The following is a 72,089-nucleotide window of genomic DNA, read 5'->3' on the forward strand; positions in this document are numbered from 1 at the left end:
AGATTAGACACTTATAACTTGTTTTTTCTCCTATTTTTGGAGTCTTAACTTTATTATTTACCTAAGGCAATAAAAATAAAAAATAAAATATTTCTTCACTTACAATTTGTATAATTGAGGAATATACATTTAAAGATTAGGATTCAAAACTATCATTGATGATTTCTTTTAAAAAAATGTTAGTGACAAATTTTTTAAAATGTCAATCATTGACATTTTTTAATGGTAAGAATAATTTTAATAATTTTTTCTAGTTAAAAAGTTGTCTGTGAACTTTAAGTGAGAGCAATAGTATGTGTTTTATATATTAAAAATATTTTTTAAAAAATTACCATTATTAATTTTTTTTAAATGTTAAAAAAATATTTTAATATTTTAAAAATCATTTTTAGTGATTTTATCTGCTAATTAATTTTTTTACCCTAAAAATGTCATCCGACATTCTCTCATAGCACCATATTCAGGTAATTTTGCCTTAAAGCTCATATATATATATATATATATATATATATATATATATATATATATATATATATATAACAGCCTAGAAACTGAGCAGAGAAATTTGCATATACATTCTTACAGAATAAGCAGAAGGATAAGAGAAATTACAGGACTAAGAGGAAACACCACATGGTGCCTCAAAAATTGATGATGTTTAGAATCACCTGATGTTATGCTTATAGGTTCTTACAAAAATAAACTCTATATATTTAATCTCATTTTTCTCTAAATGCATTTTTTAGTTAAATATATTCTATACTTTTTTTTCCAACAATTATATATAAAAAAATGTTGGGCAATAGATTTATTGAAAAAAATTAATTTCAATATACTGATAGTATAAAGATTTTTTACACTATCATTTAATCATAAATTATATCAGAAATAATAATAAATTTTTATTATTAACATAAAAGTTGCATTCACTGTGTATTATAATTGATTGATAGTATAAAAAATTTTACATTAAGACTGAACTAAAAATTAAATGTGAAAAAGCCTTATTTTTGTCTAAATTTATAATGAAAGCAAATAGAATAATAACGTTTATTAGTTTTTGATTATGAGTTATGAAACTGCGATCCGACATATTCCATGTGAAATTTAGAACGTTGCACGGTGATGTACAAACTTGTCCGACTAAACAAATTGCTTTTACGAAATTCTACTTTTTAAACGTTACTTACAGATATAACATTAATTAATTAAAATAAAAATATATTTAAGGTATTGGTTCAAAAAATTAAAACAATATTTAATATATATATATATATATATATTGTAATATAATTTTAAATAAAACTTTTAAATCGCTGAGTTCTGACCATTCATAATTATATGAAATGAAAGTTTAGTTGTCTAAGATAAAACTTTTAATAATTTTTTTAATATAGGTTATAATTTTTTACATCAATTTGTATTATATGTTCTTAAAATCACAAAAAAAGAGTTAATTAATAAATATAATTTTTTGGTAAAAGTTTGATTTTCCAGTGCTTGGCAGAATGCCAGCTGCATCTAATTCTAACGTTCAAATTTGAGTAAAGGCACTTTGGGAGCCAACCAAACGGGACGCTGTCGCTGCCACCAAAATTCCACTCAGTAATCACTGTTCACTAATCATAACTCACCTGCACAAATCAGCCTTTCTTTTTATAGTAACTGCAACATTGACTCGAAGCCATTGGGGACACGTGGATCTCATCCACGAGTAAACCGCATGTGGCACGCTGAACCTGCGATGTAGAGTATCTCCCTTCTTTCTCTTGCACTGGCAACCAGTACCAAACACAAAACGGTCGAGTTTCCTTGGGCATCGTGACGCTGACCACTGTGTGGGACCAATCAAACCCAAATCCCCAATGTGTTGATCGTTTTCCCTCTCCATTATTACACAATTGAAGACATGTGGGTCCCTTTCACAACACTTCATCATGCATATAAAAGAGCTCTCTCCCTCCATCACTCCCTTGCATTTGTTCTAACCTTCCATACCCACCATGCATCGTCTCATAGTCTCTGCCATCCTCTTTTCCTTCTTCACTATTCTCATTCTTTCAGGTAATGAGAACGCATTGTTATTATTATTGTTATTGTTGTTACTATTGTTTACAACGTTAAGGTTGTTTTGTGTTACCATATTTGCTTACAGATGCTAGTTCTATTGGAGTGAACTACGGGCGCGTGGCCGACAACCTTCCGTCGGCGGTTAAGGTTGTTAAGCTACTAAAATTACAGGGCGTAGATCGGGTCAAGTTATACGACACCGACCCGGCTGTGCTCCGGGCATTATCTGGCTCCGGGATCAAAGTAACAGTGGATCTACCCAACGAGCAACTCTACCTGGCAGCCAAGAAACGCTCGTTCGCCGAATCATGGGTGGAAAAAAACGTCGTCGTTTACCACCCTCGCACCGAAATCGAAGCAATTGCAGTGGGCAACGAAGTGTTCGTAGACTCTCACAACACGACGAAGTACCTAGTACCTGCAATGCGGAACATTCACGAAGCCCTTGTGAAACACAACCTTGAAAGATTCATCAAGGTCTCTTCCCCCATCGCACTCACGGCTCTCGGATCCTCCTACCCGTCGTCGTCTGGGTCTTTCCGACCTGAACTCGTGGAACCCGTTTTCAAACCGATGTTGAACTTCATCAGAGAAACGGCGTCGTACCTTATGGTCAATGTGTACCCGTTCTTCGCTTACGAGTCAAACGCTGACGTCATCTCATTGGACTACGCTCTGTTTCGTGAGAACCCGGGGAGCGTGGACCCGGGTAACGGGTTGAGATACTTCAATTTATTCGACGCCCAAATCGACGCTGTTTTTGCGGCGCTATCTGCTCTCAAATACGACGACGTAAGGGTCGTTGTGAGCGAAACGGGTTGGCCTTCTAAGGGAGACAGTGATGAGGTGGGTGCGTCCCCACAGAACGCCGCTGCGTTCAACGGAAACCTCGTAAGAAAGATCCTCACCAACGGTGGGACCCCCTTAAGGCCCAACGCCAATCTCACCGTTTATCTGTTCGCGCTTTTCAACGAAAACCACAAGGTGGGACCCACCTCGGAGCGAAATTTTGGACTGTTTTACCCCGACATGAAGAAGGTCTACGACGTCCCGTTTACGTTGGCGGGGATGAAGGCTGCCTCGCCGGCGGGAAGGGGTCCGGTCGCCGGCGGCGTTTCCAAGAGGAGCGGTGGCGGGAAGAGCGCGTGGTGCGTGGCGAACCCTCACGCGCAAGAGGAGAAGCTGCAGAAGGGTTTGGATTATGCATGTGGAGAAGGGGGCGCTGATTGCCGTCCGATTCAGATGGGTGCCACGTGTTACGATCCTAACACGCTTGTAGCTCATGCTTCGTTCGCGTTCAATAGTTATTATCAGAAAAAGGGGCGTGCGAGTGGGAGTTGCTACTTCGACGGTGCGGCTTACGTGGTCTCCCAGCAACCTAGTGAGTATTCCATGAAATTCCTTTCATTTTTTTTATTAACTTTTAAAAAATACTATTTAAGATTTATTCAAAATAAAATGTTTATTATATGAAAATACAAAAATGTTTTGATATTTCAAATTTTCTTAAAAGTATTTACCAGGATAATGCTTTTAATAAAAAAATGTTTTTTGAAAGTATTCTAAATTTTTTATCTAACTTGTGTGTTGATTGTGTTATAATGTTTCACTAATAAGGTGGAGTTTGTTTTGTGTGCAGGTTATGGTACCTGTGAGTTTCCCACAGAATACTGAAGAGGAATGACAAATTAAGATAAGATAATACACACTCTAAGGATTTGGATTTGTGAAGAAGAGTTTATTATTTATTTATCTACTGTTTTGGGTGGGTTCTGGATTCCTTAGCTTAACATAAGTAGGGAAATTAAATTGTTTGTAAAGTTTCATTATGCAGATGTATTACTATGTGACTCATTGTAAAATAGTCGCCATTATTTTATTAGATTCGACTGTTTCCATTCTTCCTCCGTCCAGAGTGTTTTCTGAGCATTTATTTGGGACATTTATGCGACAATTATTTGAAAAATTGACATAGAACCATAAGTGTGTCTGGAATTATTTTTTGTGTTACTTTAGTAGTAAATTTTGGGCAGTGTTATATAATAAGCATTCGATTTTTTAGTCGATAAAAACAATGATCTTGTAATGCAATTATATTTTTGAAAATGAACGAGCGCATAGGTAAAAAAGTAGAAGATGGACGAAGAGAATCATGAAGAAAAATTCTCATGGATGGAAGAAATACATAATGCAAGCAACTTCACTGCACTATGTTAGAAAGCTCTCTCATTTCTTGATTTCAACTCATTCTTTCACCATTGTTTCATAGATCCTACTGCTGCAATTCCTTCTTACCAAGTCAGCAATGCTTAAAGTAGTGTTTACTTTTATTCTTGTGTCTATCTCATTCATAAACTTATCTCCTTTTTCATTCCTTTTATGTTCTGTATAACAAATTTCAGCCTAAATTCTTAACGTTTCAATACCTGAAATGCAGGAACAAATATGTTATATTTGTAGTTTTTATGAGCTGAAACATATTTAATATTGATTTTATTTTAAAAAAAAAAAACACATTTAAAACCGGTTTGAATCAAACCTTTGGTTTCAAATTTTAAAATAAGTTCTGAACTAATTTGGAGAAAAATAAAGTGTGATTTAAAATTTAATTTATATAATTAGTTTTTTTTAAAATTATATGAGATTGTGTAAAGTACACATATAAAACTTAATTTTTTATAATTAATTATCTGTTGACAAACAAAAGATTATTTAATAAACATAAAAATTATAAGTTACTTATCAAAATAAGAGATAACTTTCTCTATTTTTAATAAATTAGCCAAAGTCATACAAAATGAAACATTATGAAAATTAGGTCTGTTTAATTATTTAAGAAGTGGTTCAAAACCTGTTCGAAACCAGATTGATAACTTAAAACTGGTTTTCCAGCTTAAAACTAGATTATTCAAAATCAGTTTTGTTAAAATTCAATTCTAGTATTTTTTTGCAAATTGAGAGCATGGGAAACAATAAAAACACACTCTTTCAAAGCAAATAGATGGATAGAATACTTACTGGTCAAAGTATTTTTCAAATCTTAGCAAATAAATTAAGTAGGTTATCATCCAAGAAAATATAACTTGTATAACAACATGATTAACAGTAAACTTGACATTATCAGTGAATAAAACTACTTTATAAGATAAAACATATTATTTAAGTACTTACCATTGAGCACCTGCACTGCAATAGTCAATTTTCAATAAATGCACGGGATAAAACTTCAATAACACTTTCTCTAAAGCTTAAAATATAAGAAATTCAATGGAACCAACCGTGTAGGCTTTATTGGTGAACATGTAACAATTTGTAGTCTTGGGATAATTGTTGTCAATCAAGTCTAAGTGACATGTTTTCATGCAATTATAGTATGCCTTCTTGATCTGTTGAGGTGTGGTATTGGGAAGCTAATAAAATGGACCAACTAATTGTCATGTATATACTATTAACGTCAATCTTATACTTACTCATAAGATTGAGCAGTTTGGTAATTAATTTGGTACAATTGTTGATCATTTTCCACAGGAAATAAAACTACTTTATAAGACAACTCAAGTCAACAAATTTCAGCAATAAATAACTTATATAGCTAAACTCAGATATCATTTTATGAGGGTAGTCCACAAGCTTAATCATACAACTGATGATAATTATGTACATTCTTTCATTGCTTTCATCATTGCATCAAGAAAGACCCTGAAGTACAAAACAGAAAATATGATCATTACTACTTGAATTGTCTATTTAGCTGCAAGTATGTAATAAAATGTTCAAGATTTTAATTACATTAATAAAATATTTAAGGAATAGATGATGGTCACAGTTGTATAAACCTTAAATAGATTGGTCAATACTTACAACTCCTCCCAAATCACTAATGTTGATATGCAAGCAACTGATTTATGGGATTAAGAATGGTTTTCGCAACTGACCTTTTATTATACAACAATAAATGATTAAAGCTAAAGTTGACAACAATCTTCCATATACTATTTTCATTTCTAGAATTATAGATTATCTTAATGTGGATTTAAATGAGGAAGGTGTGATGGATTTGCAATCGAGTAGTCTTATTGACAAAGACACATTAAAAGAATGCACATTGAATGTATGGATGGTAACTAGCAATATAAGTCTTCTGTTGATCCTCAAGATGAGACTGATTAAAGCCCTTTGCAATTGATACTTGATAAATTGAATGGCTTTCATACTTCGTTTAATGATTTTTGTGAGGAAAATAGGCAGTAAATGGCAAACTTGGATGCTCAAATGACCCATCTTTAATATCTATAACTACTACACTTTCTCTTTTCTTTAGATAAGTCAACATTATGTTCTTATGCTTTTATCTAGGTGCTGACTTTATTTTGTCTTTGACTTGTGTTTATGACTCTATTATATATGCATGTGTTATTGTCATGCTTTGTTCTTCTTCTCCCCGTAACCTTAATATTCCTTAGCGTTCCTTTACATTTTTCTATTTTAATCTTTTTGATATGCCAAAAAAGGGAGAATAGGAGTTGTTTTCCAGACTTTTATCAAAGGCTATTATCAGAGAAAGAACTCCTCTTCCCCAAACCTATTAATCTGAAAAAGATCATTCATTAAGGGGGAGTTATGTTGAGAGAGCAACAACTTCAATACATCTTTCTTTGAAGAAATGGATAGAATGATTTGTCATTATAAAAAATGGATTGTGAGAAAACATCTTCCTCGGCTACTAGCTGAACAAGTTTTGATGAAGACATCATTAAATTTAACCTTATGATTATTAGTATATTTGTGTATGCATTTGTAAACTTTTTAAATTTGTTTAAAGCTCTCTAAGTTTTTGAAAAGAAAGTGATCAATTTGAAAAGAAAGTCTTTAAAAGAAAGAAGGTAAGAAAAATTCATATTTTTATATAGTTTCTTGAAATGTTAAAGCTCATTAAGTTGTCTTAAATAATAAAGCATGATGTGTGAAGTAATAGAATAGATGGGTAATCTATTACTAGTATTTGGTAATCCATTATCAATAAAATTTGTTAAAGGTTTTGTTAACTAAAAATTGGGCAATAATTGATTACTAAATTTATATAATTTACCATTTATTTTGAAAACAATTGTAATCAATTATTAAACATATTAATTAGTTATGTGATTTTCATGTCTCACATAATAGATTGGTAATCCGTTATCAAGTGAATTTGTTTTATGTCTTAAAAGTCAGAGACATATAATAATCGATTACCAATTCTATTAATCAAGTTATCATATTTCACATAACACATTGGTAATTTGTTACCAATTTTTGGTAATATGTTATCAAGTGAATATGTTTTTTCGTGTCGTAAAAGACAGAGGCACATGATAATTGATTACCATTTAGTTACCAAATGTAAGATTCAAATTTAACTAACTGGAATCCTTGAAATAGATTGTAATATGTATATATGACTGATCTTCATTTGATCAACATAATTAAAAGCATATTTTTCTAATTTTGGAGGTCAAGAGAGAGCTTTATTCAGATATTGAGATTAATTTCAAATTCTAAGTTTTTCACTGTAATTGAGATTCAAGATTCTTGATTGTAAAAGTTCTTCTATTGTTTTCCTTCTCAATTCTCATCAAGAGATCTTTAGAAAATAAAGAAGAGATTGAAAAGTCAAGCTCCAAGATACTTACTATGGATTCAGTGGAACAGATATTCATATTCGGATTTGAGATGAGTTCGGAGCTTAGGGGCTTTCTCTAAGAAGAAGGGAAGAGAGAGTTCAGAGAAAAGAGTTAGAATTTCATAACTTGGATTATAATGCAAATTTTATGAGTTGAAATTCCTTAAATACCCATCAAGTTCATGTGCTTTTGCTTGAGCAAGGTCATCCTCGCTTGGAGAAAAAGCTAGATAGTGAAATTTTCATAGTTTTTTTTTATATTCTCGCCTGAACGAGGGTCATTCTTGCCTTAACAAGATTTATCACACTTGAGCGAGAGTGCTCTAAAATTACCTAGTTTAGAACGTTCAATCTTGCTTGAGTGAGATATATCTCGCTTAAGCTATATTCCCTCCAGCTATCACAATTTAAATTCTTTTAATTCCAAGCCACATGCACAATCAATCAACATACAAATGCAATAAAAACAAAACAAATTAAGGGTGTTACACACCTCCCTCCTCTTTAGTTTGTAGCCATTTGAATAACACTTTCCACTATTTTCGTAAATTGAAGTCAACACTTTAGTTCTTTAAATGATACATTGTATGAAATATACACACTTGTTAACCTCTCACATATAAATGTCACACCTTTTCTCATGTTTGTAAAAATCTCACAATTAAAATATATTAGTATTATCACACTAATTTTCTTCCTAAAGAATACTTTTAAAATTCATTTGGTATTTGTTATGAATGAAGAATGCAGTATTTATAAGCTCAACAATAAAAAATTACTAATGATGATTTTTTTTTAAATTACTAATAGCAATTTTATACTAGCTAGGACAATTTTTTATATTATTTATTTTAAAAGTTAAAGGGTTACTAACAGACTTCTAAGTGTTAGAAAAGCTTTTTATGTTTTTTTAAAAATCTCCAATGAAAATTTTAGTTGTCAATTTTTTTTTAAATTTTACCAATGGCAAATTTAGAAGTATAAAAATTTATTTTATTATTTCAAAATGACCAATGTCAACTTTTTACTATAACCAAAAAAAACCACCATTGGTATTTTAAATAAAATCATATAATGTAATTTTGTCAAAAAAATTCATATTTTAATAAATTCAAAATAAAAAACCATATAAAAAGTTGTCTGTTTATGATTATGATTTTTTTTTTGTTTTAATTGAACACAATTACTTATCTTAATTTTTTAATTATTTAAATTAAGTTTTTATTTATGAATTTCATACCATAACTAAAAAACCATATAAATAATTGTCTGATTAAGTTTTTCTCAAAAAAAAAAAAAAGAAAAAAAAGAAAAAAAGAAAAAAAGAAAAAAAAGAAAAAAAGAAAAAAAGAAAAAAAGAAAACTACCACTGTCATAGGATTTTCACACTTGTGCTATCCTTAATGTCGAACTTCACATTCCGATTTATTTGAGTTGGTAATAACGAACATAAATGTGTAACACAAAATAATTGAAATTCTAGTTGAACTTGGATTGGCATTTTGACTTCCTTCAACTTGAATTTTTATAAACTTCTTTTGACTTCTTCAATCAATCCTCCTAAACTATATCTTCATGAACTTCCTAGGCCTCTTCAATCTTTTCTCAAAACTAGTTGCTTTTCCACTTTGAACAGCATTTGTTTTCATTATACTTCCTTGATCACCTTTCAGAGGCACATGCTACCTGTTCAACAATTTGCTTGGATTCACTAATAACTTAGTTTGAACATATCCTCCCTTGGTTTTGGTTACTTTCATTTAATCCAACAAATCTATATTAGCTAAAATCAAATGTGAAATTTTACAACCATTTCTAAACTGAGTTTTTTTTAGTGGTTACATTTGGAATTAAATAAAATAAAGACAATTTCACTTTTGGTGCTCATACTTTAGTTTATTTGTAATTTTGGTTCCCTTAGTTTTAATTTTTTAATTTAATCCTCATAATTTTTCAATTGTTCAACTAAGTCTCTCACCTAAAAAATCTATTCAACATAACTAACAAAAATATAACAAATATATAATATATCATTGATTTATACAAATTTCTAAAGAAAATGGTTTATAAAATAATTAAATAAAATTAAAACAAGGATTTTATCATATTTTATATAGTATTTTATTTTATTTTATTTACTAATTATATAAAGTAATAATATGCCACCCTTCTATTTATTTTGTTAATAAATAGATTAAATTTTATAATAAAAGACTTAATTCAAATAATTTTAAAAATAGAAAGATTAAACGTGAACAGTTAAGATTAAAAAGACTAATTCACACATAAGTTAAAGTATAAAAATTATGAGTGCAATTAAATCTAAAATAAACATAAACTACTAAAAAAGAACTCACTGTAAAAGAGAAGAAAGTTCCTCATATTGGCAAGTAAGAACGAAGGGGACTATGAGAAAATCTGAACCTCCTTGGTGACTGATTTACTGGAAATGACAATCTCTGCCTTACATTGATGTTGCATTGCAATTGTTGTTTATTGACCTTAATTGTCGTTTTCTGAGAAACCCAACATGATTTCAATACCTTAGCAGTCGCCTTATGTGTTGCTATGTGAAGGTTGGTGGCCTCATTTGTCATTAAGGGTGTAGCCCAAACCCTGCCCATGTGAAAGGAAAAGGGTAGCCCCTATTTTTATTGACAACAAAACTAACACACTAAAACCAAGTGTGTGTATAATATTGTGACACATTTTCCCCTGCAACAAGACACAGTGATAGACAAATTAAATAAATATACATTCAATCCGTCCTTTGTATAAATTTCTCTTAAAAATCCTTTGTTAGTCGTTAATATAAAATATTTTAACAAGTTTTAAGAGCATTATTTTTTACATATTTTTCTTTTATAAAGATGGAACCTCTTAACAATTAATATGACAATAGAATATAACTTTATCTAGGGATAAACTTAGAATTTTGAAATTAATTTATGAAAAAAAATTAATTATTTTTCACAACTTTTCTTAATTTATGTAATTTAGTTAAAAAAATTTAACCTTGTTGAAGTGAAGATATAATTTAACTTTCAGATAACAGAAAGCATGACAAAAAATTTAATGCTTTTCTTTTTAAGAAAAAGAAATGTGTCGTATAAAATAAATCCGTATAAATAGCATTTGGGACTGAGAATGTAAGTTTTTTAAAAATTAGGGCTCAAATTTTAGGTATACTTGTTACTTTTCAATCACACTTGCAGGATGGTACTTTTCCATGCAAACTCCAGAAATTATACTACACAAGTAAAATTGTAGGAAGAACTAGAACATGATAGAGGCAATCGCCATGCAACCATGATTTGCAATGAAAGTAAGCCTTGCCTCAACAATGATAAATTAACTAACTAATTGGTTAGTGTTGACTCTTAGTTTTACTTCATCTGATAAAGCCTACTCATATGTATAAACCAATAGCTTATAAATACTGACCTTTCGTTTAATTTCTTAACAAAATTTAAAAATTGCATGCTTGTATTTGAAGCTAGGTGACTTACCAATGAGAAGTTAGCATTGGATCTCTCTATATTCTCCTCATTTGAAGTATTAGAATCCTCTTCCTTAATTTCATCCATGCTCGATTTGTTCACACCACTAGAATGCTCAAAATCTGAAGGTTTCTTTGTGTCAACAAGTTCAATATTGTTGATGTTTTGCAGGGCTTCAAGACTATCTTCTTTGTGCAACAAACACCACTCACACTTCCTTATCTTGCGCCCTTCCACTTTTACTTCAAAGCATAGCATATTTTTATCCTTAAACTCTGGCTTTCTATGCTTGCTAAAGAGATATCGATTGAACTTGTTATTCCATCTGTGATGTCGTTGAATGTATATATAATCACCACTCACAATCATTGTAAATAGGTAAAGGTTATTATTTGCTGTTGAAAAAGAGGACAACGATAAGGAGGGGCCATCTTTGACGTCAAAGCTCCAATACAAGCGCATCAATTTGAGCCCAAAAGGGCCAAAACCAGCATCTTCATGCATTTCCTTTAAATCTTGTGGAACTTGAGCTTCTAAGGCAACAAATATAGCCACTCCCCACCGATCACTTGAATGACAATCATCTGGGATGTCCACTTCTACTGATGCAATTAAGTCAAGCTTTGACACATACGATGTGCTCAAGGGAAAAAAAAATTGATTGGCAAATCGTGGTTGAATTTCCAAATACGTTGGATAGGGCCAATCAAGCTTCTGTAATAGTGAAAATTTTCTTGTAAATAATCAGAAAAAAGAATAGTAGTAGTAATATTTTCTAACATTATTATTAGATAAAAGTTATGCTAGAATACCTATAGATATGCATGGTGAGACTCTATGTTAGTTGTGTGTGTTGGATAGTATAGAGTACTCAGCCTTACATTTATTTTTCAGGTGATCAAGACGATCAGCACCGAACTCAGTGAAGGAAGGATGAACTGCTATAGGACTTAGATTGTATTTTGAAATTATGATGTAACTGAATTAGTCTTATAGCTATCTTTGATATAAATTGTAATCCTTTATTGTTTTGGAACCATTTTATGGAACTCTATAATGGGATCGTTTATTAAATGAAATTTTTATTACTCCCATTTTTACAAAATTATTAATCAGAAATTAAATTAAGGTGTTACAATTTTGGTATCAAAGCAGTTCATCCAAATCAGACTGGAGCAACGAGCTGAAGCGTTCAAGTTAAGTGTTGATTTGTTTTGCTTACCTGAATTATAAATGTTGTCATTGACCTGATAGTTTGAATTGTGGTTTGCTGAATTTTTATAGCTTAGAGTAAACATGGCTGGTAGAGGTAGAGGAGCTAGAGACACTAGTGATCTCATGGAGCGCATGGCTCAAATTCTGGAGACCTTGGTGCATAACCAAGGCGGAGAGCCAACTGAGTATAGAGAATTGTCTGCCTTCACCAGCCACGATCCTCCAAAGTTTGAGGGAGGATTCAACCCTGAGGGAGCCCAAAGATGGTTGGCGAATGTAGAGAAAGTCTTCAATGCGATGGGGTGCCGTGAGGAACATAAGGTGAACTACACCACTTACCTACTGTGTGGAGAGGCGGAAGACTGGTGGAGGTTTGCCGGTCAAACATTGCCACAAGAGGGTGGTTACATTCAATGGAAGACCTTTAAGGCGATCTTTCTAGGGAACTACTTTCCCCGGGATATGAGGAAGCAAAAAGCCCGTGAATTCCTTGAGCTGAAGTAAGGAAGCATGATAATGGGGAATATGCAGCAAAGTTTCAAGAGCTAATGAAGTACTGGCCTCACTACCAATATGGGGATGGTGAGGAGGACTTGTGTGCTCAGTTTGAGCACGGGCTGAGGCCAGACACCCGAGCTGCAATCAGTGTGTTCCAGCTGACAAACTTGCCCACTCTGGTGAGCAAGAGTAGAATCTTTGAAGCTAACTCGAGGGATAAAATAATGGATACTAGGAGAGCTGGTCTAGTGAGGCAAGACAGAAGACCCCTTAGATTCTCAAAAGGACCATACTCAGGCTCGAGTAATTCTCAGTCCCGTGTGAGGCAATTGAAATTACCTATCCTTGTTATGAAATGTGATATTGTTGTCTCTACTCCTGCTAGTAATCCCGTAACTGCATCCCATGTCTGCTTGCATTGTCCAATCCAAATAGAGGGCAAGAACTTTCTCGTTAATTTGATATGTTTACCTCTTTTTGACCTGGATGTTATCTTGGAGATGGATTGGCTTTCTACCAATCACGTCCTTTTGGACTACCAAAAGAAGACTTTAGTTTTTGATTTCCCTAGGCCGACTGAATCAAGTTGTCCAGAGTCTAGTGTTTGGAACCATAAAGAAGTCTTGGTAGAACGAGCGCAGGCCTATGTTATTTTGGCCACTGTCGAAGCCAAAGGAGAAGGAAAATTGGAAGATATTCCAGTGGTTTGTGAGTTTCCCAAGGTATTTCCAGAGGATATTCCTGGATTACCCCCAGTAAGAGAAATTGAGTTTTCTATAGACTTGATACCTGGCGCTGGTCCCATATCTATTGCGCCTTATAGAATGGCACCAGCGGAGTTGTCAGAATTGAAGGATCAACTAGAAGAATTGCTCGCCAAGCAGCTAGTTTGACCCAGTGTTTCACCTTGGGGGGCCCAGTCTTACTTGTGAAGAAAAAGGATGGGAGTATGAGGTTATGCATTGATTATCGTCAATTGAACAAGGTTACTATTAAGAACAGGTACCCTCTGCCACGAATTGATGATCTCATGGATCAATTGAAAGGAGTTGTAGTGTTCTCCAAGATAGATCTAAGATCGGGCTACCATCAAATTGGAGTTAAAGAAGAAGACATTCCGAAAACAGCTTTCAGGACTCGGTATGGACACTACGAGTATCAGGTAATGCCTTTTGGGGTAACGAATGCGCCCGCGGTATTTATGGACTACATGAATCGAGTCTTCCACCCTTTCTTGGACCAATTTGTAGTGGTTTTTATCGATGATATTTTGGTGTATTCTCGCACCCACGAAGAACACTCTGAGCATTTGAAGATTGTTCTTGGGATATTACACGACAAACAGCTCTATGCGAAACTTTCCAAGTATGAGTTCTGGTTAGAGGAAGTTCAATTCTTGGGGCATGTAATTTCAAAGGAGGGAATCGCAGTAGATCCATCAAAAGTGGAGGCTGTATTAAAGTGGGAGCCGCCTAAGTTGGTAACGGAGATCAAGAGTTTCTTAGGACTCGCTGGATACTATCGACGTTTCATCGAGGGGTTTTCCAAAATAGCTACACCGCTGACTCGGCTGACTCGCAAGGACCAACTTTTTGAATGGAATGATAAGTGCGAAGACAGTTTTCAGGAGCTAAAGACTCGTTTAACCTCTGCACCTGTTCTAGTACTTCCTGATCCACAAGAGAAGTTTGATGTATACTGTGATGCTTCGCATCAAGGACTTGGATGTGTGCTGATGCAAAATAGGAAAGTGGTAGCCTATGCATCTAGACAATTGAGGCCACATGAGAAGAACTACCCAACCCACGATCTTGAATTAGCAGTGGTAGTTTTTGCGCTCAAGATATGGCAACATTACCTGTATGGGGCAAAATTTGAAGTATTTAGTGATCACAAGAGTCTAAAATACCTATTTGATCAAATGGAACTAAACATGCGCCAAAGAAGATGGATGGAATTTCTTAAAGACTACGACTTTGAATTACAATATCACCCCGGCAAGGCAAATGTAGTAGCGGATGCTTTGAGTCGCAAATCTCTTCATGCGTCGTCATTGATGATTAAGGAACTGGAACTACTAGAAGCATTTAGAGACCTTAACCTGGCTACTCAAATTACTCTTGTTAGTGTGATACTTGGAAGCCTCAAGATCACCAATGAGTTCTTAACCCAGTTAAGGACGGCGCAACACGACGACAAACTGCTATCAGGAAGGCTAAAAGCACTCAAAAAGGGAAAGGACTCTCACTTTCAACAAGACGAGACTAGACTGATTAGATACAAGGAGAGAATTTGTGTTCCTGACAAGGACGAATTGAGGAAAATGATTTTGGATGAAGCCCATAAAAGCACTCTTAGTATTCACCCTGGATCAACTAAGATGTATCGAGACCTAAAGAAGAGTTTCTGGTGGCCAGGAATGAAGAAGTCTGTGGCAGAATACGTTGCATCATGCTTAACATGCCAAAAGGTAAAGATAGAACATCAGAAGCCAGCAGGACAACTCCAACCATTGAGCGTTCTAGAGTGGAAATTGAGTGACATTGCTATGGATTTCGTTTCTGGGTTCCCAAGAACCAGAAATGGGAATGACGCCATTTGGGTCGTCATCGACCGTCTTACCAAATCAGCTCACTTCCTGCCTATAAGCATGAAGCATTCCCTGGAACGGCTGACTCAAAATTACATCAAGGAGATAGTACGGCTCCATGGAATACCAGAAAGTATAATGTCGGATAGAGACCCCCGCTTCACTTCAAGATTTTGGCAAAGCCTTCATCAAGCTCTCGGAACGAAATTGAAGCTTAGCTCTGCATACCATCCTCAGACTGACGGACAATCAGAAAGAACTATCCAGACTTTGGAAGATCTTTTAAGAGCCTGTGTGCTAGAGCAAGGAGGTCAATGGGAACAACATCTTCCTTTGATTGAGTTCACGTATAACAACAGCTTTCACTCAAGCATCGGCATGGCACCTTTTGAAGCACTATATGGACGTCAGTGTCGAACGCCTCTATGCTGGTTTGAATAAGGTGAACAATTGTTGATTGGGCCCGACATAGTTCAAGAGACTTCAAAGAAAATCCAAGAAATCCATAGGAGAATGAAGGCAGCCCAAGACCGACAGAAGAGTTATCACGATAAGAGGAGGAGACCCTTAGAATTTGAGGAAGGTGACCACGTATTTTTGAAAGTGAGCCCAACAACGGGAATAGGTAGGGCTCTGAAATCTCGAAAGCTCCACCCTAAGTTCATTGGTCCCTACCAAATATTGAAGAGAATTGGGAAGTCAGCCTACCAAATTGCTTTACCTATAGAGTTATCCAATCTTCACGATGTTTTTCATGTCTCCCAGCTTCGTAAATACATTCTTGACCCCTAACATGTGGTAGTGCCTGACCAAATTTCTTTGAGAGAGAACCTTACATTCGAAGTTGGACCTTTTAGGATTAGTGACCGAAGAACTAAGCAGCTCAGAAATAAGGAGATTTCTCTAGTAAAAGTGCATTGGAGTGCTGACAATGTGGAAGATGCCACGTGGGAAAGAGAAGCCGATATGAAGAAAGCCTACCCGCATCTGTTCAACTCAGGTTAGAAATTTCGAGGACAAAATTTTTCTAAGAGGGGTAGTCTTGTAATGCCCCAAATTTCATGAATTAATTAGCAACTCTTGGATTAGAACTTCTCGCTGTCTCTGACTTTCTAGTATCAGAAGGAGTAGATGGAAATTAAAATTTTTAGAATAGTGATTTATTTTAGAGTTGGAATTTTAGGGAAAATTGCGTGCAATACTTGGTTTCAAGATCATCCAGGACTAATTTACTCTACAGTAGTGTCTAAAGTGTCCACTGATAATTCTGTCCAGAAAGTATATTTTCGTTCTATTTGAATTATTCAAAAAATAATAATAATAATTAATTGATAAATATATTTATCATAATTATCTTTCTTGAAAACGTAAGATTTGGTAATCATTACTTTGAATTTTCAACGATTACTTAGCCGTCATAATTTTGCACGAAATTTCACGAGATCTAGTAATCATTCCCTTGAAGATCCCAAAAATCTAGTTCGGCCACTAAGATTGCATGCAATGGATCTTGTTCCCCGATTCCTAGACCAAGTCACTTCGGAACTTTCTTGTCTTGTCTTACAAATTCCAACATGATTTCCTTGAAATTGCCACCATGTCAAATGTCCTTTCAAATGTCAACCAAGTTGCGTCAAATTCCTCATCGGCCAATTATTTTGCATGCATGTTGTCCAAAGCTTTAAGCCTTGATACTTTGTGCCGATTCTTGGAACTTGCCTCACCAAAACCGTGTGCATGCAGCCTAGACCATTCCATGCAGCTTGCTTATCAAAATACACTAAGTGTTACTTGCAAGCCTTTCTAAAAGTCACTATTCATGCACAAAAAACCGTGAGCCCCTTTTCATGCAACAATCCTTTTACTTCAATTGGCCAATTGCAAAATTGGAAGCCTTAGAACCTTATCCAAGGAGCCTAGGGCCGTGAATCCATTCCCTTGGCCATTTCATTTTCACCTTTCATGCAAAAGGGGACACTTGGTCCGAATTTGCATTTTTGCTACACCAAACCAAGAAACTATCTCACACTCTCTTTTGAAACCCTTCCACTTTCTCATTCTCTCCATCCTCTCTTCAAACCGAGACCTTCCCTCCCCAAAAATCTCACATTCTCTCAACTTTTCAAGGCCAAAACCGAGAGACTCCAAGCACTCACCTTGTTCCTTGCTTGCTTTCTTCAAACCGAGACCACAACACCAAGGAGGTAAGCCATTTTTCATCTTTACTTCGTTGATTTGGGGGAGCCTAACACCATAGCACCTTCCTCTACCTTTCTTTCTAATTTTCGTGTTGAAGGAACCCACTTTAGAGGGAGAACTTGAAGAATCTTGCCACTATTTTTTTCGGTCCAGCAAGCTTCACTTGAAGATCAACCATTTCCAGCCCTTCTCTCTTCAATCTCAAGTCCAAAAATCAAAGGCAAGGGGGAGTTCTCACCTTGCTTGATTTTGCATGTTGCGATTTGATGTTCTTGCTTGTTTTTCCTTGATAAACTCTTGTATTTTGGACTGCATGTGGAAGTGACTTGAATCTGATTTTTGCATGTTGAATCCCTTCAAAGAGTGTGTTATCTTCCCATTTACATGTCTCGGCCAGCCCCTAGAAAAAAAAAAGAGTGGACTTTTTCTTAATCAACTTGATTCACAAAAAGGTTGAGACTTTGAAGTGTGCATGTTGATTTCCTTGTCTTTCCTTGGCTGTTTTGCTTGTTCGTCCTTAGAAAAATCTATACATTGGACTGCATGTTGAATATACCCCAAATCTGAATTTGCATGTTAAGTTCTCAAAAAAAAAAAGTGAACCTTTCTCTTAACGAATTCACTCTTAAAAGTTTGAACCATTGATGTGTGCGTGTGGTTTCTTTCCACTTGCATGTCTCGGATTTGTATACCTTTTGACTTGATCTCTTGTTCAAATATTGATTGACCCTTGGAATCAAGAAACCACGGATTTACACGTTAATTTTGCATCATTGCATGTTAATTTCAGCCCTATGTATTTCGGTTTCACTCTTGAAAGTTTGGACATCCCTTAGGAAATTTGATGTACTGCACTTAGATGATGAAACCTTGTTTTTGCACAAAAATTTCCCTTGATTTAGTGGTGTGATGATTGAAAAAGAAGGAAGTAATAAGGAGGTTCATAAGGCTGGACAGTTTTGAACGTTTTGAGGAAAAAGGCAAGGATTTCATATTTTAGAACTTTAAAATTAATTGGGAGCATGAGAATGGACCATGGACATTAACCTTGTAAAAAGAAAGGACCAATAAACTTGAATGATTTTCAGTTTTGACAATAAGTGATGCAAATTATTTGGAGATGTCATGCTTGGATTGAACCTTGGCTAATGTGTGAACTAAAGTGTTTAACAACCGAATTTTTGAAAGGAGAACACATGTATATGCCTCGGTCTTGTGTCCCTAAAAGCTTGATTTCTTATAAAATAAAATCATGAAACTTGGACAATGAGTTAGAGTCTTTGTATGTTGATTTTCCTACTTTAGTATGTTAGAAAACTTAAGTAAAATAATAAACGTGAGTGGTGGACAGATTTAACTCTTAGGGAAAAGATTAGTGTTTTCGCGCCTTGATGTCTTGTTTTATCTAGGTATAACCAAAGAGATTGGAAGCATTTTACCTTGAATTAATTGATTGAACCCATGCTGAATTTAATTGGTTGAATGATTGTTGTTGCTTGTGAGTTTGAGTGATTGACCTCGTGAGAAAAGAAATGTATGTTTTAATTTAGCCAAGCTTTGAAGTTAGGAAAGTTCTGAATATGGTTATATGCAAGTGCTGGAAAAATGTGATTGATATGGCTTTAAATTGTAATCACCTTTAGTTTTTAACGATGAAGGATGGTAAAACTTGTGCTTGGATGGTGGGACTTCATGAAACTTGGATGGTAAAGATTATAAGATGATGGAATGTGCCTTGTCTGCTTATGGGAACTGTGAACATAAAAATGTTTCATGCATCATATCATTTTCTTGAACGACTTGATGGCACAACAGAGGCACAGCTGTAGGTATTGGAAGTTTGGTCCCGAGTAGACCTATTGGGGGTGGCAAAAGGGGGAACAGTCGACCTAGATGGCGCAGCAGAGCTCTCTGTGGCCGGGTCGTGACCCTACTTGCAAGCCTTAGCCAAGCCCGACAAGGACTCCACATCCTAGGGTCGTTGAGGTCCATTCCCGAATAAACCCAGTTTGAGGCCAGCACCAGTTTTGGGTGTTCTTGGAATAATGAAATAAATGTTTTTTGTGCAAATTGTGATGCAGGGAATGGAGTCCTCCGATCGCCACACGACTTGGATATGAAATTGTTAACTCTACACTAAAAGCTGGGCAAGTCGCTAGCAGTAGAGTAAGGGATCCCCATGCATACCATGTGCATAGAAAAGAGAAATTTTAGAGATGTATGATGAGGGTAGGAATTGCATCCATGCATCATGAGCATCATTAGTAGGCAGTGGATTGTTTTTGACTGTGAAATTGCTCTTGCATGCTAATGATTGTTATCATATTCTATGTATATCTCATGATGATGGTGGAATGTATTAATTGTTATGCCTTGTAGTAATTGATATGCTTGTGTCTGAAACGCCACCTTCCTTGGGGTATGGCAACTATATGTTAAATCGTGTTTGGAGAACTCACCCCTTGGCTGTATTGTCTCTGTTTTACTTTCCATGCATTATAGATGGCCAGGAACGGGACGAGAGTGTTGGTCCTTCCCTCTGAGGAAGACATGTGGGTGTTCGACGCCGTGGCCCAGCAGAGCATTTTTCGTGGTCATACCTACACCCTTCAGGGACGATATAGTGGAGGTTCATGGATTGCTGAGTACGTGACTGAAGCTCCTATTGAGATTGTTTTCTCTATTCCTCCTGGAGACACACAGCTACCTTATCCCGCTCTATCCGCCTCACCCTCACCCACTTGTGTTGACCCTCGTAGCCCTAGTGCTAGACCTTCGCCTGCACCTATACCTTTCCCCCCTCTGCATTTTGATTCCCCGCCTGCACCTGCTGAGAGGGATGTCCATGTGGTGGAATCCTCAGTCAGATATGAGGCTAAACCATCGTATATGTCCCCTACCTTCCGACCACTCCGTTCACCCTTCCTTACCTCTCTTTCGGCCCCTAGCACTGCTGGCTGGATAGAGGACAGTGATGAAGGGAATGCCGCTGCTACCGCTACGTCTTCTTCCCCCACCTCTTCTGAGGAGTCTGATCCTATGGAAGATTATTCTTCTCTTGACTGATTAGGATAGTTTGTCTGTTGTTGTTTCTTAGGGAACTGCTCTTAGAGAGTCAGTCTGTTTCATTCCATGTATCTCTGAACTATGTTAATTTTATGCACTTTAATTATGTCATTTTACCTTATCAGGTTGTACTACTCTGAGATTGTTACTAACTATTTCCCTATCTATTGCATGAAGTTATTCAGTTATGATGGAGTATTGTTGTTGTTCTACTTTGGTTTTGTTATTATATTTTAAGGCCATAAACCTCTAAGCAGAAATGTGATATGCTAGTTGTGAGTTCAAAGAATGTGTTTATCTGTTCGCTTCTCCTGTTAAAAAAAAAATCTCTCTATTTTTAGGCGTCACAATTAAATGGTGTGAAGCTAGTATCTTAGAGCTTAAAATAAGGTTAACGCCAGCGCCTGTGTTAGTTCTACCCGACCCGAAGAGGAAGTTTGATGTGTATTGTGATGAGTCCGGGCAAGGACTTAGGTGTGTTTTGATGTAAGACAGACGAGTGGCTGCCTATGTCTTGAGACAGTTACGCCTGCATAAAGTCAACTATCTAAGTCATGACTTGGAGTTAGCGGCGATGGATTTTACTCTTAAGGTATGGAGGCACTACCTATATGGAGCAAGGTTTGAAGTGTTCAATGACTACAAAAGTTTGAAATACCTATTTGATCATAGACCGCTGAACATGCGGCAGAGGAGATGGATGGAAATCTTCAAGGACTACGATTTCACTTTGTCTTACCATCCTGGCAAGGCAAATGTGGTGGCCGACGCTTTGAGCAGGAAGTCATTGCACGTGGTAGCAATGATGATAAAAGAGATGGAGCTGATTAAGGAATTTCAGGACATGAACTTGGTCATAGAGGTGAGGCTGGGAAGTTTGTATCTCGGAGCAACGACAATTTATAATGACCTCTTAGTGTATGTCTGAGATACGCAGCAGGGAGATGCCTTCCTACAAGATATGATGAGACAAAAGAATGAGGGCAAGAATTTGGAGTTCCACTGTGCTGAGAACGGGGTGATTAAGTTTCAAAACCGAGTGTACATTCCCTAAGTGGATGAGTTGAAACAAATGATACTAGAGAAAGCGCATAAGAGTAAGATGAATTTTCACCCCCGGTGGGACCAAAATGTATCAGAATCTCCGGAAGAGCTTTTGGTGGAATGGAATGAAGAGAGATGTGACTAGATGTCTGACCTGCTAGAAGGCAAAGATAGAGCACCAACGTCCACCTGGGTTGCTGCAACTGTTGGAGATTCCTGAGTGAAAATGGGACAGTATTTCTATGGACTTTGTGTCTGGATTGCCAAAGACCAGGAAAAGTCATGATGTCATTTGGGTGATAGTGGATTAGTTAACTAAGGTTACAAACTTTCTCCCGATTAACATAAAGTATAAGTTAGAGAGGTTGGCAAACTTGTATGTGTGAGAGATAATCAAGTTGCATGGAGTGCCGACGAGTGTAGTATTCGATAGAGACCCGAGGTTCACCTCAAAGTTTTTGGAGAGCCTGTAGAGGGTGTTGGGCACTAAGTTGAAACTTAGTTCAGCGTATCACTCACAGACGGATGGTTAGACCGAAAGAACTATCCAGTCCTTAGAGAACTTACTGAGGGCTTGTGTGCTTGAGCAGCAAGTGACTTGGAAAGAATGCCTACCATTGGTGGAGTTCACTTACAATAACAGCTATCATGCTAGTATTGGGATGGCACCATTCGAGGCTCTGTATGGACAGAGATGTAGGACTCCTTTGTGCTGGTATGAGAATGGAGAGACTACTCTGTGTGCCCCAAACATGATCTAGAAGCAGAATGAGCAGATCAAGATGATCAGAGAGAAAATGAAGGTTGCACAGGACAAACAGAGAGCTACTATGATAAGAGGAGGAAACCGTTGGAGTTCCAGGTGGGTGACCATGTGTTTTTAAAGGTCTCACCTGTGACCAGAGTTGGGAGAGCTCTGAAATCTCGGAAACTATCTCCTAAGTTTAATGGACCATTTGAAGTGTTGAGTAGAGTTGGCCCTGCAGCATACCGGATAGCATTGCCTCCAAACCTCTCGAATATACATCCGGTGTTCCATGTATCACAACTCAGGCAATATGTGTCGGATCTTTCCCATGTGATTGATCTTGACCCGGTTCAAGTAAGAGATGACGTGTATCCGGTAAGGATAGCGGATCACCGTATTAAACAACTAAGAGGTAAAGAGATCTCATTGGTGAAGGTGATTTAGAGCTCAAGTGATGAGGGAGATGTCACATAGGAAACGGAGAGTAGAATGAGAGAGTTATACCCGGAATTGTTTGTGTAACTTGTATGTATGCTTGTTTGAATTTTGGGGACGAAATTCTTTAAATGAGGGGAGAGTTGTAACGCTCTAAATTTTGTAATATAGTTTAATTATTAATATAAGTGTTTACGTAGACTTTCGTGGGTTATTATTAATTATTATGTATATATATAGGGTGATGAGAATACATGTGTATGCTGGAATTAGACTGAAATTTGGCTAAGTGTCCTGGTGCAGGGTTTTCTCGCTGCAGCAAGAAGTGTCTCGCTGTAGTGAGAAGACCCTAGGAAGAAGGCGTGAAACTGTCGCCTTGTCGCTGTAGCGAGAGTGTCTCGCTGTAGCGACAAAGTAGTAGTTTCGGGTGCATTTTTGGGTGCAGTCTCACTGTGTCAAAAAGGTCTCGCTATAGCGAGATTCTGTAGAAACCAGGGTGCAGTTTTCTCAGATATTTTTCGCTGTAGCGAGAGATGGTGTCGCTGCAGCGAGGTCCCCTCATTACAGCGAGAGTATCTCACTGTATAAGAGTATCACGATCAGAAGAGGATTTAAAGGGGTTAGGGTTTGAGAAATGGTTATTTCTCACTTTCCCTTCAAGATTTCTTCAATTCTCTCACTTTCAAACCCTATTTCACCGATTAAATTGCCTCCAAGCTGCTTGGGAGCAAGATTGAAGGTTGGATTTGTGTAGGGAACGCTTAAAGGTGAGTTTTAATGGTTAGTGTTTAGGTTTCTCATTCCTATCCTCTGATTTCTTGGTTTTCTTTGATTTTCATGGGGTTCTTCCATGTGTTTAGGTCGAAGTTCATGTGAGGGAGCACCTACCTCGTTGATTTGGTGTGTGGATCTTCATTTGAGGTAAAGAGAGACTCTACCCTATCTCATTTGCTTGAAAATCTATTTAATTGCTATGTTTTTTGTAATATGATTGAGATAGGATGTGTAGAATTGTGTATTTTGATGGATAATATGTGGTGGGTGCGATTTTGATAATGTGAAAGCTAATTATGAGTGAATTTTTTTGGAGGAATTGATATTGAATGTGATGAGTAGAATGGTTGAGCCCGATATGGGTGAATAGGTGTGTTTGTATATCCTTGATTGATGATTGAAATGTTGTATACATGAATATGGGCCTATATGTCGTGTATTGTAAATAAATGGGGGCACTTGTGCCGTGTGTGCAAATGAATGTGGGTCTATGTGTCGTGTGTTGTGAATGAGTAATGTGTGTAGTTAAAATGTGTGTGTGAATGGGGCATATTGAATGTCAATATAATGATGCTGTGAATAGTTCAATGATATACTGGAGGTGTGGAAGATGAGGATGGTAGAAATACCTTGGGAAAGAGAGAGTAGTAGTGACACCAACAGTGAGCGTGGGTGCACCACAGGCCACACACTCTCCTTCTGACTAAACCTCTGACCACTACCTTTGTTGAGCGACCCATGACTGCCTACACGGTATCCGTGAGGCGAGGGTAACCAGCGACCATTCATGATGTGAATCTGTGATCACAGTGCCACAGTGAGTGTGACTAGGTGTGATAATAGCACATGTGTAAATTGTTATGGTGCCGTAAGTGCATCGGTGATGAACTGGAATGAAATGCTTGAAATGTTGCTTGTAATTACCTAGACGTGAGTAAATATGCTAGAATACCTATAGATATGCATGGTGAAACTCTATGTTAGTTGTGTGTGTTGGATAGTGTAAAGTACTTACCCTTACATTTATTTTTCAGGTGACCAAGACGATTAGCACTGAACTCAGTGAAGGAAGGATGAACTACTATAGAACGTAGATTGTATTTTGAAATTATGATGTAACTGAATTAGTCATGTAACAGTCTTTGATATAAATTGTAATCCTTTATTGTTTTGGAAACATTTTATGAAACTCTATAATGGGATCATTTATTAAATGAAACTTTTATTACTTTCATTTTGCGAAATTATTAATCAGAAATTAAATTAAGGTGTTACATCAATTATATATTTAAGTCTAAATAATATAATATAAACAAAAAAAATTACATTGAAATTATGCATATTTTCTAAGATACGATCTATTATTAAATTTCTATCTATTTTTTTTTATTAATTTCTTGTTTCAAATTTTAAATTTATTTTGGCCCCTTTTTCTAACTAATTTTTTTATAAATTTCAAAACATTTTTTCCTCCCTCTCTCTCTCTCAAACCTAATGTTTTAAAACTCTACACTTTCCCTCTCAAGCCTCTATCACTCTTTCTTTCTTCTCCATCCTCTTTTCTCTCTCACACATGCTCATGCATATCATAGTGATTATATAACATGAAAAATATGGCAATGGCATTTTTTAGAGCCCTTATCTTATCTTGCAGGTAGGGATAGAAATAGGTTAGATTGTCCAACAAGAATCTATGGTTTAGTCTTTTTAAGGCCTAGTTCAACTTGACCTATTTAAGTAATAAGCTTAATTTAAACTTTTTAAATGGCTTAATTAATTAAGTAGTAATGGTTTAAGTTTAAGAAAAAGCTTATTAAGTCTATTAGAATGGCTAATTTAAAATTCATAAAATTTACAATATTAAATAATTTTATATCAAAATTATGATATAATAGCATATTAAATAAATTAAATTTAAATAAATAAAATATTAAATTATAAATCCTAATCCTTTTTGTTGGAGTTGAAAAGTATCCCTATTACATACCTTCTAAGAGAGAGAGAGTCCTACTTGCTGAGTATTATGCGTTACTATTGTTTGATTTATGTATAATGCTTATTTGCATTTATGTTATATCGATTGTGTATTTTGGTGAAATAAAAATATGTAATTTTACTATATATGTTTAAAATGTTGAACCATTTTTTTTATAACTTATTTAAATATAAGTCTTATAACCTTTATAAAGACATACCTATTTAGATTGTTTAATAGCTTATTTATAAAGAAGCTTAATTACTTATTAAAAGTTTTAATATGAAGAAAATCATTAGAAAAGCTAATTGATCAAAATAGACTTTTAAAAAAGTCAAGTCACGCTTAATAAAAAATTTATAATAAATAATAGGTCGAACATAAACTTTAAAATTATTAATTAAGTCAAACTTATTTATACAAAGCCTAACCTAACTTAATATATTTCTATTCTTACTTGTCTGTTATTAAATAGAAATTTAATCGAAGATTTGTCCATAAATTTCTTTAAAGAATATTCTTTTAAAAGTTTTTTAAAGATTTTATAATATACAAAAAACGATGTCACAGTGAAATGATTAATCTTCCTTGCTTTCAATTTTAAAAAAATCACCAAAATTATTTTTTTTATAAAATTTCATTAGCAATTTTTAAAATTCTATATTTCCATATTTACGCTGAAATTACCGTATCTACGTAATTATGCAACTAAAAGTACATATTTAAATAAAAAGATCTTTGGGTGCAGTAGTTAATCAGTTAATAACCTAACCAAAGCAATAATTTTTAAATTATAAAATTCCCATATTTATTTGGGCCCTAACGCTCTTTAATGTGAAAACATGTAATCGTGATATGCCACTTTATATAGTCATATTGTATATAAACTAAAACAGTAATGCTGTATAGTACGAAAGTTACGAATCAAAATAGATTTATTTGATTGGTTAAATAATAATTTCAAAAATAAAAATAATAGAAATTATGCCACGTCATTGTCGGAATGATTTCGTGTATTTCGTTTTCGTACAATCTGGTATTTGACTTTTTTATTTAAATAATACATTTTTAAAAACAAATTCTTAAAATAAGGTTTATGCTAAACTATTTTCGTGTCTAGGGCTTTTATTTGCCAGATAGACAATAGTATCGCACATGCATAGACGATAGTAAATTTTTATTATTATTTTAATAGAGTATCGTTCCAACATTACCGATACTATACCAGACACAGACACTTGTCAACATCGCTGAGTATCGGAGAAAGTGAAACGATAACATATTTTTATAATTATTTTAATATATTATCGTCGTCCAGCATTCGAAACTCATATTTTTTTAATCAATTTTAATACTATCATTGCAGATTAACCGATACTCAATATTTTAAAAAGAACGAAAAATGACTTATAACTCAATTTTAGAGAGCGGTTCAGAATGAACCGCTCTCATAACTCAATTTTAGAAAGCGGTTCATTTTGAACCGCTCTCATAAATCTATTTTAGAGAGCGGTTCAAATTGAACTGCTCTCATAAGTCATCTTCTCATAAGTCATCTTTAGTGAGCGGTTCAATTTGAACCGCTCTCATAACTCATCTTTAGAGAGCGGTTCAAATTGAACCGCTCTCATAACTCTGTTTTAGAGAGCAGTTCAATTTGAATCGCTCTCATAAGTCATTTTTTTTATTTAAATAATACTTTTATAAGGAACCGCTCTCGTGGCAGTGGTATCGGACTTTACTGGATGATAGTTTTGTCGCTGGTTAAATTGTATTAAATATAAAATTAATATTTCTTAATTTAATTAAAAATTACAACAATAACTACATTTACAATATAGTAAATTTTTCATTACAAAATTTACACAATATAAAATTGTATTAAATATAAATTAATACAATTTAACCAGCGACAAAACTATCGTCCAGTAAAGTCCGATACCACTGCCACGAGAGCAGTTCCTTATAAAAGTATTATTTAAATAAAAAAAATGACTTATGAGAGCGGTTCAAATTGAACCGCTCTCTAAAGATGAGTTACGAGAGCAGTTCAAAATGAACCGCTCTCTAAAATTGAGTTACGAGAGCGGTTCATTCTGAACCGCTCTCTAAAATTGAGTTATAAGTCATTTTTCGTTCTTTTTGAAATATTGAGTATCGGTTAATCTGCAACGATAATATTAAAATTGATTAAAAAAATATAAGTTTCGAATGCTGGACGACGATAATATATTAAAATAATTATAAAAATATGTTATCGTTTCACTTTGTCCGATACTCGTGCGATGTTGACAAGTGTCTATGTCTGGTATAGTATCGGTAATGTTGGAACGATACTTTATTAAAATAATAATAAAAATTTACTATCGTCTATGCATGTGCGATACTACTGCCTATCTGGCAAAAAAAAGCCACAGACACGGAAATAATTTAGCATAAACCTTATTTTAAGAATTTGTTTTTAAAAATGTATTATTTAAATAAAAAAGCCCTGGTATTTCTCAAAATAAGAATACATAAAGTAATCACATTTTTATTTAAAAAACATAAAAATTAATAAATTAAACATTCACATATGAATCTGAGTATGTATATGCAGAAATTTATAAAGACTATAATATTTTCAATGAAATAATTATTAAAAAAATCAAAAAAAATTATGAGAAAGTAAAAAATTGTAGTCCAATATTGAATTAAATCTCTAATTTATACCATTTGATTTAAATATTAGAATAATATCACTTAAATTTATATCTCAATATAAACTTCCTACATTCATATACATACATGAAAATACTTTCATATAAAACTATAAATTATATTTTAATTCAATATAACTATAACTATACTCAGTAAACATAAATGTCAATATCATAAAAGCATATTAGTATTTGTAAAAAGATCAACCGCAGATATATTAAAAGAGACTAATTAGCAAGTATAAATAGTAGAAAAGCAAACCCATATTGAGAATATTTTGAAATTTAAAATGATAGGTTTGAAAAAATATTATGAGCAGAAAGATTCTAAATTTTGAAGAGATCATTACATGGGAAATGACATTTGTAAAATTAACACAACAAAATATTGAGATTAAAATATAAATTCATTGTTGATTGAAAATGCTTTTAAGAGTGATTTTTTTTTCTTAATATGTCAGATGAATTTCTCTTGCAGTTAGTATCTGGTTTCATTTTATATTTATTTTTCTTTATAAATATTAATACTACGTATTGTAATTAATATTAAATAATGATACCTTGTATTAACTTAAAGATATCTTCTATTTTAGATAAACTAAATTTTAAAACTATTATAATTTTAATCAATATAATTAAATTTTGAACTTTTACACAATTGAAAAAATTAATTATAGAAGAAGAAAAAGAAAAGCGCGAATAAAGAGGTTTGAACGAAAAAAAAAAAACATATTTTTTATTACACAGTAAAAAAGCATCATTGTCACAACCTCGTACCAACAAGACTAAGTGCTTGTCATTGGAATGAGAGATTTAAGAATAGCATAAGACAATACTTCAAAAAAAAAAAAAAAAAAAAAAAAAAACGTAAGAAAGATGTTTCATATAGGATAACATTTTTCTTTCCCAGAAAAGTGGCATGTATTTTTATAGTCTCGTTTTTCAAGTGGTTTCCAAATTAGTAGTATACATTACACGTAAAATATATAGTATTATTATCAAAAGGGCTTTATCATTCCACAAACATCTTGAAGAATATTGACTTTTTAGTTTTGAAACTAAGACATTCTTTAGTTTAGTTTCCAAAGTTATGGATATGGACTTATAATATTTTAAATTAATAAAAAATAATTTTTAATACTTCAAATTATTATTAATTAATCATTTTACTCTTTGTACTGGATGGAACAGATACTACTCGGTCACTATGACAAAACAAGGAATCCAAATGTTCCTTGGGCGTAAAGACAAACACTATGTCAGACTAAAATAAATTAGGGATATTTGAACAAGATCAAGATAAATAATCATTAAATTAATTACTTAAACAGAAAGGCTTAATACAGAGCTGAGTCATGAGGCCCATTAACTCAAAATATTGCCTATAAAAGGAAAGTAAGAAGTACAAGTAAGAGATTTACTTTTAAATATTCAATAGCATTTATTATCTAAATCAACACCTGACTTTATCATTGGAATGCCTTTTGCAGGTACACTCCTCACGTCATACAGAGGAGAGCCATAGATACTTGAAAGGACATCATCTTACTTCACAGAAGATGCGTCTCTAGAAGACCAGTGTATCCCAAACAGGAACACTCTTCAAAACTATAGATATTCAGCCAATTATTTATAAAATTATTAAAAAATAATTTTCAAATTATTAAATACTAGTATTTTAGTCTCACTCATTAATCTTTGTTATATCTGTTTAATAACATTTTTATTTAATAAATTAAGTATTAAAGTAGTGAATACATAGAATCATGCAACAAACTATGATGAAGATCAAAAGTTATTTGATGTGCAAAATTTGGGTAAACATTTGATTTTGTAGTCTCAATCTAAACCTTGATAGCATTTCAATCACTACTTAACAATTGATTTAGATGCAATTCATTCTAATGTGAGTGAGTCTACTTCAGGTTTGAGCATAAGGAGAGAGAATGATTTGACACTCGGCCAAGTATTTTGCAACAAAATATTTGGCATTGTTTGGTGTTAAATATTACTACATTCAAAGAAGTGTTCATTATAAAGTTTGAGTATGACCATATAAAATTTCATTACAAGTATGTGAAGTTTGGAATTGACTATAATTGAAGTATATGTGTCACTTCGCAAAAAAATTGCAGTTATGGAAAGTACAAAAGTTGAGAGGACCGCACACGTGTCTTTCCTAAATGGTTGGGTGGCCTACAGTCTAATATGTCACGTACTATTGCTCAAATGCAAATTAGACCATACTATGTTGGTGATGTCGCATATTATGGTTACTTTATGTTCCACCATCTTTCCTAGACCTATCCACCATGCATAGAGGCATTCAAATATTGCAAAAGACTTATTTCAATCAATGGAACACATTTGAGTGACAAGTATGTTGGAACATCTTTTTTGGCAATTGTCCAAGATGGAAACTCAAATATCATACCAATTGCATTTGCTGTGGTAGAGGAAAAGACAAAAAAAAATAGCTTTTTTTTTCTTGAGAAATGTTAGTCGACATGTGACACCACCAAGAGGACATTTTTGTCATATCTGATAGCATCATCCTATCAAAGCAACTTTAGAAGCGATAGGGAGTGGGTTTTATCCTCCTTTAGTTTATCATGCATACTGTGTATGACACATAGCATCAAATTCGTTGTAAAGTTCAAGAATAAAGGTGCAAAATGATTGCTAATGAAGGCAACATATGCAAAGATTAAGCATAATTGTTTTGTACTAATTTAAAGCATTAGGCCATATGGATCACACACGATGTGTGCATGGGTTAACAATATACCACGTGATAAATGGGCTTGGTATGTCGATGAGGGTCATTGCTTTGGGCACATGAAAACTAATTTATCCAAATGTATGAATGTTGTCATGAAAGGCACCACAATCTTTTCATTACATTTATGGTAAAGTCAACATATTATCGCCTTATTAAGTTATTCATCCAAAAGAGCAACAGGCAAAGATGTAACTTGCAAGTTGCCAAAAATTTTTAAAGGCCCTTTTGAATGCAATTGAGGAGCACAGGCTACACTTGGCAGCATGAGTACCACTTGAGTGACCTATGATACTTTACAGCACTTGATGTTTGAATGAGATAGCATAGGAACTCATCGTCAAAGGAAATTCAGAGTGCATTTAACAAAGCGATGGTGTAACTGTGAGAAATTTCAAAAATTGCACTATCCATGTCGTCATGCACCTCTTTTGTTTGTGAAGCACTATGGAGTCTTTGTTCAGTATGTATAAAGTATAATTCTCTTTTATTTCTAACGAAGACATGTGGTTGTTATACACTAGGCTTCCTATATGGCCAAATCACTTAGTGAACTCTTTAGAGTCATTCAGTTTCCACAAGGATTCACAACAAATAGACGAGACAAATCTGAGTCAGGAAAAACATTGTGCATTGTGTAAAGGTAAGAATCACACTAGACAAATATGCTCGCATGCTCCATCCTCTAGCCAACATAATTGGTTCATTATGTTTTGTTCTAAGAGTAATATTATTAAGTTAAATATATACTAGTCTATTTCTTACCATGAATATGTTAAGATCTATTCATGAATATTTGTTTATGTCACCACTTTCGTAAGGAAAATTTGTTGTTTATTTATTGTGTACTATCTTTCGACACATGTAACTATGCTAAGCTCAAGTACATAAAATTAAAAGTCAAAAGTACATAAACAAATAAAAATAAAAATAAATATTCACATAAATATGTACTTCAAAGCTAGTGAAAAAAGTGAGCGGATGATAATGTCTAAGGGCCAATTAAGGTATTTTGTATCATGTCCAAGGTTGTAAAAGAGGCAAACAACTTAATTTTAGTGACATTGTATTTCACCAAGCGACAAAGCGCACATTAAAGAGATCCTAAAACGATAAACCTCCAACTATAGTTTACAGTCCCAGTAAAATCAATAAGAGGGAATGACTTCATATGAATCCTAAATCCTGATTTATTTGAGAATAATACTCCACCAAATAGAACTAATATGTACGTTCTAGTATAATGGACAATAATGTAGTCATTAACATTGAGAAATAGCTCCAAATATATTTGTGAACCAATGTAGATTTACAAAGAATCTTTTTATGTCTCTCTCATTCAAAATTACTCCAAATAAATCTGCATACAATGCACATATATCCCGATCATAAAATTTTTCCCATGCTCTAATGCAGCCCACTCATACGGAGTCCATTGACACAACATCCTATCATATATTCTTCGTACAGAAAATGGAATGAGTGACTTAGGCCTCTAATACTTCATAAGTGCACCAGTAAGTATCCTATCATAATCAAATAATAGGACCATTTGCACACGTCAAAAATCAATCTACTTGATAAATGATTCCATTCTCAAATTTGGAGGAACAAACATATTATACGCATAATTTATAAAATTTGAGTATCATATATGATAAAAAAAAATATTATATATCACACAATGTTCACTTCTGCAAACTAAATATAAAATAAATAAAAATTACACCAAGATATTATTTAATATTTTTTCATATACAATATGAAATTGAAATAAATACATTACAATAAAATTAAACTTAAATTAACTACCTCACAAAATAAATTTAACAAAAACTAGAATCTAATTCATTAAATTTTGTTAATTGAAATAAAGTATTGGAAAATTTATAAAATTAAAATTATATCAAAAGTAAATCATACATCAAAAACATACTAAAATAAGATTATCTTAATATATAAAGTCTCTACACAATAAAAAAAATTAAATTACTAAATTAAAACTCTTCAACTATATTTAATACTTACTAAATTTAAATTTATTAAAATTCACCCAGTTACAATTTAAATATTTGCTTATCTAAAACTATAATTATTTAATTTATTGCAATAAATAGTAAATTACATAAAAAAAATATTACTATTTAATACATTAACAATTCTATAATAAACAATTAATTAAATATATAACAGACATAATATGTTGTATATATAATAAATAAATATACATCATATATTACATTATAATATATATATATATATATATATATATATATATATAGATATAACAAATAAATGATCAAATATACAATAATTAAATTAACATTTATAAATATTTATAAATAAACAATTAAAGAATTAATGACACATTAAATTAAATAAATAATTAAAATATAATAAAATAATTAAAAAAAATTACCTACACTTTCAGTTTACTTGCAATATGATCAACAAAATTAAGTTAGTATAAATAATTATCTATTTTCATGGCAACTACACTAGACCGTCTTCTTTGTCTCAAAATATTTGCTTCCACCTCTTTTCTTTTTTCTCTTACCTTTCATGGTATAAGTTGATTAAAGTCAACTTTAAACTCCTTCAAAAGTTAATTATAATCAATTTTTCTTATCTTTACTCAAGTCAAATTATAATTGACTTCTCTCGTCTTCATTAAAGTTTATTACAATTAAATATTACATAGCTTACAAGATAATTAAAGTTGAATATAATCAACTTTTACAATGGACTGAAATATGCACAGGAGTTTAGTGATTAAAAATAAAAATTGATTAAAATTATTTTTACTATTACACAAAAGTCAACTAAAATTTTATTTATGAAAAAAAAAAACTCAAGATAAACTAGTTAAACCATAAACAAATGTTTTCATCCACTTATCGATCCATTTATAAAACATTAATTCTTTAAGACTATGGCTGTAAAAATGCTAATTAAAACCTAGCTCCAAACCTTGAATACAAATTATTTTTATCGGTGTAAAGTTAATTTCTGCTAAATCTAAGTTTGGCGTTTGCGTTTGTGACGTGAACGATGAATCTCCGGTTGCAATTAAGGATTTGGGTTTAAGGTTTGAATCTTGGCAGCAATTACCATCTATATGTATTTGAATAAGTAGCTTAATCAAATGTTTATTCAATAAATAAATTAAAAAAGAAGAAGCTCATGGCATACATTTAATTTAAAAACTTGTAATAATTAAAAAATCATTAAATATTTTAAAAAATTTATTTTTATTTTCATTCAATAAAAAAAATCATTAATTCTTCCGAACGAACACCTATAATAATTCCTAGAACCTCCGTTCTTTCAGTAAAATTTCATTTTAATTTAACCGAAAATAATAACATACTAATTTGACTAAAAGAAATTTTTTATAGGTTTTGCTTGGATTAGATAATTTTTTCTCTCTTTTTTTCTTCAATTTAACTTTTTTACTCTCCTTGTCATTATAATTGTAATTTGAATGTAAATTATTTTACCTTACATTTTTTGAACCCAGATTTCATTACCCTGTTCAATTATATTTTTTAAACACAGTCACTCCATTATCCAATTCAGGATTAACCCATACAAAACCATAAATCAACCGAATTTCATCCACTTCTTGATTTATATGAAAATAATTCTATAAAATATGGTTGAAAGAAAAATAAAACTTAAATAAGTTATTAGTCCCTAAACATATTATACCTTCTAATTTTAACTCAAATTTTTTATTCAATTTTATTCCTTATTTTTGACAAAAATTATATATTTAACAAAAAAAAGACATAACTTTAACCATCAAATACTAAAATTACCTTTTTGTATTAGAACTAAAACTAAATAAAATTTTTATAAGAACTAAAATAAAAATAATGATACTTTTAGAATCTAATAACTTATCTTGAACAAAAATTAAGACTTAAACTAATTATATTTTACTTAGATAAACTTTTAAAAATCATAAGGGAAAAATCAATATAGAAAAAAATATTTTTCTTAAATTTAAAATAATTTATACTTCATTTTTTCACAATTTCTATAAAAGCTCTCTAACTTCTTTAAAATCTTAAAAAATAAGTTATTTGAAACTTATAAAAAAATTATTCATTTTTATACTAATTTCCTAAAAGTTCACTCAAACTAAGCCTTACTACCTTGCTACAAAGCGTGTTTTAACCGTACGTGACTAAATCAAATTTCAGACTTGGCATTGTTTATGAACCACTACTACCACTTAAGTTTGCACAAACATTTCACTGACAGATTGAAATTTGATCTCGTTTAAAATAAAAATGCTTTCGTTACTATCCAAAAAATATATTAAGATCATATTAAAACTTCAGAAAGTTTGATTACTAATTTTTACAAAGAAATTAATAAATATCAACAAAAAAAAAAAAACGAATCGATGTGGAAATTAATAATGTTAAAAGCCCAACAAAGACAATGATGTCCTATAAAAATTTGAGCCCGTTTGAAAATTGAAAATAAAAACCGAATTGCTGTGCCGAATTGCTGTGCATTTTTCTTTCAATAAGTTTCCACTATTTGTATACCAAGATTAAGAACAATACAACAAAGTTTCTGAGTTTTCACATATATCCGCAGTTTGATTACAAAACATTTGAAAGGGAAAAATGAAACAAAATAGTCTCCCATCCCAAACAAAAAAGACCACAATCCGTGACTGCCAATACAGCTTCCAAAGGCACCACGCGGTAGCAGTAGCCTCAAACTCCACAACTCATTTTAAGAACCAACAAAAAGGGTTTATGCTATGAGGGCTTTAGAAGGAATTTAACGGATTCGTCAGTCATCATTAAAGCTGACCACATTCCAGGCTACCGCTCGGGCAAAAAGAATTGACAAGGCTATAAGAAAATGAAGAAGAATGCTGGACTAGTAGTTAGTGGCATCACCCTTAAATAAAAATAATAAAGACAAGCAACCTGTAATGTCCAAATTTAGACTATCACAAGATATAAAAAATGCCCATTTGACATTGGGAAGTATCTCGTTTTATCTACCCGTGGAGCCTCTATATATATATATATATAATATCTATCCTCCAATGCTAAACACTTAAATCTAAAGGTCTTAGAATAAAAGTTCAGATGGATAGTCCCGCCTTTTTCTATGTTTCAATTTATGATTGCTAACAAGGGATGTATCAAAACAACCCTTTAGGAAGAAAAAAGATTTCACAAGCCTGTTGACACTACTTGAGAACTATCACACATATGACATATGATCTAAATCAGTAACTGTAGTGACTAGTATAACCTGTAAAGGTTATGTCAACATCTTCAATAATAGGCTAACCAAGCATAACTAATGGAAAGATCAAGAACAAGAACTCTTTCAAACAAAATTCTACCAAGTATAACCTACAATAATACACATTCACACAACTCCACAGCAGTTCTAACTAAATTTCATGTCCAGAATTGACAATCTAACTTGCAAACATCTGAATATCACAAAAGCATAATATGTGCCTATCTAAAATCATGTAGGCTGATAACTGATGGGAAGCTCTAGATTGATGATGCTCAGAAAGCTCTAGACTGATGATGTTCTACCTTCAGTTGTCTAAGCAATAGATTAAAACAGACATGCTAGAGGTTCTTCTGGCTTCTAGAAAATGGCCACCTGCAGTAAGTGCCTTGTGTCTAGAAAATGCTTAAACCTGCATGCACATTCTACTGGAAAGCTTAGTAATAAAACTATCTTGCATAAGGATGGTAACGACTACTGCCACCATAGCTTCCCCTACTAGGATAGAGTCCACCTCCTGCTCCACCATAACCAGTGCCAGCGCCTGATTCATAACCCCCACTAGCAGCTGGACCACCATAGCTTCCATAACCCCCACTGCCTCGTCCATATGCACCTAAACCACTTCCACCACCATATCCACCACCAAGGCCCCCCATGTACGATCCATAGCGACTAGAGTAGCCAAATGATGATTCTCCTCGAAAACCAGCATAGCCACCAGCACCACCACCACCATAACCCCCAAAACTACCACCAAAGTCATCACCAGCTCCATACCCACCATAATCACCAAGCCTACCACCAAAACCTCCAAGTGACCTATAAGAAGCAGGACCATAACTGCTACCACCAAAACTTCCATAAGAATCGCCAAATCCACCGAAACCATCATTGTAAGAACGTGCCCTAGAGTCACTAGCAAATGGAGGAAGAGAAGCTGGGTTTGAGGATTTCTTTGGTTCAGCCTTCTTGATCTCAACCTACAACAAAGAAGTGAGTCAACCTAGGTTCATTCATAAGCAGAATATTATTTCGCCTGGCCTGTGTGGATAAACATTAAACCTGTAGTAAGCCCACTCTATAAGTCAAACAACATCAATAAACTAACAAGAAAAAGACACAACACTGTCATACAGCACTAGGAAGACCAATCATTAATTTGTTCATAACCACATCCTTTAACATTGTAACAGGTCCCTTCTTTTCATAAGCAGCATTGCCAGATTACACCCTAAGAAACCAAAAAGAACTCACCTGAGTACCAGCCATATCAATCATGTTCCCATCTGCCAGCATATTATCCACAACCTTTTCACTGTCAAAAACAATAAACCCAAAGCCCCGAGAACGCTTAGTAGTGTGATCACGAATAATCTCATGCTCCACAACCTTCCCATAATTTGAGAAAAAGCTCTTGAACTCATCTGAAATCCATACACCAAAGGCAACAAAAAATCACAATAAGCTCACAGAACCGGAAAAAGAAAAGGAGTATCCATCCGACTCAATTCCTTAAAATCACAAATCTTAATCATGTCGGACATTTTCAGGGAGTAAAGTGTCAAGTGCTTAAAACACTCATGTGACAAACATTAGTGATTTTTTGAGACCGAGTGCATGTTTGGAAACTATTATTTTTTAAGAAATAATGACTTAAGAGCATGTTTGATTTGTACTATATTTTATTTTTAAAAAGAAAATCGAACATGCTCTAAATTTCTCAAATGTTATCTCGTGAAGTTATTCAAAATAAGAAACTATTTTTTAAAAAACCAAACACACTCTTACTTGAGACCTTTGTACCTTGTAAAAGGAACTAACAGATCCGGAGCTGAATTTCTCGAATTAGAGTTTTCAATCTATTATTCTAAAACTACACACACAAAGAATAGACAGTATAGTGATTATAAAATTAAAGAAAGCAAACCTTCAGATACTGATGTTGGAATACCACCGACGAAAATTTTCTTCGTTTTGAAGTCATTAGCCTGTGAAGAACCCTTGGGAATGGTCCTTTTAATCTCAACCTGTCAAGGGAATGCAAAACGACGATTCACCCATCACATAAACAAACCAAAACGACAAAACGAAAAAAAAAAAAAAAGAGTAGAGAAAACGCTACCTGTTTGCCGTTGATGATGTGGTTCTCCTGAATGACTTGGTCAACGACAGAGGGATCCGCGTAAGTGATGAAACCGAATCCCCTGGGTCGACCCGTGTGACGGTCCTTCATGATAACGGAATCCGTTATCTCTCCGTACTTTTCAAAGTACTTAACGAAAGCCTCTGCAACGGAACCCAACCGAATCGTTCAGTATATAAAAAGAAATAAAAAATTAAAAAAAATAAAAGGGAAGGGTATGGTGTGTCTGACCTAGGGTGGTGTCTTTGGCTAACCCTCCGATGAAGATTTTCCTGTAACAAAATGGGAAATGAGAACGAAAGCGGGGGGAAATACAAAGGAAAATGAAGAAAGAAGAAAAAGGAACGAACCCCGGGCTGGCACCGTCGCCGGAGTGAGGGTTATCGGATTTTCTCGAAGCCATGGTTGCAGATCGGGATCTGCAGGTGGAGGAAAAGCAATGATGGAATAGCAGAACGAAGGCGAAGAATGAACCTAGGGTTAATGTTTAGGTTGTCCCAACGCGTATTTTTTGGTTTTTTGGGTCCAAATAAATAAGGTTGGAATTCAACTAGGCCAGCAAGGGGTCTAAGCCCGAAGGCTGATGTGCTGCGTAAAACGCTACTTTTTTCTATTTGGAAGGTTCTTTAATATCCCGTAGTTTGCTTAAGGAAATTAAGAATTCTCTACTTAAGGACTAATAAAATTTGAGATTTATATTTTAATAATGCTATGTTATAAAATTGAGGTTGCAGCACTACCTTAAGAAGTGTTTTCTTTCTTTCCTGATTAAGTAGTTTTTTTTTCATCCTTTTAATTTTGTAGTTATCCTTTTCTAATATATTGAGTGTTGACTTTTGATTTGCTAGGTCAAGATATTTACATATATTATCCTATAGTTGTATCTCAAAGATTCTTATAAATTTATTTTTAAAGTATAGATCAACAAATCTTTAAAAAATAAAACGTAATTTAGTTAAATTAATTCTTAATCAAAAACTACAAAATAAATTTTGAAAATAGTAAAGCAACGGTAAGCTTTTTGAAAGATAGTAATAAGAAAGAGGAGTAAAATGATGCCAATTAAACAACCCTTCTCATTAATTATTGCCTTTTGAAATAAGTTAAATAAGACATCATTAGTTCAAATAGAATCTTGTCATATGTCTATTTTAAGTGCCCACCTATTTTTGCCTACAACACTTATTTTCTTTAAAGTATGAAATATTTCATGAGTTATTTTAACATTATTTTAAACTTGCCTCCCTTTCATAAAAGCACTCTATCACTATTAGGGGAGATATTAAGTTATTCATGAAATCCTTCATTCTTAAAACTATAATATTTGAGATCAGCTTAACTACGAAGTTATAACAACTAATGAGCCTAAAATGATTTATAGATTTAAGCTAAAGAACTTTGAGCTAAAAAGATAATAGAGTTTTATTAATCTTCTTAATAACTCCTTTTAAAAAAAAAAATCTTAGTATTTTGCACAAACATCTACACTTATTTGTATCCTAATGTTGCTAAAAAAAATATACCATTGTAACCATCAAACCTAAGTGCTTTTAATGCTCTAAAGAGTTAAGAGCAACTTTGATGTCTTTGTCTATTACCTCTTGTCTCAACCTAGCATGTAGTTCAATTGAAACATTTTATTTTATAACTTAAGTGCATTTATTATATTTCATGGAGGTTTTTTGAATTATAAACTTTATAAAAATGATCAATAATTCCTTTTAAATTATAAGATTTTGAACGTATTCCTATAAATTGGAATTAGGCCTCAACTTAGCTTCACTTTACTCTTTCATAGTTTTTTTCTCTTTATTGTTTTTTTATAATATATGTAGGGTTGGGTAATAACTATATAATCAAACCAAAGTGATAAAATTGAAAGAAAAATAAAATAAAAGTGGATGAATATGATTAGATGAACGAGTGATAAAATGGTTATAGGTAGTTATTATGGGGCAAGCATAAGAGAGCTAATAAAAAAGTTGCACCAAGCTTTGGGAATGAAGTTGAGATCACTAATAGTAAGTTCTATAGATTTTCTAGAAGTATTTAAGACTCAATAAGCTCTAGGCCTACATAGAACCCTTAATATTTTATCAAATCTATTTGTTTATGAAACTAAATGAAAATATAGAAAATACTTATTCATATCTGTTGTGGTTAGGATAACTTCAATGATGGTGCTCAAGTCAAATGGTATTTTCTTCCTACAAACAAATGATTTAGTGATTAGGCCATTAAATGCCATTTGTTTTGTGTTGGCATAAAACTTGCAGGTCAAGATATGTTACTTTTTTTCACTTGTTTGACAGCACAAGTTCTAACTACACCTCTCAATATTTTCTCAAGTTTCACTACATTCTCCTTCTTCAATAATAAGGATTCTCCAAGATATGATTTGTTCCTTCTTTATGATACTTTGAAAGTGATTAGCATGAGTTTGAGATATGAATCATTATTCATCAACAAGGGATAATAGTGGAATCATGCTTTCTTTTTATAGTGTTATACACTTCTTTGTGGATGGCATTGGTAGTTGGTGTGGTATATTTTATTTTATAAAACACAAAATAATGCATAATCATCCATAATATGTAAATAAAAAACAAAAGGTTTTAATATATCATATGAGAAAATTAGGAAAAGTAGATATTAATACCAAATAATAAAGTAATTAAGCAAGAGTGTGATAAAAATTAATGATAGGTCCTAAGAAAAATATATTAAAAAATTGTATGTATATATAAATCGTCTTGTATTTGGTCAATTTCACATGATTATTACAATCGGGGTTGCGATGGGAAAAAGAAAAAACGACGAATCAAAAATGAGAAAGAGAGAAACAATGATTCAAGGAATTTTCACTAAAATTTTTAAAGAACTTTAAAAAATTTTGAAAATAGTTTGTTTAATCAAATTTAAGATCAAGAGTCTAATTACACATGGAAAATGTATTAGTACCTCGTAACATACATAAAATTAGTTACCCTAAATTATCCAATAATCAATTTCTATTTTATTCTAAATTTTTATGTTCTATTTATTAAAGAGAAAATAAGAAAAAAATAAGTTTTAAGATAATTGGTCTTAACAAATATTGATCTATGCTCCTATGTTTTATTTAGTGCAACGAGGAAATCAGAATTGCAATTTTGAAAATAAATTTTTTTTTCGGGTATAAAATTGAAATTAAAAACATTATTGAAATGTATGTTAAAATGATAGCAAACATTTTGAAGGTATTCAAATAATTTGGAGAAAAATATTTTTTTTGTTTTTAGTTTTTTTAATAAATAGAATGAAAATTTTAATTTTATGGTTATGTATGTAATATATGAATGATAGAGTGATTCATTCATAAACTTAACCATGATTTAAATTGTGTAGTAATATTTTTTTTAATCTCATTGTGTTTTTTAGGATGTTGCCTTAGGAAGTTGCCAAGGAATGAGAATGATTATATTTTATTTTTTTTTGTTAATAAAAACTAAAGTTCAAGACAATTTTGGAAGAAGGTCAATTTTTGTAACCAGCCTTCTTCTTGTATAACTTTTTTCAAATTTGGCTTTAACATATGTGTCTATATTATCTACTTTTTAGTTTGCTCAAGAGTATGTTTCTTCAATTGCTTTTGAAAGAATTAGTTGAGTCTTTTAAATATGATGTCTGTCAATTTACTAAACACCATTATGTTACTTTTCTAAATAGTTTTATAAAAAGTAATTCACCTTTCAATCTTATCCATTCTGATTTATGGAGACTTGCTCCTATTGCTAATATTTATGGTGCTAAATTCTTTGTATATTTTTATGATAATTTCACACATGTGACTTGTTCGGAGGGCAAGTATACCCATTGAGAAGTAATAAAGGGTTCTTAAATCAAGTTCTCAAAATATCGTCCCACAAGGATTAATTTTCAATTACTAAAAAATTTCTAAATCAATTGTTTAAGCTTCAAAGATACGAGATTAATCACAACAAGAATAAAATCAATTATAAAACTAAGAGCAAGGAATACAATGCACGTCTTGGTTAAACTTATCGGAGAAGAACTTAGGGTATATAAGTTTTCTCATTCAATCTTTTATGTTATTTTTCTATTTAACTCTAAATTTGATTTCCTTGTGATTATCAATCATTCATACAAATATTATTAATATCCAATGGTCATGCAATATTAATATTCTTTTCTCTAAACTAATATCTTCAATGGTCATGCAAAACATCAATTTAAAAAAGCTTAAGGAACCTATGAACTTGTTAATTTAATAATGATTAGAAGAGAAAGATTGGTTTGATCTACCTAATCCTTTGTCTCATTTTACCCTATAGATCTATTAATTAACCGAGGTATGGTTGTCTGACAATATAATTAATTTGGGATTAAGAAAGAAGCGCAATAGGATAAAATTTAATCACAAAACGAAAATCAAATTTAAATTCAAACATCAAAATCTCATAAATTCATGAACGATAGTTCCCATAACCCTAACTATGGACTTAGTTACTCATGCTAAAGAAAAGAACTAAAACAGTCATAAACAAAGTCATAGAGAAAAGCAAACTAGAATGAGATTAGTTCCCAGTCTTCAAGTATGGTCGCTTAAAGCTCCAAGTCCTGCCAAGAGTATGCCAAAGATCCCATGCAAGAGAGACGAGATGAAACGTATCCCAGAGCAAAAGTCAAAATAAAAACATTGTCAAAAAAGTGTCCTTTTAATAGGGTTTGAAAACCCTAAAGACTCTTCATAATTGGGCTTTTTGCAGATGAGCACAGTCATGCAAGGCCTTAAGCACGACTGTGCATGGGCTCGAAGCACTCATGTGCTTGTTGAAAGGGTCTGGGCGTGCTGAATGCTGTGAAACTCTAATCTTCTATCAATTTGGGCCCAAAACGCACCCAAAGTCTATTTGCGGCATCTTTATACCAATCTACATAATTAATATATAAATTAGTGTAAACTCCAATTAAAATAAAGGTCAAATATGAATATATGGGCTGTAAAATAGGGCCTAATTACAGACTTATCATTACTTGAAGTTTTTTTTATTAAAGATAAAACAAAAGTGATTAAATTATTTATGAATGTTTTTCACTTAGTTCAAACTCAATTTGGACTAGTAATTATATGTTTACAGATAGATACTAGACAAGAATATGTGAACCAAAATTTGTCTCAATTTCTAGAAGAAAAATGAGTTTTTCATGAGTTGTCACATGTAGATAATTATCTTCTCTTGGAAGTTACCATAACTTTGCTAGTTCATATGACAGTGCCAAAATCATATTGAGAATAAATAATTTCAATGACTGTTTGCTTAATCAACAAGTTGCCCAGTCGCATTTTGAATGACTCTAGTTGTATTGCCTTTGTTCATGTTCACAATCAACATCATGGCAAATTGGATCCTCGTGTTATCACTCTTTGAGTCATCAGCTCTATGTTTTTATGGATGTCACCTTTAATGAAATATAGTCATTTTACTCCCATCCTAAACTTTAAGAGGAGAGTTATGAGGAAGTTGATATGTTGGTCCTCGTGAGTCTTTGTCTTTTCTTCCTCTTGATGAGGTTTGTTGGTCCTCATCCTTATGAGTCTTTGTCTTTTCTTCCTCTTAATCCTTGTCATATGTAGGAATTAACTCCTCTTTCCTTTGACTTAAGCAAAGAAAGAAGTGACTCATTGCCAACAAAAGCAATTACAAATATTTATCAGAAGAGTAGAAAACTCGACCTGATCCAACAACAACTTTAGTCGTTTGAACTAAGGGTAAGTTATAGTACTATTTATCTTGACTCATTAGATATTTCTATAAAATCGTGAGTCTAACCTATATGATTTGCTCATTGCTTTGCATTTAGAAAAGCATTCATGTGTTAGGTATCATATTTCCCAGTCAAACATTTATTTATGTAGTATCAAAGTTTTATCTTTATTGTTGATTCTTTAAATATCCTTAAGAAAAGAGTGCTACTTGGGAGATTGTAGAACAACTCAAGGATAAGAAAACAGTAGGTCACAAGTAGATGTACATAATTAAATATCAATTAGATGGCACCTTTGATCGATACAAGGCTAGATTAGTTACAAAAGGATACACTCAGACTTTTGAGATTGATTATGAGAAGACATTTACACCAATAAAAAAATGAATATTATGAGAACTATCCCTTTATTGGTTTGATGTAAAAAAATGTATTCTTGCATAAAGACTTAGAGTAAGAAATATATATAGATATTACCTCAGGATTTAGCACCATTAATGGTGGAAACAAAGTGTGTAGGTTGAAGAAAGCTTTATATGGGTTTAAGCAACCTCCTTGTGCTTGGTTTGGGAGATCAACTTAGGCTATGATGTCCTTAGGATATAAGTAAAGTCAAGGTGATCATATTATTTTCATAAAACACTTATAAGATGGTAAACTAACTTTTTTTACTAGTTTGTGTGGATGATATGATCATTGTAGGTGATGATAAATTGAAAAACAAAGATTGAAGGAGAAACTAACTAGTTAGTTTGAGATGAAGGATTTAGGAAGATTGAAGTACTTTATGAGAATTGAGGTGATATACTCAAAACAAGAAATTTTTATCTCTCAGAGAAAATATATTATAGATTTTATTAAGGAGATTAGAAAACTAGGATGCAAAGCTAGTGAAGCACCTATAAAGTATAGCCATCGAATAAGAGGAGAGAGAGAGAGTCTTACTTTAAACAAAGCCTAATACCAACAAATATTGAGAAAACTAATTTACCTCCTAAACCTGACATTGCATATACTACTAACATTATTTGTTAAATCATGCACAATTCTTGTAAAATATATTTACAAGTAGTGAACAAGATTCTCTGGTATCTAAAAGGAAGTTTTGGACAAGACATTCTCTTTAAATTCATCTAATTTACATTTTAAGCTATTATCATGCAAAGACTTAATATTCATTTAAAAAAAATATTACATGTCATTCGATACTTACAAACGGGAAAATGGAAGTTTTTTTTATTGCTTCTTGTTATTATTACACAATTTTTTTTGAAGAATATATATAAATATAGGTCTATATTTCCCACTAATCTAGCATTTAGTTTAGGACTTTTGAGACATAGAATTAATATTTTTTTTTCTTTATTGTCAGGTTGAAACTATTTGGCTTATAATTTTTTTTAGAATGAACCCTCATTTTAGTCCCCAACAGAGTTTATGTCTTGCATTTTAGTTCTTGCAAAATTAAAAATGTCACATTAGTCCCTGACTTTCATCTTTGTCGAGTATTTAAGTCCCTCGACTCAGAAGTCGTTAATACATAGTAACAAAATGCTAACTGTCACATCCTCATTTTCTTCATTCAAAATAAATAATTTTTTATAGTGAATGGGAAAATATTTTTGTTCTTATTCATGAATTTAAAAAAAAAAAGGAATAAAGACAAAATTTTGCATCTTCTCCTTGTGAATGTTTCATAAAATTCCAAAAGATATAGAACTTCCAAGGGAAGAAAATTTGAAACTTTAAGGTAATGAATAAAACTTAACTTTACCTCTAGCTAGCAAATTATTTGGTCTATATTAAACACGTATAATATAGAGTATCCACCAAGAACATTTCCAAAATATTCATTACAACGAAATTCGCCCAAGTATTATAAATTATAAAATCTGACATTAAAAACTATTTACAAATCTTGGGCAACATAAGATACAATTAGAGTAAAATTTTATAATTTTCACAAATTATTCTAATCATTACAGAGCAACCTTCCTTCCAATACCCTTAGATTATGATCCTAGGACAGACCAAATATCTTTGTCTCTTCACTTTCATTACCTGAAAATATTAGTAAGGGTGAGTATCTCCCGCCCCACTAAATCTCTTGTTTAACTAAGCAAAATAATCATATATATATATATATATATATATATATATATATAAATGGTAATAATTTGTACAACTTTGCCAAAATGGTACAATAATGGAATATCGATTAATAAAATTAACAAATTTATAACATTTTTCAAATTCAAATTTGTCCATCAATAAAATAAAATATATCAAAAGATTTATACATCTATTACATTTAGTTTAATTACATCTGAGCAGTTCCTTTCCTACAATCCTTGACGAGTATGACCCTAGAACGGATCAACTATCTATATCTCCTTTCTTTCATTACCTGAAAATATCATTAAGGGTGAGTATTTCCCACCCCACTAAGTCTCTTTTATTATAAATTATCTTAAAAGAACTAAAGTTATTGCCTAACATCCTATTCAAATTCATTACTAATAGTGAACAACTCATATTAAAACTTATCATATCTAAGCACATGCAATAAGGCAACCATCAATCAGAGCATGTACAACAATTCACTCACTATACATACATTTATATATTGACCTGTATGTTATTATATGTGTATCATATCGTTTCAATTAATATGTCACAATACATGTGTCCCAGTCACACTTGTCGATGTATTATAACACACATATCATAACAACATAAATCGATCTGTTATGGTACGTATATTATAATCATACAATTTCTATATTATATCATATTCATCATACTTTCACATTCATTACACTTTCATATTCATTGCCCCTAGGATCCCTTAAAAACTTCGTAGCATAGATAGCTGCTGGTTAGTCGCAGCAACACAGATATACACATGTGCCAACTCGGCCCCTTTTAGCAAATGTGTAGTTAGGGGTTTAGGTCAGAAAATGAGTGTGAGGCCTGTGGTGTCTTTTCTCTTTATTTTCATTAATTCTTGCACAATCATGGGAAGACATCCACCACCCTTATTTCTCCTACATTTCTCAATCGCCCCCGTCTTCCACACCCCCAGTGTATCTCTGTGACTATTTATACTTATTCTATTTCTCTTTCTTAGCATTTCTCATTTCCATATACTTTATATCAATCAGTATGTTATAATACGTGAGTTACAATTGATATAATATCATGGATCACAATATATATTATAATACACCCTTCAGTAATCTATAATATATATATCATAATCACCCTTTTAAGTTACTTTGACCCACGCATCATAATCATGCATCTCATTCTTTCTCAAACATATTCCTTTTTCTTTTTCATATATTACATACTTTCAAAATCAATCAACACTTCAATTATTCATGTAAATTTACTTAATCTAAATACATTCCAGCTATCAATTCATATCTATACTTATTGCATCGTGTCAGTCCAACATACAAGGTTATCATACAATATTACATCATACAATCAATACAATACATCAATTTTAGCACAAAAATTATCACACAATATTACACCATATAATCAGCACAATATGTCGAAGGTCGGACACCTTCGGACTCAGCCTAACTCGTACAATCTCAATATAATCTTCTAACCTAAAGTTCATTATTTTGTGTCTTTTATTACTTAACTCATATACATCTTAAGTAACTCGTTCTAAAACCTGTTAATGCTACTCAAGCCCATATTTTTCTCTAAAAATCTGATTTTATTAGTTTAAAATAAACCCAAAACCTTTCTTTATATCAAAATACATTTTCACCGTATGATTTCATAGAAATTATGAATTATTACTAAAATAGGTTACTCAGATTCTCTTAAGATCACTATATATGTATATAAAACTAAAGCTCGAGAGTACTCCCCTTACCTAGTAACGGTTCCTCCAAACTAGTTCTTTGAGTGGTCTATGGAGAGATTCTACAGTATCCATGGAGGGATATTTTAAAAGATAAGGTTTCCTAAGAATTTTTAGGTAGAGATCTTAACCTGAGAAGAGAACTAAAGAAAAATGATAAAATAGAGATCTAAGCTTCGAGAAACTTACTTAGATCTGAGAAGAACAGATGTTTGAGCTCAAATCTGAAGGAGATGCAGAGTTATTGGTGGTTTTCACTGAGAAGAGAGAGGGAGAGAACAAAGACGATGGAGAGGGATATGTGCTTTGGTTGAAAATAAAGATTTTAGGGCGAGAGTTCTTTAAATATCTCTCAAACTCGCAACTTTCTCGCTACAGCAAAAAAACCAGAACTTTTCTTCTTTTGCTGTATGTCATTCTACCTACAGCGAGAGAGCTCCAGAATGTTATATTTTCACTGCCTTATTCTCGCTATAGCAAGATATCCTACAATTCACATCAATTAAACACTTCTAATTTCAAATAACATGCACCAATAACTAACATTAATCGCAATAATATTAATTACAAAATGAGGGTGTTACAGATTAAATTAACAATGACACTTAAATCATCCAATTTACCATCACAAAAGAGTACACATAAGACAAACAATCAATCATATTTACCACTTTCATAACATGCATCTTTCTACTAATCTGCATGTCATAATACATGTATTATACCACGTCAATCAATATGTCACAATATATGTATCCTAATCACACCTGTCGATGTATTACAACACATATATCATAACAACATCAACTGACATGTTACAATGCATATATTATAATTATACAACATCTATACTACTTCATATACAACACACTGTCACATTTATTTCACTTTCATATTCAATGACCTTGGGATCCCTTGAGGACTTCATAGCTCAGATAATTGCTAGTTAGCCGCAACAACACGGATACACGTGTGCTTCCATGACCCCTTTTAGCAAAGGTATAGTTAGAGTCTCATTAGGAAATGAGTGTGTGGCCTGTGAATGCTTCCACTTTCAGCAAATCATTGTGGAAGTTATGTAGTATAATTTTTGTGTATTTTGAGTATTAGGAACCAAATGTAATATTATGTTGTTCTATGATAAGTGTCAATTAGTAGTAATTTTGGGAATATAATTTAACACTTATTTGATTTCTTTCTAATATATTTATGCTTAAATTCCCTTTTTAATTCAATATATTTATATCACATGCCAATTGAAGTTTAGCCACTTAAATTCAGTAATCATTGTCTTAAGTTTTGCATTAAGGTATTTGATCCTTTATTATTGTGCTAAATATTTAGGGGCAAGGCTTGGTGAAATGAAAATGGAAAAAGGAAGAAGCAAAGTCCTCATGGCCAGCAAATCTTGCCTGAGTAAACTCTAGGTCACCCGAGCGAGGTGCGAGTCACCTAAGCGAAGGCGTCGAGCTACAGGACCTACATTCTACCACGTTCTCGCTTAAGCGAGATGACCATCGCTTGAGCGAGAGTCTCATTTGAGTGAGGAGATATCTCGCTTGGGCGACATCAACTGGGACTGAAAGGCGGCTCTGTGGAGTTCTCGCTTAAGCGAGAATAACCTCGCTAAAGCGAGAATTCATTAAATGTCGTAAATTAAAAGAGTCTAAGCACGAGAAAAAGAGAGAGATCCTTTGGGAGGAATTATGGAGAGCCAAAGAGCAAGGAAGGAAGCATGGAAGAGCGACTACACCATTGAAGAACTAATTTTAACTCTCTTTCCATGTGTTTTCTTATTGTTTGGTACATTATGAGTGGCTAGAACTTTATAGGGGATTGGATGTAATCTTAACTTTCTGAGTATTTTAGTTCATTAATATAATTGCTCATTTTTCATGCAGTGGGTGTATTTATTTTGATATTAATGCTTGCTTCTACCCTACAGGGAATGATTCATGATTTAGGAATCTGGGATAAGTTAGGAAACTACCTTGGAACCTAGTTAGGGTAAATACACGCAATAGGTTAGGACTCTAGAAATAGGTTTTAATCTGTTGTATGTCATATAACTCTTGCTAGTAATGTTGGATTATTTATTGTTTAGATAAGGCATTATCATCCAATAAATATATCTTAGAATCTCGAGTGAGAGGAATCTAATGAGTGAATATACTAGGGAGTGCATCGTAAGACCATGGTAATTGTGCAAAATATATTATGACTAAGATACAAAGTTAGTGAGATAAAATCCAATCCTTGCTTTTTATTATAGTAGTAAATTTATATTTTGTTATCTTGCTAAGCTTTCATGAAACCAATTAATCAAAAGCACATGAATGGTAGTTGTAAATTTGTGAATACTTGGGATTATTACTTTTAATTGGGATAACTAAAATTACTTATGTATCACTACTCCCTGTGAATACGATAATCTTTTATACTACATCAAAATTTGGTACACTTGCCAAAAGATTTATCCATCTTAAATAAGTAAGTAGTATAGAAATAATGTTCTCGGTCCCTTATAAAAAAGGGATTGTGACAATTTATTTATATTAGAATGACATGTTACAATGATTTTGGATCTTTGTTTGAAAGTTAATGCTTGTTTTAAAAGGCTGAATTCATGTTATGATAAAAGAAAATTATAAAAAGAGAATTGTTGTAAATGATTAATGAGCAATGTTTGACTAATTTTAAATGATGAAATGTATTTTACTATGTATATGTGAAATATTAGACATGTTTTATTTAATCGAATAATGAAGAAGAAATGAAGAAAAATGCATTATTAGTGAATGTTATGAGAAATGATGAAAAAGTGTCATTAGAAATGCTGAGAATATGTATAGATAGTCATAGAGATACACTGGGGGTGTGAAGAAGGAGGCGATTTTGGAAACTTGGGGAAACAAAAGTGGTGGATGCTTTCTTTGATTGCGCATAATTAATGAGATTAAAAGCACCACAGGCAACACACTCATTTTTTGGCCTAAACTCATGACAACGTTTTTGCTAAAAGAGGCCGAGTTAGCACACTTTGTATGCGTGTTGTAGTGGCTAACCAACAACTATCTATACTTATAGAAGATTTCAAGAGATTTCAGGGGCAATAATTATAAAATCATGAGAGATGGGTTATAATATAATGATTGTATAATTATAATATATGTGTTGTACCATATTGATTAATGTGATTATAATATATGTGTTATAATCACACCCATTGATATATTATACATGTATTGTGGATGTGATTGGACTTAGTGTTTGACTTGTTGAAGATTTGTTGAAATAATACATAAATTATTATTATTTATATATATTGTGTTAAATAATATTTTCTGTCTCATTTGATTATTTGATTCATTCATAAAATAAAAATTTTAATGGGATAGAAAATACTCACTCTTACTAAATTATTTCAGAATTGACGAGTAAGGAAGGATTGCTCTATTAGGGTTTAGAGTAATTTGAAGATTGTAATATTTTATTAAGCTTATATTTTAAGTTGACAAGGTTATGTAATTATACTTAGGTATTCTATTGTGAATAGTAATTTGAAGTATATCTGTAATATTGATAGTTAACCATTTTAATCATAGTGTACATTAATTTTAGATAGGGATTTACTCTGCTGGGAAGCAATATTGTTTATGTTTCAAACTTATATTATGCATTATGGATTAAGTAAATTATTGAAATGAAATTTTTTGTTTTACTCTAATTATAAATTTAAAATCTAGAAAGTGTTTCCTTTGAAATTTTTTAATACCTTCAAGTTTTTCATATTTAAGTTTGACTCTTTATTCAATTTCTTAAGCTATAAATATAAAGAAAAACTCACTTTATTCTTATTACAAATTATTATCTATACTGAATAAAGAAATATGACTGTTACATGTATCACAATGTGATGTGAGGTGAATGGTATAGAGGGTCGCTACGACGACCTAAGGGATAATTAGATTTTAAGTCTCTCTAATAGTCCTATGAGTGACCTTGGCGAAAGGCTTTGACTGTGAGTCTATGTGCAATGCTCTTTTATCCCTACTTACACTTGAGACATATCACGTTGGTAAAGCTAGTTGTAGCAGTTGGAGGTTTGAGTCCCTACCATTATATAAATATTTGACTGGCTAATGAAACTCCCAACAACTTTCGAGGATAGGAATGAATCTAAGAGTTGTATGAGCATGACAAATGATTTTAGGCCAACCTAAAAGTTAGTATATGCATAAGTCCCATGCATCATAGTCTTGCTTTTATGGGCATTAGAAAAGTCTCACCCTGTCCTTTATTTTTGTTTTGCAAATCTTCGATGTTGTGTCTAGAAGCATCGGTGTACTCAAGGATAATAACAAGATTCTATTAACATGATTGCTACACTCAAAAATATAGTTGTGTCAGTTGTATCATGGTCGCACAAAGGGATTCCTATGCACGTATAGAATTTCATAAGTTATATAAGGTGATTAGAGTCAACGGGTGAGTAATTATTTGATATTAGATTTCACTAAATTGGTATGATACTAGTTAAGGATTTCACATTTACCTTTTGAACTAATACTGTATGAGACATATTAGATCCTTAGAGTACAAGGTATAAAGTGGTATGAGACACCTTATACCTTGTCTGAATGTTAAGTCAGTCTCTAAGGCTACCAAAAAGGAAAGTTTGACAAGTTACTTGTTATTGAAAGTATTTTTGTTTGATTAGACTATACATGTGATAGACTGTGTGAGAATGATTTCCCAAGATAAGAGTAAGAATCAATTTAAATTGGGTGTTATAAAAAAAATTGGCATTTTTATCATTAGAAAAAGGTCATTACAAAAGGAACTATTTTTACTATGTTGAAACCTGAAAGTGACTTAGAAGTTTGGAGGAAACGTGTTATACGAACTAAAAACTACCAAGTTTTGGAAAAATAACCGTTTTACAAAATAAACAAAGTTTAGGGGATAAATTGCAATTTCTAAAATTACCAAGAATTATTTTGAAATAAATTACATAGACATTTTATTTAGATAAAGGAATATATTAGGAGCAATTTCCTACTTGTTTTACTAAATTTGGATTAAAAAAATTAATCATTATTTTTCTACTAAATTGTTGTGAGAAAAGAAAATTATGTGACTTGCATAGGCAATTTGTGTCGATGTGAAATTTTGAGCATATTTTCATCTACTTAGGCCATATTTAATGAGAGTTTTACAATTATTTTACTATTATTTGTTGCAGTTTAGGATGCGAAGATCACCAGTGAATTGAGGAAGCATTTTGGTCACAATTGGAGAAATTTTGATAAAAAGCAGGTCACATGCAATAGAAAACATGACATTTCTTAACAACCAACCTGAGGGTGCTTCGTGACCATGCATAGTCATGCTGAAGGTTATGCACAGTCGTTTTTCTTCCCTAGTATAACTGATTTGGAGGTTTTAAATGGCTTACGAGAATGGATCTAAAATTGAATTTCAAATTCAAAATTTTGAATTTGAATTTTGAATTTTAATCTAACAACATAAAATCATATATTTTTGTATTGATAAATCATATCGATGTTAGTCATAAAACATAGCTTTAAGAGGCCAAATCATGATCTTTTGCGGATTTTACACTTTATATAAAGAGGTCTCACACACTTTGATACTCAGACACTTTTCCTAGCCGACTTTAACAACTCCAAAAGTTGTTTGGGAGTGGAGATCATTAGTGAAGATGTATGATACCTTTCCAGAGTTTGAGAAAGTGATCAATAGTGCTTTTAGGAACAAGAACTTTTCTCATCTTTCTTTTTCCTTATGATCCATTTAGTTTGCATTTTTTTTATGAATAGACATGAATTTCTTTACAATAGTTAGGTTATGGTGGATCCTTTGCATACTTTATATGATCTTTTTGTTTAAATGACAATTGTGGTTTCCTTTCATGATTGGTTTTTGCCATAATGTTTGTATATTTGTACCTTGGGAATTAATGACTCTTAACATCTCATAATTAATTGCATTGTAGGCAACTATACTATATGTAATTAATTATAGGATAAAGCAAAACAAATAATTAAGAAGACTAAACTTAGTTGTTCTATTTCAATTGGTTATTAAATTAACAAACTCATAGATTATTTATGTTTTCACTCTCTTTTTGCCTTGCATGACCACTAAGAGTAATAATTAAAGAAATTAAATGTTAAAGTTGCATCACCATTGAGTATTAGTAGTTTTAGTATGAGTGATTGGTGATGATAGAAAAATTGGGATTGGGTCAAACTAAAAGTGAACATAAAGAGGTGCAAACGTGAAATCAAAAGCCCTAGGTTTCTCTTGAATAGTTTTCCTTTTAGAAGCTGAGCTATTTTCTTCATCTTTTAATTACCTTCTTGTTTAATTCTTTCATAGTTTTATTTTACTTTACTACGTATTACTTATGCTCAAACAATTAAATAATAAAATCTTGATAATTGAAAATAATCTTTGTAAGATGATATTCTTGAAACTTGATTTAAGAACACATTTATTACTTTACTATGCATTATGTATTGGTATTGTTTTTTTTTCATAAAAATAGACACATATTAAAATCTTCACACTCCTTCGATAATATTTGGATTCAAAATAAGTTAGATATGAATTTTCTAACAAACTATTATGTGAAAAGTGATTTTCTGTGACTTGTAGTGAAAGTTTGTTCTCTAAAGAGTAATCTGAGTCTCAAGTTTGAACATGTATTTTTCCTTAAAATAGATATACAAAGGAGAACAACCTCATTGATTTCATAACATTGAGATTTAAAATGAATAAGGTATGATTTTTCTAAGAAATTGATACTGAAACATGATATTGTGTGACCTATAGACATAAAGTATGACTCGAATTAAGATCGGTAAGTGTTTATTGTAACACCTTAATTCAATTTTCCAAATAAATTAATTTCGCAACAAAATGGGAATAATAAAAATTTCATTTTGACGGTTCCCAATACATAGTTCGATAAAGTGTTTCAAAATAAGGATAGATTACAAGTTTATATCAAATAATTGTTATATGGCTAGTTTAAATACATCAGAGTTTTCAAAATAACTTTCTAAGTCCTATAGCAGTTTCATCCATCCCTTCACTGAGCCCAGTGCTGATCGTCATCGTTACCTGAAAAATAAATGTAAGGTTGCGTACTCTACACTATCACACACACACACACACACACACAAGCATAGAGTCTCACCTTACCCATTTCATATGTTTTCTAATAGAAATAAAGTCATTCATCAACAAACACAAGTAATCATTTCATCATTCCATTCTCATTCACACACTAGTGCGCTCACTGTACCATCAAACAATTCACATGAAACACCCTGCACTCACTGTATGTTAGCCATGCTCACTGTGGTACTGTGATCACAAATTCCTGATGCCCTCAACCTCAAGGACTTACTCAGTTCACACCATAGATGGTCGTTGGATAGCTCCCACTCCACGAATACAACGTGTGCGGTACTGAGCCCCCCAAGCAAAGGTGTTAATCAGAGGCTGAGTCAGGAGGAGAGTGTGTGGTCTATGGTGCACCTACACTCACTATTGGTGTCACCATTAACTTCTCTTCCCCAAGGTATTTTTACCGCCCCTATCTTCTGTACCCCTAGTGTATTGCTGAACCATTCATAGTTTGCAACTAATCGAACACAATCACAATCAACATCAACATGCCATTTCCACATATTTCCAACCATTTCATATTATCTACATCAATCAATGGCATGTCAACACATACATTCACCCACATTCTCAATCAAATCATAATATTCACTTTCACATATGGCACCTAGGCCTCATTCAATTACATTACATTCAAACATCCAATTTTCATCAAGTTCCCATATTAATTATATTGTTTCATCACACACACTATTCAACATCAATCACATTCCAATACATAGCAATATAAATGAATTCTAAATACAAAGGGATAGGGTAGAGTCTCCCCTTACTTCGAAATGAAGACCCAACACAATCTAATGGTAGAAAACGTTTCCCACACAGTGCTTCATCCTAAATGCATGGAAAATCTCCATAAGAAACCAAGAAATGAAGAAAGGGGTGAAGAACCAAAACCCTAGCCCATAAAACTTACCTCTAAACATTCCAAACACGATTTTAACCTTCAATATTACATCCAAATGGCTTTAGGACAATTTAATTGGTGAAATAGGGTTGATGGTTGAGAGAATCAAAGAGATTTTGAAAAGAGGAATGAGAAATGAATTTCTCAAATCCTAAACACTTCAAATACCCTATGAGTCGTGACACTCTCGTTACAGCAAGACCCCTTCTCGCTTCAGCGAAAATCTCAACTGGTTCTGCACTCTAATTTTTGCAGAATCTGGCTACAGTGAGACTACAATCGAGAATAGGATAAACTTGGCCCAATTGTCCCCTCACCCAGGTGAGACGTGATCTCACTCAGACAAGAAGGAATCTCGCCCGGGCGAGATGAATCGCTCAAGTGAGGACTCATAGGAAAAATCACTAACGCTCTGGACCCTTTCTTACTTAAGCAAGAATGACTCTCGCTCAAGCGAGAATACCAGAAAAAGCTTTGAGAAACCACTGTCTGGTGTTCTCACCCAAGCGAGAATGGTTTTGCTCAAACGAGAACTCGCTCGCTCAAGTGAGAGCACCCAATAATTGAGGGATTTTTATGGGATTCCAACTCAGAAACTTGTATTGCAACCAAGAAACTTCCTTGACTCTTTTCCTGTGAAATAGGATGTAAGTTTGAGAAATTTAGAGGTTAGAAAGCTTGATATGTCATAGAACCAATCCTACTTAGTATTTGAAATGGCCTAATGAATTCAGGAGGCTATTTTCTGGATTTCAAGGCTCTACCAACTCTAGTAATAGGTGAAACTCTCAGAAACACATGGTCATCTATTTAGAATTCTAAAGGTTTCTTTCTCTTATCATAATCGCTTTTCTGTCTATCTTGTGCGGCCTTCATTTTCTCCCTAATCAATTTGATTTGGTCATTATGCCTTTGAATCAAGTCTGGCGCATATAGGATTGCTTCTCCCGCTTCATACCAACACAAAGGTGTCCTACATTTCCTTCAATATAAAGCTTCATATAGTGTCATTCCAGTGCTAGTGTGATAACTATTGTTGTATATGAATTCTACTAAAGGTAGACATTCATCTCAAGTTTCTTGTTGTTCTATCAGTCTACGAATGATATGTCGAGCTAAGCTTTAAATTGGTTCCCAAGGCTCTCTGTAGACTTTTCCAAAACTTTGATGTAAACCTTGAGTCTCTATCTGACACAATGTTTATTGGCATCCCATGCAGTCTAACTATTTCTTTTATGTATATTTCTGCTAGTTTCTCTAACTTGTATCTCATGTTGATAGGAAGAAAATGGAAAGTCTTAATTAATCGATCCACAATCACCATACTGCATCATGGTTACTCCTTGTCCTTAGTAGACTAGATACAAAATCTATAGAGATACTATCCCATTTATATTTAGCATTTTCAATGGTTGCAACATCCCAGGTAACCGCTAATGTTCTTTCTTTGTCTTTTGACAAGTTATACATTTTGCAACATACTCAGCCACATCTCTCTTCATCTCGTTCCACCAGAAGCTTTTACGAAGATCATGATATATCTTGGTTACTCATGGATGAAAACTCAATTTACTTTTATAGGCCTCTTCTAATACCATTTGCTTCAGCTTTTCATTCTATGGAATACATACACGATCTTTGAATCTTATCAATCCTCCTATATCATAATGAAATCCTAAGTTCTTGCCTTCATTCTTTTGTCTCATTATCTCTTGCAAAAATAAGTCTTCTTGTTGCATAGCCCGAACTTAAAGCAGGAAATCGTTGGTGATCTTCAAAGTCCCAAGGTAAAGGCTATTAGGTCACAATTTCACTGCCAAATTCAAATCTCAAAACTTTTCAATCGATTCCCACTCCTTCACCATCATACCTGTAATATGTAGGGACTTTCTACTTAACGCATCTGCAGCTACATTTGCTTTCCCTGGGTGGTATGATAATGTAAAATCATAATCCTTTAAGAATTCTCTCCACCTCCGTTGCCACATCCTTTTGATCAAACAAATACTTTAGACTTTTATGATCACTAAAGACTTCAAAACCTTGCACCATAAAGATAATGTCTCCATATCTTGAGTGCGAAGACCACGAAAACTAATTCCAAATCATTTGTAGTGTAGTTAACTTTGTGAGGACATAAGTGTCTCGAAGCATAAGCAACTACCCTTCCATTCTGCATCAAAGCACATCCAAGTTCTTGTTCTGACATTCTGGGTCTGGCAAGATTAGTATAGGAGCTAATGTTAACTTTTCCTTTAACTTCTAGAAGCCAACTTCACATTCTTTATTCCAGTCAAAATATTTTCCCTTCCTTGTTAGTTTTGTTACGGGAAAGCTAATTTTAGAAAATCCTTCAATGAACTTTCTATAATAACCGGCTAATCTCAGAAAACTATGAATTTTTGTTAGAGTAGTAGGTCTTGGCCATTAAGCTACTGCCTCCACTTTTGATGGGTCTACCATAATCCCCTCTTTTGACACCACATGTCCTAATAATTGTATCTGGGAAAGCCATAATTCACATTTTGAAAACTTCACATACAACTGTCTCTCATTTAATATTCGCAGAACGATCCTTAAGTGTTCAGCATATTCTTCATGATTCTTAGAGTAAATTAAGATGTCATCAAGAAATACCAACACAAACTTGTCCAAGAACTTATGAAAGATTTGATTCATATAGTCCATAAATATTGTTGGAGCATTAGTTACACCAAACGACATAACTAAGTATTCATAGTGACCATAACGAGTCTTGAAGGCAGTCTTAGGAATATCTTCATTCTTTACTCTAATGTGATCATAAATCAATCTTTGAAAATACAGAGGTTCCTCTTAACTAATCCATCAGATCATCAATTCAAGGAAGATGATACTTATTATTAATCGTCACTTTATTTAAGTGACAATAATCTACACACATTCTCATACTTCCATATTTCTTTTTCACTAAAAGTATTGGTACTCCCCAGGGTGACACACTCGATCTTACAAACCGTTTCTATAACAAGTTTTTCACTTGCTTCTTTAACTAAGCTAATTCTACTAGTGATATTCAATACGTTGCTACAAAAATTAGCTTTGCCCCCAAAATGAGCAACTGCAAACTCAATATCTCTTTTCGGTGGTAATTCAACTACATTATCTGGAAAAGCTTATAGGAATTCCCGCACCACTAGAATATTCTTAACCTTTATATTTTTCTCAGCCTCGAGTGAAAATAATAGCATGAAAGTCTTAGTATCGGTTACATTACTCCAGTCACCCATACTCAAGAGTCTAGAATTCTCTGGTGTATTAGCACAAAAAATCAACGCTTTCTCTTTAAAGTCCAACAAGACATGATTTGAGGATAACTAGTCCATTCCCAAAACAACATCCAGTTGGAAAAGTGGTAAACAGATCAAGTCAATATTGAAATTGCTACCATGAATCATTATGGAATAGCCTAAACACACAGAAGAGGTAACTACGAGCTTATCCATATGAGTGGATACAATGACATCATGTGGCATGGAAGATACAATCAAGCCAAGACATTTCATACAATCCACAAAGATAAACGAATGTGTAGCACTTGAATCAAACAAAACATCAAAGAGTCTATCCTTTATGATACATTTACCTTTGATAAGTTCATTTGATTTTGATGCCTCAGCTCTGCTCATAGCAAACACTTTGCCCAGTGTCATTAGTTTCGCTCTACTGGTCCCTCTCTGTTACTTCCACTTGCACTTTCGCTCCGTTAAGAGGTAGACTAGCATGTATTTGTGAAGCGTCCCATCTTTCAACAAATACTACAAGCAGTTGGTGGTTGTGGGCAGCTTGTTACAACATAGGATCCTCCACATCTGAAACATTTAACTGACCCTTTTGTAACATTGGAGCCACTACTACTGCTTCCACGAGATGTAGGCTCTCTTGATTGGGATTGATTGACTCTGGAATAGGGTCCTCTTAGGAACCTTGGCGGTCTCCGGTCTTGCCTCATTAGACATCCAACTCTTGTTTCTATCATCTTTCCTTTAGAATTTGCTTTAAAAATTTGACATTTGCTAACTAGGGTCAACAAATTAGTCAATTGAAAGATACTAACAGCCACCCTAGATTTAAAGAAAAATTGGTGTTTTAAGGGGTTTAATCTGAGTACAGGAAGAGAGAGTTCAGAGAGTTGGAAGAGGAAATATGAAAATGGATAAAGTTATGAAGTTTCATGCAAAAAAAATCCTTAAATACCCTTAGAATCACGATGTTCTTGCTATAACGAGCCATTTCTCGCTACTCGAAACATGCTCACTATAATGAGTCTACAGCGAGAGTAGCAAGATGACTCTGGGTACAGCAAAAATATCAAACAAAATGTGCATCTATTTTCTGCACTCTTCGCTACAACGAGAATGATCCAGAATGTTCCATCCTAGTATTTCAATCTACTGCCTTACTTTCGCTACAACGAGAACTTTATAGTTCCAACACTTCAAAACTTTTTCAACATCTAATCACACACACACATACACACACACACACACACACATATATATATAACATAATCATGCAATTATAACTGATATAGAAACAAGGATGTTATAGCATTTAGAACTCGCTACGGCCAATACAAGTACTTAGTTATGCCTTTTGGTGAGACTAATGCTCTAGTGGTATTCATGGATTATATGAATCAAATCTTCCATCAGTATCTAGACCAATTGGAGGTGGTATTCATATATGACATCTTGATATATTCAAAGAGCCATGATGAGTATGCTAAGTACTTGAGAATTATCCTACAAATTCTAAGTGAAAGGCAATTGTATGCTAAGTTCTCAAAGTGTGAATTCTTTCTATTACAGATACAATTTCTGGGACATGTAGTATCAAAAAAAGGAATCATGGTATATCTAACAAAGGTCGAGGTTGTAGAAAAATAGTCGAAACCTATGACTTTGACGAAAGTTTGAAGTTTCCTAGAATTGGTCGACTATTGTAGAAAATTCATTGAAGGATTTTCTAAGATGGCACTACTTCTGATGAAGCTGATGTGAAAAGGAAAAGACTTTGACTGGAACGAGGAGTGTGAAACAAGTTTCCAAATGTAACACCTCTCTTCTGATTTATTTATTTTCTTGATAATTATTTTAATATTGGGTGGTATTGGATTATATTTTGAATTGAATAAATGAGTGTTTATTAGAGTTCTGGTGTAGGTAGTCTCGCTCAAGCGAGACAAATCTCGCTTCAGCGAGACTGAACGCCTAGAACCACATGTTTTCAGGGCAATCTCGCTCAAGCGAGATGAATCTCTCTCAAGCGAGAATGGGATAAACTAAGTCCAACTGTCACCTTGCCTAGGCGAGAGTGATCTTGGTCAAGCGAGTAGAGATCTCACCTGGACGAGCTTAGTCCCTTAGGCGAGGGCAAGAAGTGATCACTGGTGCAATATGGGCATGGACAAGGAGCAGTTCCTTGTCCGACTTCCAGCGGTAAGAGGCACATGGATGAATTGAACTTACATTGGAATGAGAAGGATCCAGAAACTGTGTATATAGTTTAGGATAGCTTAAAGGAATTGATTCGGACTACCTATACCAACAAAATGCATTTACTTTTTGTGGCCTATCACTTAAGAACTCCAAAGTTAAGCGTGTTTAATTTGGAGAAATTATAGGATGCGTGACCTTCTGGAAGTTCTTAGTTTGTGGGGACAGTCATCAATCCTGAATAAGTTGTTGGGCTGTTACAAGAGCTCTATTTTACCATTTTATTAAAGTGTATATTTTGTGCTCATATGAAACTATATGTTTGAATAATGGAATTTCTGAAGAAGAATTATTGATATGTGTGTTTGGTTATTTGGCTTAAGTGATTATGTTGTGATTACATGAAATGTTATGATAAAATATGGTAGTGCACTCATTGATTTGAAATATATAGACTATATGTTGAGATATGTATATGAGAATTTTGTGACTATGATGAAAGGTTGATGATATTGGTCTGAATGATTAAATGATTGAAACTATATTAAGATGCCATGAGTGATATGGACTTAGTCCGATAGTGCTTTACGAAGCACGATCTTATGAATGAAGAATGAAAGAGATTCTTAGGATGAGTATGAGTGTGAAATATGGTATGAATCTAGTGTGAATAGTTACAAAGATCCACTGGAGTATAGAATCCAGAGACAATGTGAAATCTGGGGGAAACGTAGGATAGTGAGCGACATTCGCGTATGTGTACACACTCTTTCTGAGAGCGAATGGTCATATGGCCTTACACTCATTTCTTGACTAGACGCTTGACTATATCTTTGCTAAGGGGCCTGTTATTGTATACATTGTATCCATGTGCACAGGCTAACTGGTAACTATTTACCTACTTGAGTAAGACCTCAGGAAATGCTGAGACATTATTTTTCTGTGATCACAGTGCACTAGAAGTGCGTGTTTGAGCAAGAGAAGTAAATAATTTATGACAAATTTATGTGTTGTGACTATGATTAGTTTTTATAAATTGGTTGTTGAAATGATTATGGTTTCTTTTGTGCTATAACTATGATTTTTTGTAACATAGTTTATAAATGGTAGAATAAATGATCATCCTTATTAAAATTTCAAGGAACTAAGATGATGACACCCTAGGAAAGAATTAGATTAATAGATATTTCTATATAGTATATACTAAATTATGTATTTAATGAGTATCAGAGAATTTGTTATTTTAAGCTGGCCATAGAATGTGATGATGTACCTTGCCATATTTATATTTTGGAAAAAGAATTGTATTATAGTATTCCCTTAGACTTTTCTATAAATAAGAGGATCCACCATACCTTGTGTATACATATTTATAGAGATACGGTTAGGACTCCGACAGCTATGACTTACTTGTGCACCTACCACTACTATGATTATCTTGGAAGACCGATCCAAGTTACTTTTGAGCGGCTCCCAGGTGTTGAGGTCACGGCTGACTTTGGTGATCTCTATCTTGAAGATGACGAGGATCTAGATTCTGAGGATCTAGAGGAGATTGAGAGATGACATGGTGATGATTAGTACCTAGTCCTCAGTATTTTAGATATGACTTAAAATTGCTTTGCGACTTAGTTTATCTTGGTTATGTAATTATTATTTTAAATCCCACATATTTTGATGAACAATTTGTAAATTATTATACTCATTACATGTAAATGCAGGTTCAGTATTCATATTTTGTAAATGTTTCTGATATACCATAATTTGTAAATTTTTGGTTTACCTTATCTAATATCATCATGTTGGGAAACTTGATAAATAATTTTATTCATGAAAAGATTTTTACTTATATTTATATTGCCTGGCATATACGAAAACTTACATTTCATTTTCTTTGTCTCGATAATAATTCACAATATCAATAGTACATACATAATAATCAATAGCAAAATCGTAGAAACTTCTTAAAATAGGTTTTATTCATAACTTTTACTATGAAATTTAGTTAGGTAGTTTTGGAAACAAATCATAAGTTTTTCACACCTAAAAATACATTTTTAACACTGTACTTTTAGGAAAACATTAGAGCTCTACTATCTAAAATAGGAAAATTTAAATTTTAAGACAAAAACATATAAATAAAAGTTAGGATTTAGGATCAATTCTCTTACCTAAAAATAGGTCTCTCGAAATCAAAGAGATGAGAGATAATGTTTCTAAGACTAAGTTCTCCTTGAGATTTGAAAGAAGATGCAACGTTTTGGTGGAAGATATTGTCCAAAGATAAAGATCTTCCTATATATTTAAAGTGGAGCACTTTTTAGAAGAGACAAAAATGGAGCACTTTTTAGAAGAGACAAAAATGGAGAAATAGAAGTGAACTGAAAAGATTGAGCTCTAAGAAACTTACTTGTAATCAAGGGAAAGAGATATTCAAGTTCGGATTTGAAAGAGATTTGGAGTTCAAAGGTGTTTTCTCTAAGAAAAGGAAGTGAGAGAATGAGATAAGGATGGTTTCTTGCTTTGAGATATGTGTTTTAAGAAGGCCAAAATCACTTAAATACTCCTTTTTCTCAAGCATTCTCGCTTAAGCGAGAAAACCAGATAAAAATTGCTACTTTTCTGCTAATATTTTTGCTTGAGCGAGTGTTTTTGCTCAAACAGAAACACAATAGAAAGCCACTCATTTCAATTGTAATTTTTTGCTCGAGCGACATATTTCTCATTTGAGCAAGAATATAGGTAAGAAAATATGATTTTTTTTTTCGCTTGAGTGAGAAATTTTTGCTTGATCTAAAAGGAATATTCTTTTATTCTTTTTGTTTTTTAAATTCTTCCATTTTGGAAACAAGAAATACAATTGAAAAATTAGGATGCTACATTAACCATGTCAATTGCTTGAACTGACAGAGATGCACTTTCAACAATTGAATTTTAATTGGTTATCAAACAAATTTATATTATGTTGTTGTCTTATTATTAATATTCTTAGTGCTAGCAAATAATATAATAAAATTTCACTTAAAGAAAATATTATTTATTTGATAAAATAAATTTTTACAATTTTAATTATCAAATAAGAAAATTCTTTCTTTTGCAAAGATTAAAACACTCGTTAGTGTGTAACCTCGTATGAAGTAATATATTTTACTTTCAAGAACCATTAAAAATAATATAACATTTTCTTCCATCCTTACAACTCTGAATTAACTCTAGAGTATAGTATAATTTGTCAAAACTTTAACAAGTTAATTTATCATGAATGACTTAAGAAAGCTCATTTCTTCTTTAATTCAATTACCCTGCCCAATGTCTTAATTTTAATAGAGCTCAAGCTCATTACCTAGAGTTGATGAATTCTTTCTTCAATTATCATTAATCCTACAAGTATTTAATTATATCCAACATCTATTCAACTAGTGCTATAAAGTAATAGGTGTCCAAAATTAAAATATATTAATAAATGAGATCTATTAATATTCATCCAATGAATACTATCACATATATATCGATCTATACGAATTATTAATGTGCTATTTATAATAATCTTATGATCAAGAACAAATTAGATTAAATTATAAGAAACATAGTTTCTCATTTTCATAATCTCTATTATGATAACAATCATTAATTTTAATCAAGAACTTTTATCAAATAAACTATTATATCAAAATAATGTATATAAAATAAAGAAAGAAAACAATACTTTTTTTATTATAATTAAAATAAAGTATATGATAAATTGGGTCTTGGACATACACATTTGTTCTTAACAATGATAACCTAAAGAACAGATATAAAAATACTTAGGTTATTAATCTAAAAGAGACTTGTGGAAAATAACTTAAGTTGTTAGGCAATTTGTAACTTATATTTTAGAAATTAAGAATAAAAGTTTTTTATAAAAAAAAATAATATTTTGTGTTATTAATATATTTTATTGTGTTTTTAATCAAATAAATATTTATTTAAACTAATATCTAACCCATTAATAGAACACTAAATAATATGTTTTTTATTTTACTATAAAGGAGTGTCCATGACTTTAGAATTAAGAAATTTAAAAAATTGATTTTAATAATTTATTTATCAAAAGTAATTTTAATTTATTTATTATAATTTCATTTTCATAAAAATACAAAAAATTATTTATCAAAGTTAACTTTATTTAAAATTTACGATACATAATCATCAATATTACATCTCATAATATTTAACAGCATTAAGGTTTTATAAGAAAGTGGAACAATCATTCTCACACTCATTTCATCGTATTTACAGAATGTATGAATTTTATGTTGATCAATGGCGACATTGGGTTTCTACTTCGCAGCCTCTTTTCCAAGGGTTAGCCGTAGGTCTTCTACAAAAAATGGGATGCATCTTACTGCATCCAGGAATAATATTCCCTCTCATTACTCCATAATTAATCAGACGTTCCTCTGAGTCTTGGGCAAAAAGTGAACATATCATAAGGGCACTAAGAAACAGAACCAACATTCCCTTTAATGTTGCCATTATTTTTGAGTTTGATGAAGAAATATGGCAAAGCTAGTGATTTAATCAAACTAATACCTTTGATTTTCTTCAGCAATAGGCATGTTTAAATAAATACATTTTTAGTTGCATTAACCAAGCATGAATTTACTTGAATTTAAAAAATAGTGTATTGGTTTGTAATAACAACCTCTTGTTATCTGGAAAACCAATTAAAGGATGTCTATGCCAACCAAGTACAAAAATGATGTAACAACATAAAGTTCTAGAAAATATTTCCAAAATGAAACTGTTATCAAGCAAGTCTTTTAAAAATTTAGTCTACTAATAACTTTAGTACAATAATTCAACTATTAAATTAATATTTGAAATAAATTTTTGTCATGTTAATTTTTAATAATTTTATTATTAAATTTATTATTTAAAAATTTATTTATTATCAACTAATTATTTAAAAAATCTAAAATTTTATCATATTATTTTTTAAAAAGAAATGAAGAGATAAAAAAATTTAGAAAAATTTTAACTTTGTAACCCATAAATTTTCTCTTGTGCAAAAATAGAAAATTTGTTGCCAATTATGAATTTACTTGAAGTTAAAAAAAAATAGTGTATATGTTTGTAATAACAAATCTTTTGTTATCTGGAAAACTAATTAAGGAATGTCTCTGCCAATTAAGTACAAGAACTATGTAACGACTTAAAGTTCTAGAAAATATTATGTCAAATCAATAAAAGAAAAATACCACATTGGTCTTCTAAAATAAATATGTTGTTAAGCAACTCTTTTAAAAATTTAGTCCACTAATACTTTTAATAAATACTTCAACTATTAAATTAATTTTTGAAATATTTAGATTGTTGTCATGTTAATTTTTTAATGATTTTATTATTTAAAATTTCATTCATTATCAAATAATTATTTTAAAATATAAAATTTTATCATCTTATTTTGCAAAAGTAATTGAAGAAATTAAAAAAATAAGAAAATTTTAAACTTTGAAATCTATACATTTTCTCTTACGTAGAAAATGAAATTTTGTTGTCAATTAGTCCTTAACTATAACCTTTTTATTAGAAATTATAACTAATAAAAATAGGTTCACTCCTTTTAAATTTGTCCTTGCTATCATGTTCCTAAGACACTTGATTTGATAGTCTTGATATGCTCTATCTCACTTCAATATTTTATGCATCAAATTAATGTGAAGAAATTTTGATTCAAATATAGAGAACAAGCTACATGACTTTACCTTAAAATAGACAAGTTACAAACTCAAAATAATAACAATAATAACGGATTTTTATATTTATTTAGTCTAATTTAAAAAAAGTTTAAATATGTTTTTGTCCTTACATTTTATTTATTTTTTAGTTTTAATTCTTACAAATGCTTTTTTTTAGTCTCTATTATTGTATAATTTTTTATATTTAGCCTATAATACTAGTGTAGTCAAACTAATTACTGACATGTGGCAGTATCTGAATGGATCAAATCAGCATTAGATACTAAGAAAATGATCTACAATTTTAGTAAATTAATTTTGACTAAAGTAATGACAAAAATTTTAAAAGATTAAAAAGAATATTTTTAATCCTAAAAAAACACTAATTTGGTAGACAGAATTTTTAGAAGTTTGTGATATTTCCATTATTGAAAGATTAAATTTCTCATTACCCAAACAAGAAACATGTGGTCAATTGCAATGTGTGAATAATATTTTTTATTTTTTTCACTAATGTAAACTAGTGATTGTACAACTAGATTTTAGATTTCTTATAAATAAACCAACTTTTGAAAAATAAAGCAACAAAAGTTTTTAAATTCAGACAATTAATTATTAGATTTAAGCGTGTTCATGGTTTCAGTGACCCAATGAACCCAACCAACCCAATCTATTCCAATTAAAAATTAACAAGTTGATTTGATAGATGGATGTCACACACACACACACATATATATATATATATGAATTTTTATAAGTTAGAATATAATGATAAGAGTCGTGTAACTGCTCAATAAAAAGTTGTGAGTTGTAGTGTGGTGTGATTGCTTTGTTTGATATGACTAGTGGTGAGGTTTTTTATTAGATAATAAGTATTTTATGTGTGTTTTAATGTAAGAGTATAGCATAACCTTTTTGGTGTAAAGCCCTCATTGTTTTGCCTTCATTCTGGGAGAGATAGGAGTTTTGGGTGTAGCTTTCTCGCTTAAGCAAGATTAGTGTCATTCAAACGAGATAGGATAAGACTACCTCAACAATCCTCTCACCCACGTGAGAATGAATCTCACTCTAGCGAGAAGTGATCTCGCTCAGATGAGGAGTCGCAAAAAAATTGGAAACTCTCTGGACCTATTCTTGCCCATGCAAGAATGCTTCTCGCTTAGGTGAAAATGTAGCTCGCTCAGGAAAAATGCCTCTCGCTTAAGCAAGAATAGCATAAAACTGAGTAGTTCAATTGTTTAGTTTTATTGCCTAGGTGAGAGAAGAGCAAGAGCACGCAGACCAGACAGGATATTTCAGGGACCTCAACACATAAAACATTTATTTCTCACCAAACAGTCTTCCTCTCTCTTTTTCTCTCTGTTCTCTCACCTGTTCCCATTAGAGAAAACCTTCGCGAAGCCAAACTTCTTCCCAATCCAAGTGGGGACATCTGTTCCATCCAGATCTAGGTGAGTTTCCATAGCTTAGTTCTCTGTCTTCACTCCTTGGTTCTTGATTTATTTTCTCAAGAGCTTTCTCTTTTGTAATCATAAGAGGATATGACTTTCTTAGGCGTTGTATCTTTCTTTGGGACTCACGAGAAGTATGATCTTAGAAACCCATTCCAAGTAAAGGGAGCTTACTTTGAATGGTTTCGTTGTTCACTCAGATATTATGATATTATATATATATATATATATATATATATATATATATATTACTTTAGCTAAGAACAGGCTGATATATGGGCAAACCTTAGGGTAGAATACAGAATATGTGTGATAGGGTTCTCTGTTGTTTTATGAATGGTACAAAACTGTTTATGTCTGAGATAGGTATTTGGAAATGTTTGAAATCTCACTATGTGTGGTCCTCCACACCTGAAGCATTTGATCGGCCCTTTAAAAGAGCCCGATCCTGAGCCACTTCCACTGCTCTTTTCCTGAGATGAAGTCCCTCTAGACTGAGAATGACTGGAGCTTGAGTATGGTCCCTTCGAAAACCTAGGGGGTCTTCTATCCTATCTCACTGGACTACTCCCCCTGGTGTCCATGGCCTTGCCCTTGAATTGGCTTCAAAGATTCTGCACTTGCTCACCAAAGTGGGCAAGTTGGTCAGCTGGAACACGCTGACTGCAGCTCAAATATCTGGCCTCAGCCCATGCTCAAACTGAGCGCATAGGTCTTCCTCCCTATCCTCATTATAATAGTGAGGCCAGTACTTTATCAATTCTTAAAACTTAGCAGCATATTCTCTCACTGTCATGCTCCCTTGCTTCAGCTCAAGGAACTTTCGAGCCTTCTGCTTCGTCAAGTCCCGAGGAAAGTAGTTTCCTGTGAAACTTGCTTTGAATGCTTCCCACTAGACATAGCCACCCTCCTGTTGCAAAGTATGACTGGCAAACCTCCACCAGTCTTTCGCCTCTCCACATAGCATGTATGTGGCGTAGGTCACCTTGTGCTCCTCCCAGCACCCCATCGCGTGGAAGATCTTTTCCACATCAGCCAGCCACCTCTGGGGTCCCTCAGGGTTAAACTTGCCCTCAAACTTAGGAGGATTGTGCCTAGTGAAGGCAGACAACTCTCGGTACTCAGCCGATTTTGCATCTTGGTTATGCACCAAGGCCTCCAGAACTTGGGTCATCCGCTCTAGGAGGCCATTGGTGATTCCAGCCCCTCTACCTCTACCAGTTATTCTAATCTAAGCTAACAAACAATGTAACAAACAACATTCTTACATGTCAGATTAATAATAACATTTATAATTTAGGCAAACAAAACAAACCAACACTCAGCTTGGACACTTCAGCCTAATACCCCAGTCCGGTTTGGATGAACTGCTCTGATATTAAAATTGTAACGCCTTAATTTTTTTTATCTTCAAATAAATAAATTTCACAAAAATGGGAAAGACAAAAATTTTCATTTAAATAATTCCCAACACATGGTTTCATCAAAGTATTTCAAAATAAAGGAAAGGATTAAAAGTTCATATCAAATGACTGCCACAGGACCAATTTAATACATCATATTTCAAAATAATATTTTAAGTCCTATAGCAGTTACATCCATCCCTTCACTAAGCTCGGTGCTGATCGTCTTGATCCCTAAAAAATAAATGTAAGGGTGAGTACTCTACACTATCGAGCATGCATAAGCATAGAGAATCACCTGACATATTTCCACACATTTTCATCATAATGTAAATCATTCATCACACTACACAAAACAATAATTTCATTTTCATTCACACTCAAGTGTGCTCACTACACCATCAAACAATTCACACTCATGTGTGCTCACTGTAGCAATGTGATCACAAATTCCTGATGCCTTCAACCTCAGGGACTTAGTTTCACACCATGGATGGTCGCCGAATAACCTCCGTTTCACGAATACAACGTGTGCGGTCACAAGCCTGTGGTGCACCCACGCTCATTGTTGGTGTCACCACCACCCTCTCTTCCTTAAGGTATTTCTACCGCCTCCATCTTCCACACTTCCAGTGTATTGCTGAACTATTCATAACATTCCAACTTATTCAAACACAACCACATTAACATTCAAAATGCCATCCCATGCACTTTCTGTAACATCCTCATTTTTATATTTATTATTATAATATTGAATGTTGGTTATATTTGTGAAGTTATTTGAATTTTAGAGAGTTTAAATGATGTAGGTTGCAGGATATCTCACTGTAGTGAGATATCTATTGCTGTGGTGAGAAGGAGCATCCAGAAATCAGGCATTCTGATGCTCTCTCGCTGTAGCGAGATTGCTTTTGTTGTAGCTAGAATGACAGACAGCAAAGTGCAATTTTATCTGGTTTTTTTCGCTACAGCGAGAAATGGCTCACTGTAGCGAGAATGTCGCGAGTCTAGGAGTATTTAAGGGTTTCCAATTTAGAAAACTTGGATTATAATCCAAGTTTCGAGCTCTCCCTTGTTCTCTCGACTCCTAACCCTCGCTTCTTAGAAAATCTCTCCAAAACCTCAACTTTCTTTCAAATCCAAGCTTGGGAACTTCATCAATCAACTCCAAGTTCTTAGAGCTTTGTTTTCTCTTTTTGGCTATTTTCTAAGTTTCTCCTTTCTCAAAATGTTCTCTTTTGTGATATCTAGGAAGATCTTGGTCCTTTCACCTAAAATCCTTCACAAAATCTCTTTCAAAACTTTATCTCAAGGTAAGGAGGGCTCTATTTTGTTATTTTAAGCATAATAATTATTTTGTAACCATGAGAGTACTTTATGTATGTGTTCTAGTATGATTCTTATGATTGATTGACACTGAATTATTATGAAAAATATGTTTGGCTGATTTTGGGTGTTAATGATATGGTTGAGTAGTCTGTTTGTTTGGAATTTAGTTCAGAAGTGCTTTACTAAGCACGATCTCTTACTTGAATAATGAGTTTAGTACGAAAGGGAGTATGAGATAAG

At 32.7% G+C, this 72,089-nt stretch overlaps 4 protein-coding genes and 1 long non-coding RNA gene across 5 annotated transcripts; 3 read left to right on the forward strand and 2 right to left on the reverse strand.

Annotated features, from left to right (window-relative positions):
• The first annotated feature begins 1,998 nt into the window (after positions 1-1,998).
• On the forward strand, positions 1,999-3,754 carry LOC113854781 (glucan endo-1,3-beta-glucosidase 12-like). Its single transcript, XM_027485999.1, has 3 exons — positions 1,999-2,064; positions 2,156-3,474; positions 3,710-3,754. The coding sequence occupies exons 1-3, from the start codon at positions 2,004-2,006 to the stop codon at positions 3,752-3,754; spliced, it is 1,425 nt and encodes a 474-aa protein (XP_027341800.1). The 5' UTR covers positions 1,999-2,003.
• A 6,564-nt stretch (positions 3,755-10,318) lies between these two features.
• LOC113854789 lies at positions 10,319-12,475 on the reverse strand. Its single transcript, XM_027486011.1, has 3 exons — positions 12,455-12,475; positions 11,242-11,946; positions 10,319-10,447 (listed from the first exon to the last, which is right to left on the reverse strand). The coding sequence occupies exons 1-3, from the start codon at positions 12,473-12,475 to the stop codon at positions 10,319-10,321; spliced, it is 855 nt and encodes a 284-aa protein (XP_027341812.1).
• A 53-nt stretch (positions 12,476-12,528) lies between these two features.
• On the forward strand, positions 12,529-12,951 carry LOC113854794. Its single transcript, XM_027486026.1, has one exon. The coding sequence runs from the start codon at positions 12,529-12,531 to the stop codon at positions 12,949-12,951; it is 423 nt and encodes a 140-aa protein (XP_027341827.1).
• Positions 12,952-18,481: 5,530 nt separating this feature from the next.
• Positions 18,482-37,898, forward strand: LOC113855703. The gene is made up of 3 exons (XR_003502854.1): positions 18,482-18,492; positions 20,283-20,286; positions 37,764-37,898. It is a non-coding gene; the product is annotated as an uncharacterized LOC113855703 (long non-coding RNA).
• On the reverse strand, positions 35,832-39,189 carry LOC113855694 (heterogeneous nuclear ribonucleoprotein A3). The gene is made up of 6 exons (XM_027487326.1): positions 39,034-39,189; positions 38,915-38,955; positions 38,663-38,826; positions 38,468-38,567; positions 37,795-37,964; positions 35,832-37,520 (listed from the first exon to the last, which is right to left on the reverse strand). Exons 1-6 carry the CDS (start codon positions 39,084-39,086, stop codon positions 36,987-36,989), a joined length of 1,062 nt encoding a protein of 353 aa, XP_027343127.1. The 5' UTR covers positions 39,087-39,189; the 3' UTR covers positions 35,832-36,986.
• Positions 39,190-72,089: the final 32,900 nt, after the last annotated feature.

The sequence above is a fragment of the Abrus precatorius genome, unplaced genomic scaffold, assembly GCF_003935025.1.
Source record: "Abrus precatorius isolate BTA unplaced genomic scaffold, Abrus_2018 Scaffold1, whole genome shotgun sequence".
Taxonomy (NCBI): Eukaryota; Viridiplantae; Streptophyta; class Magnoliopsida; order Fabales; family Fabaceae; genus Abrus; species Abrus precatorius.

Coding starts and splice junctions, on each gene's coding strand:
- LOC113855694 (XM_027487326.1), bottom strand. CDS start 39,086: ATGGCTTCGAGAAAATCCGATAACCCTCACTCCGGCGACGGTGCCAGC. Junction 38,956..39,033: donor GGCGACGGTGCCAGCCCGGG/GTTCGTTCCTTT, acceptor ATTTTGTTACAG/GAAAATCTTCATCGGAGGGT. Junction 37,965..38,467: donor TCCAACATCAGTATCTGAAG/GTTTGCTTTCTT, acceptor TATGGATTTCAG/ATGAGTTCAAGAGCTTTTTC.
- LOC113854794 (XM_027486026.1), top strand. CDS start 12,529: ATGGCTGGTAGAGGTAGAGGAGCTAGAGACACTAGTGATCTCATGGAG.
- LOC113854781 (XM_027485999.1), top strand. CDS start 2,004: ATGCATCGTCTCATAGTCTCTGCCATCCTCTTTTCCTTCTTCACTATT. Junction 2,065..2,155: donor CACTATTCTCATTCTTTCAG/GTAATGAGAACG, acceptor ATTTGCTTACAG/ATGCTAGTTCTATTGGAGTG. Junction 3,475..3,709: donor AGTATTCCATGAAATTCCTT/TCATTTTTTTTA, acceptor TTTTGTGTGCAG/GTTATGGTACCTGTGAGTTT.
- LOC113854789 (XM_027486011.1), bottom strand. CDS start 12,475: ATGACAACATTTATAATTCAG. Junction 11,947..12,454: donor TGACAACATTTATAATTCAG/GTAAGCAAAACA, acceptor TCACTATTACAG/AAGCTTGATTGGCCCTATCC. Junction 10,448..11,241: donor CCAATGCTAACTTCTCATTG/GTAAGTCACCTA, acceptor GTCTTGTTGCAG/GGGAAAATGTGTCACAATAT.